The following is a 68,242-nucleotide window of genomic DNA, read 5'->3' on the forward strand; positions in this document are numbered from 1 at the left end:
GTAGCATCCCTGGTCGTGTTAAAATTGAAATAAATGATGAAATTGCTCAAATCGATCGAGCAGAGTCAAAACTATGGACTCAGCTGAGGCTTGTGATGTCGCTGGTAGAAAACACTTTTGAGTCCCAGGGTGCACAAGGTCGTACCGTGAAGGAAAAAACGTTTTAAGAGAATCGATCCAGCAACACAACCCTGAAAGGTTCGCCACCCCGTTCTTGCCGGCGATAGTCGTCCACCATTGGTAAATAAAACTATCTCGGCACTCTTTCACTGGACTTTCATCGGATGAGTACAAGTTATCGATCCCACTTCCCCATTCATGATGGCGAGCCTCTCTTCTTCCTTCTTTTGCCGCCGATCCACGTTGTCGTACTTGGAATAGTCTATGCGAATCGTTCGTTGGCGACGCACTAGAGTATGGAAGTAACCTTCTAACGCGATACCCTCTCAGTATGGCAACAGACAGAGCCTCACAGATAAGGCAGCCTCATTCGTCACTTCAAAGCGCCTTGGGGTTGCCAAGAGTCTGAAGCTATTGAACCACATCAATTCTTGAGTTCACGCCGATTCAAACCGTCGATGCAGGGCCAGAAGACACCCTTGTTGTCAATCCACTCGTAGTACTCGCCTTCGTAGAATAAGCGCGTGACTGGTTCGCTAAGCTCACCGTCAAACTTACGGAACCACACGACGTCTTGCCTGTCTCTAGACTCCAGCTGGTCCTCCAACTTGCCACAGTCGATCTTCTCTTTGAAACGTTTGATATTCTCCAGCACGTAGAACTTGGGACCAGTGAAGCTCACGATGTCATTGATCGCTTGGATGTCCTTCACTTGGCCACAATCCCCATCTGTCCATTCAAACATGTGCAGGAAATCTCCTTCCTCTGGCAATATGCCACGATTCACACAATGTTTTAACAGGCCTGCAAGGCTTCAGTTTGGTTCTGGGGTCGCTTCGGTGGCAGCAGCTCTCGGTCATTTTGTGGTCGTTGAAACCTCCACCAGCACGTGAATCTGCTCCGACTCGGGGCGCAGCAAGCTTCTTTTTCAGCATCAAAGTCTCCATCGTACGACTTACCTTCAACGGCTTTTCCTGGAGTAAAGCCTCGATATCGTGGTGTGTGTTTTCCCGTTCCAGTTCCGTTGTGGCTTTATCGTCATCCGGTAGCTACTTGGCGCCTTTCGTGGCGAACCACAACTTCAGTTCATCTGGTTCGCACGTGATTGTTTGGGGCTTCTTCCTCATATTGAAGAGACCCACCAAATCTGTCAGCTTGCTTTCACGATGAAAGGGCTGCCCTTATTTTCCAGCTGCGAGCAGACAAGCGCTTCTTTCTTGTCTTCTCTTTCACTCCCAACACCGTTTGGAACTGAGCACAACAATATTTCTATCACTTTGCCCCAGTCACTTCGGATGCCCAAGTTAGCCGAAGTCTCCAAATAGGGTGACCAGCTTGGTCATTCATGACCTTCTCCATCATTTTCCCACCTCGTTCTCAGTGACAATGGCATCTACGTTCGCTATGAGTCCGATCCAGCACCCACGGGCCAGATTCTCGGGAACGGGGCCCATTGATCCACTCGCTATCGGTGCAGCCCGGAGACGACGAAAAGAGACTGTGAACGAGAGGGTGGAGCATATTCTGAGAGGGGCGTTGCAAGACGCTGAGGAAGAAGCGCTGCAAGACCGAGAAGGAGGTCCTGAAACACGTGGGCGAGCATTGCAGCGGTCCCGTCAATTGGCCTCTCTGTACACAACGTCGACGGATAGCAAGTTCCTTCGCTCTCGAGCAAAACGAGATGCCTCCATTCAGCGGTGCAACGAGGTGAAGGCTCAACGAGACTCCGAGTCGTCTGTACGACGTGCCAGGTCAAGAGTGGGGTCAGATTATACACCAAGTGTGATCGGAGAGGGTAACGAGAGCGAAGAAAGTGACGACGACTCAGTATCGCAGTGTCGGTTAGAGCTGGCATCGCCCATCAAGCAGGGTGTGAGCTGGGGTGGAGCGTCTTCTCCATCCCCAGTCTCTCCAATCTCAATGGTAAAGCCAGCAAAACCATGGTACGGCTGTACTGCAGCAACGTTGAAGGAGCAGGTACCCCTGGGCGTCACACTTGACGCTAAACTGCGTCGATATGGAGCCCGAGGTACAGCGAAGCTTTTGCACGGGTGGCGATCTCAAGAAGCGTTGGGACCGCTATCTCCCATTCCGCTGGTTGCATCTGTCGATACATTTGTGTCAGGGTTGAGCGGCTCACCTTCGTTATGGCCACCTGAAGCCTTCCACCCGACCGGGTCCAACCTACGCGTTACGATGACTCGTTGTCCTTCGTCTCCAATCGCAGTCTCTGTGGAAGTTCCTACCTCCGTTGATGATCAGAGCTCCAATCGAGTGGACTGTCAAACGCACACGGAGACGCAAAAAGGTTTACAGCAAAAGGCAAGACAAAAGCTTCGAAGCACCTACAACCGAGAAGTGCAGGTCGAACGGGAGGAACGCTTGGAAAACCAGCGAGATCTCGCTCAGTGGCAAAGCCGCACTCTTCATTTTGTCCCATCCTCTGAGCTCGCTGCGCATCGAGAACAGCAAAAAGGGGACCCGCATCTTCGCCATCGACGTACCCAAGCCTCGGCCATAGTGCAGACACCAGGGTATTCACCTGAGAAGCAGCGCAGCAAAGAGTCCAGAGACTTGAAGGGCAAGCGGTTCAAGCTGCGTTGGCGCTCATTTTCAAAGTTGCTTGACGTAATGCGACGAACGCCTTGTCGAAGGCCTGTGCTACAAGATATGGAGAAATTATTCGCCTTGTCCAGGGAGCTGTGCGCGCTCAATGCGCTCGGAACGTGCATGCTCTCGCGAGCTCAATTCATGCTGCTCATCACGAGGGAGTTCCCATTGTGTGATGCCAAGCACGTGAATCGCTTGTATTCGTCGTACGACTGGCAAATCCGTGACTCAGTAGATGCTCGATTCGTTCTTGGGACGATGAGAGCAATGCGTGTGCAACAAGGTGAGCCGATAGAGCTCATCTGCAACACGCTCCGTGATTTTGACGACACCACCGCCGCCAACACAAAACTTTCAGATGACAAAGCTGTGGTCTCGAACGGTGTTTGTTTAGCGAAGGCTCTGTCGCTTTGTTGTACCAGTGATGAGGAAGAGCGCGAAATGGAGAGCAGAGCCGACCTCATTTGGACCAAGACACTTGCCTGGCAACGACAAATTCTGTCGCGACGTCTGCGCGGCGGTGTCCGACTCAATGTTTGGAAAGCATCAGGGATGTCGCTTTCGCGGGTCTCAAGCTCTGATAATTGCAGCCAAGATGCCGGCGTAGCGAGCAAAGTAAGAGACTGTGAGACCAAGGAAGACGATGGCGAGGAGGACGTAGAGGACAGCAAGGAGGAACTTCCTGAGCTCAGCCAACTAGTAGATGAATCTCGCGTACCTGTGCGGCGTATCCGTGAGGCTCTCAAACGAGAGCGAGAGACGCTGACAATCTTCACTCAACAACTTCTCCAACGCAGGCACGAGTGTCTTGTTGGTGCCAGCACGAGTTCTCCGAGGCAGTAATCTCACGTGTTTTGGTTTCACGAATCAACATCCTTTGCATCTTTTTATTCACGTCTCGACGATTGATCTTTGCAAAGAGAAGGAGGCTATGATCGATAACTGCGTTGATTATTAGCATTGACGACATTGTCCGTGCAGTTTTCATGCGCATTTATCACTTAGATTTACCTGCCGACGTCATGAGCCTCGAACACGAAATACGGCGCCGACACCATAATCTGCATGCGTAGTACGGAGTTGCCGAGTGTGCGAGGTGAACACAACCGGTGTCTACATTGAACACACCTGCGAAATCTCCCAACGTAGGAGAAAGCAGCACACAACCATGCTCGTTGCCGCAACATAGCAACTTCAATCACTTCGAGCGCAACATAAGTTACAGCAAACACTAGCTGTTACGGTTCCTAATGGCACTAATCACAAAGAGTGACGACACGTCAAGAAAAAATCTGCTTGAAACTGGCAGGAAGCGTGCGGGTGGTCGCCATTTCAAGGTCAAAGTCTCACTTGGCGTCGGCAAGACTTACCGAACGAGAAGTTCCATATCCACACACAAGATGCAGCTCTTTATCCGCTCGGTGCGTGGGCAGCAGCGACTTGTTGTGCCCGACGCGAATCCCCTGACAAAATGAAAAACGTCCGTCTGTGACGTTTGCAGGATGCAGGACGAACGCTCACCGTAGCGGTGGCCGACCCGCGGGCCAAAGTTTGTGAGCTGCTGTCGCTCGTGGAGGCCAAGCAGCAGCAAAGCAGTCGCTCCGACCAGTACCTGAACTACGGGGGCGTGCCGCTGCGCGCGTCGCGGTCGCTCACTGACTACGGCATCCAGAACCACGCGACGCTGGACCTGTCGCGACGACTGCGCGGCGGCTGCTTCGGCTTCTCCATCATGTTGTGGATCCTCATCTTCATCTGCTGCTTGGTCAGCGTCTGCACATGCGGCCTGTCACTACCAGTGGCGCTTTGTCTGCTGCCTCCTGCACTGCTACTGCCGCTCTGCTGTCTTTAAGCAGACTGTCAATTAGGATCAACACACAGAGGAACCCGATTTTGAGGCAGAAACTAGCAACAGCAATAAAAAGTCACGTCGTCTTCAAGTGTAAAGGGCTCTGCATTGCTCTGTGTAAACAGAGACTGGCGGCTCTACTTGCGGGGGCCGGGGCGTCGACCGCCCTTGGCCTTGCTGCTCTTCTTCTTCTTCTGGTCCTCGCTCTTCTTGCTCAGCGCCTGCACTTTGCCCAGCAGTGGCGAGTTCTTGAGGATGTCCGGGAGGATCACGAGCTTGATCTGCGACCCACGCACGTACACGAGCTCGAGCTTGGCTTTCTGGCCGTCGCGCTGCGTGAGCACCACATCGCTGAGCTGGCAGTTCATGCTGTCCTCGCTCTCCGCCAGGTGGCCGCGGTACACCTCGCCATTTTTGAGCTCCACGGTCACGGTGCGGCCCTCGCCCTCGTGCAGCAGCGAGATGGGCACCCCCACGGTCTTGGACATGGCTATATCGGCGGCTGGTGCTGGAGCTGCGGGATTTTTGACACTGTCAAAAATAGTCACACAAGTGAAATGGGACATTTTAATGACTTACTAACAATACCTGTTACTGTTTGATAGGAAACTTATGTTGCGTTAGATTTATTGAAGCTGCTATGTTGCGGCAAAGGGAAACTCACTCCAAAGAAAGGAAGCTGGGCCATCCCTCGATCCGTGGCATCATAGCAGAGTCAACGTCCACCTTGGAAGACTGTTTATTCACGTTGGACTGAGTCTTGCGGACCACGCACGAGAGCCTGCTGGCTGGCGAAAGGCGTGCGCTTGGGCGCGGAGTTGTTGCAAGCATCACCGAGAGCGTAGATATTCGAGTACTCTGTACTCTCCAGCCGCAGCTTGCTGTTAGCCTTGATGAGACCTTGGGGCGCCACGAGGGAGTGGTCAAGGCTCTTGATGAGCTCAGTCTTGGGGTTGAAGCCATCGTTGAATATCCGACCAGCTCCCTGCCAGTGTTGGTGCGCAGCATGCGACGCTCAAAGTTGTTGTCCGACAGCCTGTCCGTCAGAAGCTCGTCCAGGGTCGCATTCACGTCCTTGCGCTTCAATAACTGGTGTGGGACTTCTCACACATGTTGTCGGTACTGAAAAACGTGTCCTTGCCTTCGACGATCATTACAACCTTGTTCGGGAACTTGACTTGATCTCGCCAGCCACTCCAGCGCCGGTAGCGCCACCGCCATCAATGAGGATACTGCCAGCACTCTCGATCTACTGACGTAGCTCCGCCTTCAGTTTCTCAGTCGTCGAACGCCTGAAGTTGTTATTCGGCTGCTTCATCGGAGCCTACCAGGGAGTCGTAGTCCATGTGCTTGACAGGTGTCGTCGTCGTCACCGATCTCCACTCGTTTCTGGGCACAAAAGCATGATTCTTAGACAGTGTATGAACGTGTAAACCCCCACGACGGGTCTTCGAGTTGGAGCACGTTGTCGTCTGGCAGCAATGACAACTACTTGTGTATCGTCGCGGTTGACTTGGACACCTCGAAACTCAAGAGATGGAGAACTCTTCGCCATGTCATCCACTGAAAACACACACCGCTCACTCTGCAACCGAACGAACGCAGACACCCTCAGCCCACGGCCGGCGAATTCTCGCGTACATATATTTCCATCGGAAGCCCCGCTGTCTGCCATCCTACGCTCGTTACTACTGCCTACATCCAAAGAATAGGAAGAGATGGCACTTCGTCCGTGCGGCTCCATTTGCTGTTGTTGGCTCTGATGAACCTTACTGCTCTAGAGGAGACTGACATGAGCCGGAGCAACTTGACTGCAACGTGCGGCCCGATAGTGTACACATTCGCGGGTTGGGCCCTTGTTCTTGAATTCTTCAGGCCGCTCGTGAGCTTCCTCACTATTTTTTTTATCGGGCTCTGGTGCCGCTTGTACGTGGACTTCTCCGCCGTGCGTGGTCCATTCGACTAAGTCGAGGCTGGAGGGTTGTGTCATTTTGCTGAGTGTTGTCTTGGTCGCTTACTTGATGTGCGTCTGTTGGTAGTTGTACGTTCTATCCGTCTATTCCACCCGCGTCTCCGGGATCCGCTCGAAGCGCCGGTTGTTGGAGGCGCCACAGCTCATATTCTTGGGAGGTCCGATGTGGATGGATCCGCGGTAGCTTCCTCCGGCGAAGTTGTTCTGCGGCATGCCAACTTGCGCCCGTCGCTCGCGCGCGCAGATGTAGTGGCCGGCAAGGCCGTCGGCCGGGATCAAGTAGCCCAGTGTGACTGTGCGTCGCGGACCCTCACGCACCGACGGCAGGCCCTGTACCGGCAGCACGGGGTCGATCTGGAAGCTCTCGTCGTTGGAGATGAGCACCAACTCGATGTTGAACATGCTGGCCACCGCGTACAGCTCCGCAGTGGTCGCCTGCTCGTCGGGCGTGTCCCTAAACGTCTCGTACCGTTCGCGCACGTCCTCTTCGTCCTGCATGAGGAAACCTGAGAGCTCCTTAATGTGATCCAACGCATAGTCCATGAGCTTGACGCGCAAAAACTGCGCGGCTGCAACCCGCCGGGGCGCCATCCCGTCCGCCGCGCCTACATTGACCACCGTCATCCCCGCCGGGTAGTCACGCAGACACTGCAGCGGGTACATCTCGTACACGATGCAGTGCAGCAGACACGAGCCGTCGGGGGGCATCCCCACGCCCACGAGCCCCAGCTGCACGAGCTGATCCTCCATCTTGGCTCGCTGCATGTCCAGCTCCGGAGTGATGATATCCGGCGCCGTCATGGCCATCATGGACCCTCTCGAGACGGATGCCATGGACGCTCGCCCCGTGGTATCTGAGACCGTGGACGACGCCGGGAACCAGCTGCCTCTGGACGATCCGGGGCCCATGGAGCCCCCAAAGGAGCTGCCGGCAAAGGATCCTCTGCTACTGCTGGCGAAACTCGTACGAGGCCCCATCTGAGGCACTGTGTGTCTCGCAAAGCTCTGGCTACCGACAAAACCCGTGCCGGACCATCGATAGTCGCTGGAGTTCGAAGCAAAGGACGAGACTGTGGAGCTACTGGAAACCGAACGGAAATCATCATCGTCATCCCCCATGACACTGGCTGTAGCTTGTACCACCGCGGGGGACGCCAAAATGGACGACGAAGGTCGCAAGTTGATGTCCTGTTGGTCGTAGTCGGCGTTGGCGCCGAAGCCCGAGTTGAAGCCCACGAAGCTCTTGAGCGTTTGGCTACTCACAGCCGCCAGGTGGAAGGCCACGAGCTGGGGCTTGTGCGTGACGACGTTGACGTAGTTGTCGAGCTCTCGGGCGCGCGCTCCAAGGAACTCGGGGCTCTTGTCGACGCGGAACAGCGCCTTGCGCCGGTACAGCGGCGGGAACTTGACGCCCTTCATGAGCGCGGCGCTGCGCTTACGCAGCTGCTCGTCCAGCTTACGGAAGGCTGAGAAGCTTCTCCAGATGTGCCAGCTCGTGCGCCCCGTAGCGTGCGCGCGCGACGAGTAGAAGGAGAGCTGCACGACCACCTTGTACTCGGCCTTCTTGCTCGAGAGGCGGTAGTCGTCCACCGAGACGGCGCACACGTAGTCGCCCTGGATGTCGTCGGGCGTCATGGTCAGGTACGCCATGCGGAGGCCTGGAGGGAGGAGGGGGAGTGACGGACTGGTACTCGGACTCTGGCTTGACGACGATCGCAAGTCGGAGTTTCGAGACGACGCCACAAAACCAGCCAGGCGTTGTTCCTACCTGCGACTTGGTACAGTGTACCGGTCCGTACCACGTCAAGGCGAGACTAGGGGATTCCTATACAATAAAACAAGAGCGGAAAATTTTGTGCTTGATAGCGGCGACCTTGCTATCAAGTTGTAGTGGCAAGATGCATCTAGCGTAGGTAGGTGCTGGTTGATGGAGTCATTTACGGCCGATGGATTCTTCTTTGGGCGCGGTTACGCGGCTCAATAGGAGAGGCGCAGTGACGTGCGCACAGATACTTGACACTTGGCGCGGTTGGGGATGGCTACGCTTTACCCCAGCAGCGCCAACGCAATGCAGCTGCTTTCGTTACGGGTGGCAAGATCGCTCGTGACTCACTTGGATACGCGGAGCCGATTGTGTGCCTGTGGGGCAATGGAGACCTTGCCTCGATGTCTTGCTTCCTCGAGCTGCAACCACCGATGCAAATCAGTCCTGCGTGTAGTCAGCGCCCGCGCAACGGCCAACAGCTCACTACTTCCTGGTAGTCATGACTGGCTTGCCTAAAACTGTAGCCATCTCCGAATCCAATGGAGACCGTCGAGGCCCAGAAGCTGCTGGCGGAGCTCCACGCGGCGGAGGAGGAGCACGCGCGCGCTCTCGCAGCCGCCAACCAAGTGCGCGACACATTGGACCGTACCCGGAAGGAGTACGAGGATGCGCGCACCGCGGAGAAGGCTGGCGAGGACGAGCTGGCCAAGGCAGCGGAGGCGCTGGCGCTTGGACTGCAGAGTCTCGACGTGGCTGCCAAGGAGGACGCGCCGTACCCGATAATCGCAGACTCGTTGGTGGAATACCACGCCAACATCGGCTGCTACCAGTGTTATTTGTTCCTAGACAGCCACAAAGACGGCGAGAAGCTGGAGGATGCGACGTCGGAGCTGGACGTCAAGAAGCTCAGCGTTCGAGTGGAATTCCCACGTGTAGAACTCACATACAGAGTCAGTGATAGTGCAAAGGACGCTACAATTGTCTGGTGCACGGAGATCGAGCGGAACGTGGACGTCTCGCAGTGTGTGGTGGAAGAGAAGGGAGATCACTGGTACCTGCGACTGCCGATCTGGCCTAGTGACAAGCAGCCGCTGGGCGGGTTCTCGTCATTTACGCAGGTGTCTCCTGTCGAGCTCCGACCGGAGAGTTACGTGTCTGTCAGTTGTCGAGGATGCAATGAATTGCTGCTTGGTGGAGAGGAGATCGCGGGTATTGAGAAGGTTTTGCCGCTGCCATCCGCCAACTGGATGGACATGTTTGACTTCTGGGGAGCTGGTATTGGCGCCTTTGAGCATATTCCGAGGGATGATATCCATGCCCAGCGACGGCGTGTGCTTGTTGGCGAGTCGTATGTGCTTCTACACGCTAGTGATTTAATAGCTGGCGCGACGGTGTCCGATCATGGGGACAAGGCGGCGGTCGCACCCGGAGATAATGCGAAGGAGGAGCGCGAGTGGGTGCCATTGGTATGTACTGCGTGCTCAGAGCGGGTCGGCTTGTGCAGTGTGGAGCAGCCGGATACTGTCCGTCTGCACAAACATTTGATCAGTGCCCATTCGTGCTTTACAGCGAAGACTGATGCTGAAGGAAACTGCAGCAAGCAAGAGCTAGAGGAGGATGTGTTCGGCAAGTATACCATCGACAGCATTCTAAGCGCCAAGCTACTGGAGATGGCGGATTCAGACGGCATTTTCCGGTTCATCTTGACGTCGTCGGGAGGCAAGCACGACCACGATCTGCATTGTGGTGCTGCTCCAGCTTCACCCGCTGACGCGCCTTCCACAGAGCTGCAGCTGCAGCTATTGAGCTGGGAAACGATGATCAAGCGAAAAGACTCCAACAAGTTTAGTCGCGTGCTGAAGGTGCTGTATGCACCTCGTCAACCGATGCCAGCGATTCCGGGTCTATTACCTTCGCAGGAAGTAACACTGCCGCCAGCAATGTGCCTGGCCATCGCCCAGCGACTTGAATCCAGCTCTACGTTGCTGCCATCGTCGCTGCGCGCGTTCAACCGGATGCACGTTGGCTACCTCTTCGCTTGAGGAAGCTCGACCCACCGTACAAGACGTCAGATCCAATGTCAAATGCAAAAACTAACTGTATTATTCCTACACGCCAGCAAGACGCGATCCGCTGCCTTCCAGCAAGAGATTACTTGCTGGGCGCCCAGTAGTCCATGATGTCGAGTGCCACCTCGCAGCTCTCCCGCACGACCTGGACGTCATCCTTGAGGTACTGCTTGAGGATGTCCTCGCACTCGGTCGTGCCAATGGCCCCCAGCGCCTCGGCCGCCTCGTGCCGCACCATGCGATGCTCACTGTCATCCAGCAGCACCTTCTTGAGCGCCGGCACGAGCACGGGGTTCTCCATCTGACCCATGACGTACGCCACCTCGTGCTTGAAGAGTGCGTTCGGGTCGCTGAAGGCCTCGGCCAGCGCCAGCGCCGCCTCCTCCGTGTTGCGGTTCCGCAGCGAGAACATGGCGCGGTACTTGGCGAACATGTCGCCGTCGTGGTCCAGCAGCACTTTGCGCAGCTCAGCGGTGGTCACGTCCTTCTCGGCGGCAGGAGCCGGGTCCTCGGACAGGTACGGGTTGCGGTCTACCTCTCCCTCGGCGACCTTTCCCTGGGCCTTAGCCAACTTGTACTTGACCAGGTCTACTGCCAGCTTGCAAGTGTCCGAGACCTCGGGCGCCGAGTCAGTGCTGAACTGCTCGAGGATGGGCAGCGACTGGGCCGCGCCGATGGCGCCCAGCGCCTCCGCCGCCTCATGACGCACCATTCCGTCGTCGAGCTCGTCCGACAGCACGCGGTGCAGCGTGTCGCAGGCTTCCTCCCGCTGAAACTGGCCGATCACGTAGGCCAGTTCGTGGCGCATGAGCTCCGAATCCTCGCGGTTCAACAGCGCTTGTAACAGCACCTGCAGGTCCTCGAGGCCGCCACGCGAGCGCAGGTAGAAGATGGCGCGCGTGCGCTTGCCGACGGGCTCCGACAGGTCCAGCAGCGCATCGCGCAGCCTCTCGAAGCTTGGCGTCGTGTCGGGCACGGGCTGGGACGCGATTGTCTCGGTCACGGACGAGTGCGATGGCATTGCGAGCAAATGGGTCTTGGGGAGCACTGCAAGTTTGGAAGTTTGGAAGTTTGGAAATGGCTACGTCGGGACTGGTTGATGCGCACTTTGGCCAGTCAAAGTTAAAGAAATGCGGAAAGAAAATGTAAGGAGCGACCTTTAGTTAATGTATCGTGCCCTCAGCCAATGAGAGCGCTGCAACATAATAGTGTGTGGCTACCAGCCCGCACTAAATACGGTCAAGTTGAAGCAGTCGCGCTTCTCCACTGTAGGCACCGCCGATTTCGGCTAGATCCTGCTGTGTTCCCTGAAATACTCTTTATGGGAATTGCCAGTCTCTACCGACTTGGCAACACTGACATGAAGCTGGTGTTGGGTATTCTGCTATTTTGCGGTGGCTTCAACCCTACGACGTAGCCGATCAAAAACCTTGCACGCCAAAGTTTCATGAAGGTCAACAGCGAGCTGCAGTTGGAGAGTGCACAGTACTCGAACACCTACGCCCTCGGCGGTGCTTGCAGCAACCCCGCGCCGAAGCACATGCCTTTCGCCAGCCAGCAGGCTCTCGCGCGTGGTCCGCAAGACTCAGTCCAACGTATGAGGACTAGATCCTCTCTTCAGTCCACATTACCATGGCATCTTCGTGAAAAAAAAACTCCAACGCAGGTACCAGCCACAGGTTGAGGTCAACTAGTGGTCTCCAGACCAGTAACGCTGGACTTACAAATAAGATCGGGTCGCGGTGGCCGCATTGCTTGTCACGCCAATGCCGCCCTCCTTCGCATCGGTTCATTCCTCATTTTTCTTCGGGCCCCAGCAAACTTTACCACAGTAAGCCCACTTCTACTCCCCACCGGCATGGCGCCGTCTAAGATTGCGACCATGTGCAGAGCGCTCTGCGCCGTCACCCCTACCTATCTACTAGCGAGGTCGCGTGCTTCACAGTAAGATTCACCCTTTCTCGACCTGAATTCTGTAACTTGTCTTACTCAATCGTTCGTGGACAGATTCCCCACTTCCGCCACCTCCGAGCTTGATGAAGAAGATTCCGCAGACGACGATGAGTGGGGCATCTTGCACGCCCCGACCCAGACGTGCCGTGTGAAATTCGTCACCGAGTCTCACGGTCTTCAAGTATCGCTTGTTCTGGCAGTCACATCTTGCTACCATGCACCCCGACTGCAACACACTCAGGCGGTGTGGACGTTTTCCTCTGTGGATAACCACTCAACTCGCCATGTTCGTTTTGTCCAAGCACCGATGTCCGCTGTTAGCGAATTGGTGTCGTCCCATTTCGGCGCATACGTGAGTGATCGATTGGAGTTTGCTGCTCACAGACACCATCAGTGGGCAGAGGGTAATCAGCTGTGCTGGTCCCCACGCCTTACGACCCTTACACCCACGGCAACAGGCATAGTTGTGACAACGTCCCAAGTACTGCATAGTGCCAGCACGAGCAACCAAGGTGCCGAAGCGTATCAAGTGAGTATTTCGTACCAGAACGCCAAAGTGGAAACCCAGCAACTAACAGAAGACCACCACCACGCTGACGTGGAGAAGTCGGCAAGGAAGATATCGAGCTTGCCTCGTATGCAACCGCTCAACGTCAATCCTCGCTATATGGACTATGAATGTTCAGCATCCTATTGCAGGAGACGCCGAACAAACGCAGAGCGTCGGTGTGCCTTCGAGTCTTCTTCTCCCGCTTGCAAGAAAGGCAGTGGCCTGATATCGACTGCTAGTCCCATCGGCAGCTGGGAGCAGATGCGATCCCGTATCAAGCTGGCGAGCTCGCGTTTATTCGCGTTCGAAATGGACCCAGCCTGGCAAGACCGATGCAAGCACAGCAAAGCTCGTCGTGCCAAGTTACAGTCAGCATCGTAACGTCACTACCAGACCAAACCTCCACTGAGACGCTTGAGTTATCGGTGAGAGCTATGCAAGCGTATTTATTTGTCGAGCTAGTGGTCAGAAGAACCATAGCTTTTATCAAGTGATCAGAACGAAGCAACTGTTTTCCCAGTCAAGCTGAATGACCAAAAACTTTGTCGATCACTCGCAAATGTTGCTCGACTCGTGCTGCATCGTCGTTGACGTCTCCAGCACCGCGAATGACGCGGTAGCGTTGTCCATCCCGAACTTTGCAAAATTGTCGACTTGTCCGACGTTCGTGTTCACGGCGACGACTTTACCCGTGCAGTTGCTGCCCGCGTAGAAGGCGATTTTGATCTGGCCATCCGCGAACGTTGCTCCAGTCGTCGGTAGTCCCGACCATCTTGCAGACGAAATGATCGTGTTGAGATACGCGCACGGCATGTCGTAGCAGAGGTTGCTAGTCGAAACACGCATGAGACGTCGTAGTCGTCTGAATTCTGGCTCCTTGTAGAGCCGGAGCTCGCCTTCCATCGCGACTGCATACTGTACGCTGCAAGCGATCATGACAACCATAGAGAAGAGCGCGAATACAGCCAGGCGAGGACTCATCTGTAGAGCGCTGAGGTGATCTTGTTACTGCAATTTGGAGAGTGGCAAGTGGTCATGAGTTGTTCACGAACACAGACACTTGAACTCTTGGCCGGGAAACTTGCGAGATCACAGTACGTGGAGTTTCCCTCCACGAGTTCGAGATCACATTCTTCTGGTTGGCCAACGCTATCGGATGATGCCAGGTATTGTAGATTAGCACCATCAGCTATTGTCACGCCGGCTCATATATTCTTTTTGAAAGTCTATTGTACAGGTGTGACCTCCATCAGCATGACACGAATTCACCTCTGAAGTAAAAATTCCGTAGACCTCGAAGCACCCCCCAAGTACGAGAGAAGAGGAACATATAAGTCGACCCGAACTCGCCGTCATGAGACAGGTCGTGCTCCTTGCCCAGTTCGCGAATGCACTGCTGATAGTGCTCGACGTTCGCTCCTCCCGGGTGCTCCGACGGTGCGTACGATAGTCCACCATGAGAGAACGATTCCGTCAGCGCCTCGATGTTCCAGCAGCTATCGGACACGATCCGTCGACGGACGCCGTTCCTGCTCAGCAAATGGGACAGATAATAGTCGTCACCCAGGAAACACGCCTTGGACATGTTGGTGACCTCAAATGCCGGCATGATCTCTTCTCCAAGCCCGAAAAACTTCCTCTTGACGGCAACTCCCCCAGCTCCCCCCACAAACGAAACACTGTTGACTCCTACTGCCAGACTACGCCCGCAGTACAGTCCGTCCTCCGCCGAAATCCACCCACCGAGAACCGCGATTGCGTCGCTCGGGAACTTGTGCGTGTAGTGCAGTGCACGTTCGCACAGCTGCGCTGGGTAGACGCGGTCGTCGTCACCATACACGATAATGGTCTCCGGGTCCTGCTCCACCAAAAGGGTTCCCAGCACTTTGCTGGCTGGACCAAAGTCCGTGTCCAGCACAATGAGCCTCAACTTGTCGTGGTACGGACTCGCCCCGGTAGCAAACGCGATGCCGCGGAACTCGGTGCGGTTCAATGTGGACGCATCGTCCACCAGCCACGTCGGGATGGCCACCTCCTTGTCTCGATACGTCCTCGGGACGATCACGTAAACCGCGTCGAATCCGTCCCCCTCCTGTTGCACTAGAGCGTCCAGCGTCGGCTTCATCTCGTCGATTCCTCGCGGAGTTGTCGTAAAGCTGAATACAATGCGGGGTCGTCCCTGCGCCCCACTCGCGGATGTGGTCGTCATCGCCGTGGACGCGTGGAAACTCCATAGAAAAATGGTGATCCACGCCACGGTCGTGGCCAAGAAGCACGCGAACCAGCGCTTGCGGGTGGTAAGCTCGTCCTCGGGAGCTGTCGACGTCTCAACGACGACTTTGCCGGGCAGCAGCTTTGCCAATTGGCGAGTGCGTCGGCGTCGACGGTGACGAACTAGCAGCGTCGTGAGCACCGAGAGCCCCGCGAGTAGCGACAAGAGCGAGATCCGAGGGATCATGACCTTCTCGGCGTACAGGTCGATGCATGAGTCCCCGAGCGTGTGCGCATTGCTGCCGAGCGACGTTCGCAATGCCATTTCTGAATCAATCAAAGGTTGTCACTTGGGCCGGAATTCCACGAATGCCGAGGCGATCGGTGTGGAGCCAATTGGAACGGCCATGCAGTGTAGGAATCCTAATTGGCTGTCGCACGCCCATAATCTGCAACGCTTCATTGCCGGCATGATCGGGTTGGCGGTGAAGCTTTGGCAATTGAAGCATGCGACAGACTCGACCGGCTGCTGAGGATTGCTGCATGAAAGATCAAGTTTTCTGAAGCACTGAGATAAGGAATTTGGGATCGTTATATAGAGAGCAGTTATAGTTGTTCAATAAGTAGATATATCCGAGAAAATGTGAACATATATCTCAATAAACAGGTGAATCAATCGAGGCCAGTACACATGTTGAAGTTTTTCCGACCTAGAGTAATCATAGGATGCTGCCGGGCGGCAGCAACCTGCACATTGTCTTCAAGACACCACCTTGCCATCGCACCAAGGGCTCCGTTCCCATTAGCTTGCCATTTGGCGAGCTGGTCTCCACCCGATCCGATCGAAGAGCATGGCACAGCACAGCAGGCGCCAGGCAATCGGCAATGGATGTGCGATTACGCGGTACAGACTGTATCCCGTACTGTACACGATTCTACTTTCTCGCCGATGTGCAACGGATACATCTGTGGGCACTGCTCCAAGCAGTGCTCGGCTGCAGCAGCAGTGCAGGAGTTCGGCCGGGGCTGCACGGCGCTGCCTTTGCCCTCGCCATCAACAATGCTAAGCTTATCGAGACTTGGGCACTTGCAGTTGGCGACATCTGCAAGTCGCTGCAATGCAAGCGTGACGAAGATTATGGCAGCTGTATTGCCAACGGCGAAACGCGTGACGAAATTCTACAGTGGTCCGTTCAGTTGGCTTGATAGCCCACGCTACGGTTCATTTTGTAGTGCATGCATTTGACGATGCTAGCCAGCCATTGATTCAGGTGACCGCTTTGACTCCGACTTGAGGTGAGCATCGCCATCGACTCACACCAGAAGCTCCTCCTACGGTCGTAAGTGCTCGGACTATTAGCGAATTCGACAATGAGCTTTTTCAATGTCATACATGTAGCGAGCGACCCGAGGCGTTATCGGCACAGTGTAGTCCCAATGAGCTCTCAATTCGAGTCGGCAATAACGCCGTTAGACGGCAGTCAGTCCAACGCATCAAGTAAACGGGGCGGCAGAAGTGGACAGGGGCGACGCGGTGTCCGTAAAAAGCCTACTTAGTCATATTGGTACCTCATAACGGGTACCTACAATTCCATCTAACGATATTACTACTTGTAAAAGGCTACCAATTATTCCAACAACCTCTTTCGTTTTCCCCACACCTCCCAACAACACTGCCATCACCTTGATTACGTAATGTACTCGCATTTTAATCAATCTCAGCAGCTGAACCTGTCAGCTCACTCTGGAATTCGATTTGCAGCGGCCATGGCAGACGCTGGAGGATCGTCGGACGACGCCGAGAGCGCCACCCTCACGGCGCTCTCCGACTGCGTGGCCACCGTCCTGGAGAACGACATCTCCTACGGACTGTGCGTCACCAACTCGGGGCTCTTCGACCTGGTGCCGTCGCAGCTCCAGGGCAACAATACCAATGCCTCCTCCTCCTCCTCCTCTTCTTCCTCCTCCAATGAATTCAACGGGGACTCAGTGTGCCGCATCCTGTGTTCCAAACTCTCGACGTCCGCCTCCTCCTCGTGCTGTGACGCGGCCGCCTCGCTCCAGTCCTGCAACACGACGTCGTCGGCCGTCACGTCCTGCAAAGAGCTCTTTGACAGCGTCTTCACGTACCAGAACGAGTGCGACGGAGGCCTCTCCTCCGCTAATACAATATTAATTGCCGTCGTGGTCGTCGTGGTCGCCGTTGCGGCATCCTTCGCGCTGCTCTCGAGATGCTACGGTCGCAGCCAGGGACTTGCAGCCAAAGTGGCGGCCACCTGCAGACAAATCGCCAATTTGGTGTGGAAGAACTTGGTGCTGCGACGTCGACGTCCCGTGTCGTTGGCCTTGGAGATCTTACTGCCCGTGCTGTTGGCCTCAGCGCTCTTGGTGCTGGCCAATCTCGACAACTTCGCGGGAGGGTGGAGGGCCTCGTGGTTCACGTCGGAAGCTGCGGTGCTCGACGCGAACGAGACGCTCATTTGCAGCGACGTGGTGGTGTGGGGGCTCGAGACGATTGGAGGACCGTCGTCCACCATGACATCCTTCTTCTCAGGGGGGCAGTCGGTGCTGGGGCTCTTCTTCTTGGTGAGTTACATCAAGTTTGTGTCCACGACCACGACCACGATGGTCATTGAGAAGGAGAACAGGCTGCGGGAGGTCATGAAGATCATGGGACTGTCGGATGCCACGCTGCTCTGCTCCTGGTGTGTCACGACGGCACTGCTGTCGACGCCTTTGGCGTTCGCGATCGCTGCGGAGCTCAAATACGGCAACGTGTTCCCCACGACCGAGTACGCGACGCTCGTGTTCCTCTTCTGGACGCTCAGTGTGGCGATCACGGCCTTCTCGTACTTCGTCGCGCCCTTCTTCAACAAGTCTCGGACGGCGGCTATTGCGTCCGTGTTGCTCTGGCTTATTCTGTTCTTCCCCTACTTCGCAGTGCAGTCCGCTGATACAAATGGACCGAGATACTGGGCTGCCTTGGCGCCGCCGACTGCGTTCGCGCTGGCGATAGACGAGATCCTGCGTCGTGCTCAACGCGGGACGGGATTTGCCTATTCTGTCGGCCTTCGAGAGGAGCCCGTGACAGTGCCAAGCGCCTTCAGGATGAGCCTGTTCCTCATTCTCGACTCCGCCATTCTTGTGGCGCTGGGATGGTACTTGGAGCAGGTCCTGCCGCAGCAATACGGCATAAGGAAGCCGTGGTACTTCTTGTTCACGAAAAGCTACTGGTTTAACAAGATTGATCACGAACCAGCAAGCGCTGAGGAGCACACAACTCCGTCGCTGTCTCCTCAAGCAGGTGGAGTCTACACACAGCTTACTGACGGAAAGATCACGGTCCAGACGCTGGAAGTTGAGCCTGGAAATGCATACGTGGAGCCCGTCAATGCAACGTTGGCAGTGCAAGAACGCAATGGCACCTGCCTACAGATTCGCGGACTGCGAAAAGTGTTCCCGCTCGAAGAAGACGGCGAGGAGCACGTGGCTGTTGCTGGATTGGATCTGGCCATGTACAGCGGTCAGATCACTGCTTTGCTCGGACACAATGGAGCTGGCAAGACGACGATCATCTCGATGCTGACGGGTCTGATCCCGCCGACGGCAGGAGATGCGACCTTGTACGGGTGCTCCATCAAGCGAGACTTCCACGAGCTGCGGCGCGTGATTGGTATTTGTCCTCAGCACGACGTGCTGTTTCAGGATCTGACTGTAGAGGAACACATGCTGCTCTTCGGCACGATGAAGCAGGTGCCACGCCACAAACTCCAGAGCAGCGTGGACAAAATGATTGAGGACGTTGGACTGACGGAGATTCGGAACGCGCTCGCGAAGACGCTCTCAGGCGGTCAAAAGCGCAAGCTCAGTGTTGCCCTCGCGTTCCTTGGGGGCAGCAAACTGGTGTTTTTGGACGAGCCCACGTCAGGCATGGACCCATACTCTCGGCGTTTCACGTGGAACTTGCTCCAGCAGAGCCGAGAGGACCGCGTCATTGTCTTGACGACGCACTTCATGGACGAGGCTGACATCCTCGGCGACCGTATCGCAATCCTGGCTGACGGTCAACTGCGGTGTGCCGGATCATCGCTGTTCCTCAAGAACCGCTTCGGTGCCGGATACAACCTGACAATGATCAAGACTTCGAATGGCTCGTGTGACGTACACTTGGTGCAAAGCTTTCTCAAGAAGTACGTTCCTGGCGTCAAGTGTCTAAGTAGTTCTGGGTCGGAGCTTGTGTTCCAGTTGCCGACGGCATCGTCAGAGGCGTTTCCTGCTATGCTCGAGCACCTGGATGCTGAAATGCACGAGCTTGGTGTGCAGCAGTACGGCATTTCGGTGACAACTCTGGAGGAAGTCTTCCTGCGTATTTCCCAGGACCATGACCAGCAGCAAGAGCAGCACGAAGCAGATGGAGAGGCCGTGTCCTCCCTATTGGAGCGAAAACCCTCGGCTTCGGTGGTGGGTCGTACATCCCTGAAGCTGGTATCGGCAACAGGTGTGGTGAATTTGCCATCGACTGCTCCACCGATCACCGAGCCTACGATGTGGATGCAGTACGTGGCACTGATGAAGAAGCGTTTCCAGATTGCCAAGCGTGACAAGAAGACGTTGGCGTACTCGGTGGGTATTCCGCTCATCTTCCTGATCATCCTCGCAATTCTCCCAGAGATCCAAGTGGCGGACTTCATTCCCAACTACACGTCGAATCTCCCCACGGATGCGCAACAAAGCCAATGCGCTGCGTCAACCAACTTCAGCAGTCTGGTGGACGCAGATTACAACGTTTCGTCATGCATGAGCTTCCGTGGCTTCGACTACTGCACGCTCGGCGTCATCGACTGCGACGTCAACGTGTGTTGCGATGCGGCCAACATCGCCTCGCCATGGTATCCGTGCAACACGTGTGGGTCGTCGCCATGCTACAACAACAACTGCCTCGCGAAGAACAACGCGAAGCTGCAAGTGACACTCAACGGCTTCTTGATAGCGCTCGTTGTGATGTTGGCATTCGCCTTCATCCCTGCAGCTATCGTGGCGTTTGTCGTCCGTGAGAAAGACCCCATCCAGAACGCCAAGAGCTTGCAGCTGATCAGTGGCGCCAATGTGTCTGCGTACTGGATGGCGAACTGGACACATGATCTCCTGCTCACGATCATCCCGATTGTGGCTGCTGCGATTATTATCCCGTTGTCGATGGTACCAAGTGGAGCGGCGAATGCTAGCTCCGCCGATGTGTTTGCCGTCATTGTGCTTGTGATCGCGCACGTCTGGGCGATTATTCCACTAGCGTATCTGTTTTCGAGGCGGTATGTGAAGCACGCTGTTGCCCAGACGGCGCTGCTCGTGTTCGCCTTGGGCACGGGCGGCTTGCTGAGTATCTTCTCGTTCATGTGCCGCATCGTCAACTTCACCATCTCGGGCTCTTTGACGCTTTCGTCACTCGACCAGAACTACTTTCGATGGATCTTCATGATTTTCCCGGGCTACACGCTGAACAACGGCATCTTCGAGCTGGCCACGCGCAAAGTGAGTCGTCGGGCGATGTTCGGCTCGGCTCGCTGGCTTCAGGCGTCTCCGTCCTTCTTCGGTCTGTTCGAAGGTTTGGGCAAAGAAGAGTGCATGGAGTGCTGGGACCGAAACGATCCCTCTTGCTGTGTGCGGCAGCCGTTCGATTTGGAGATTGTTGGCGCGCCGCTGATGTACACGGTGGTCGAGGCTGTTGTGTTGTCTGTGCTTGTGTTCGTGCTGGAGAACCGATCGGTTCGGTGGAACCAGACTGGAGCGAGCCAAGACGAGAAAGCGGTTCATAGCGCGGTTGGTGTGGATGCTGCCGACACAGCGGACGAAGAAGAGGACGACGACGTGCAGTGTGAGCGACAACGCGTGGAGCATGAGGCTCCGCAGACGAACGATCTTGTGTTCATTCGTAACTTAAGACAGCAGTACGCTGGCAAGCCGCGAGCCAAGGTCGCACTGAAGGACTTGTGCCTATCCATCCAGAGCGGCGAATGCTTCGGCTACCTTGGTATCAACGGTGCCGGTAAGTCAACTACGATGGCTGTGCTGACAGGTCAGCTAGCACCCACACAAGGCTTCGTCACTTTGAGCGGGTTCGATCTGTCAACCAGTTCGGCGGCTGCACGGAAGACCATGGGCTACTGCCCTCAGTTTGACGCACTGCACGACCTGCTGACCGTGAAAGAGCAGCTGGAGTTGTACGCTCGGATCAAGGGCATTCCCGAGGCTTTCGTGAATACCGCAGTGGACGAACAGATCCAGGAGCTGGGTCTCTCGAAGTACCGCGACAAGCTCACACAGGGTCTCAGCGGCGGCAACAAACGGAAGGTATCGACGGCCATCGCATTGCTTGGTCGTCCACGTGTCGTCTTCCTGGATGAGCCGTCGACAGGCGTGGATCCGAGCTCTCGTCGAAAGATGTGGGACGTCATCGCCCGCGTGTGCTCGACTGACAAGGATGACAACCGTGATGGCGGCGCCTGTGTCGTCCTTACCACCCACAGCATGGAGGAATGCGAGGCACTTTGCTCTCGAGTGGGCATCCTCGTGAGCGGGCGACTCAAATGTCTTGGTAGCGTCGAGCACCTCAAACAGAAGTTTGGTCGGGGTTACACTGTGGAAATCACCCTTCGCGCGTTGACAAGCTCAGTGAATGCCGATAACACGGAGCTGAAGAGTGTGACGGATCAAGTGCTGGCGTTCCTCTCTGCCGAACGGAGTCTGTCAGCACGTCGCAGTGAGAGAAGCAGTCAACGACAGAGCTCAATCAACACCGCCACCAACGGCGGGGCGAAGGTCACGTCCGCCAACATCCAAGAGCTGTGCATAGTCCTCGGTGCTCCAGAACGTGGTAGTAGCATTTTGGACCACACCGGCACAGGTTGGTTGCTTGGCAGTCAGCTGGAAGCGCAGGGTGCGATCTCCGTCGACAGCTTCTGTTCGTGGTGGGTCTCCGAAACCCACGGCGAGAAGCTGCAGAAGTTTTTCCACGATAAGTTCCCGGGTAGTGTCCTCGCAGAGCAGCAAGGTGAGCACTTCCGTTTCCAGGTGCCCAAGCTCCGACCGGATAGCTCCGACGGCAGTGCAGCGTTGCGTCCGGCCGAGATTTTCCGCGCGCTCGAGCACACGCGCTCAGACCTCAACGTGGACGAGTACAGCGTGAGTGAAACTGCACTGGAGCACATTTTTAACAACATGGCGGCGCAGCAGGACGAGGAGAAGGGCGTCGCACACGGCATGTATCAGTGATGAGCAATTGAACCTAAGTAATATTCTCGTTGATTCTTCTCGTCGGATGAACTTGTACTTCATTTTAATGAGTACAAAGACCGTCTCAAAGAGGGGGAGACAGTAGAGTACGCCCGTGCTTCCGGCGTTGGTTCCGTCATTGCGATTCCTGAAGTGTGACACATAACGGATACGACTGAGCACAAGTATAACAGGTTGCTATTTTTCGACATACAAAAAACGAGTCACGCGACGACCCTGTTGCATTTCCGATAGTGTGGGCCATGTCCAAGTGGAGCAAGAAGAACCGCGCGCCCGCGGGCTACGCGTACATCGAGCCGGTGATGGACGCGCTGGAGCGCGAGCTGCGCGAGAAGATGAACGAGCCGCACGAGGGCAAGCGCCAGTGCGAGGCGCTGTGGCCCGTGCATCAAATCAACTGGCAGCGCAGTCGCTACGTGTTCGACATGTTCCACAAGTACCACAAGATCCCGCGCGAGGTCTACGACTACTGCGTCAAGCGCAAACTCGTGGACGCCAACCTCATCGCCAAGTGGAAAAAGCCGGGCTACGAGCGATTGTGCAGCACCTTTGCTATTAACCCAAAGAACTACAACTACGGCACCGTCAGCATCTGCCGCGTGCCGAGGCAGCAGCTCTCGGAGGGGCAGGCGGTGCAGGAGAAGCACAGCGGCTGCAGAGGGTGCGCGTCTGGACCCGGAGGGTACCACAACATCTTTGGCAACAAGTACGGGCAGTACCTGGCCCGGATTCAGATCGCCAGGGAAGACGCAGCCAAGGACGTGAAGCAGATCTGGGCCACGGAGGAGGACGAAGACGGGAGTGGAGAGGAAGATAAGAAGAGGAAGAGGCAAGAACCGACCCAGGAGAGCGAGAGTGAGGAGAGTGAGGACAGCGAGAGTGAAGAGGAAGAGACCAAGGAGTCTGAACCCCCATCCAAGATGCAGAAGGCAGAGTGAAGGTGGGTGCTCATTTTCAGGTTGGAGGGGGAAATGCTGCTGCTTTTCAAATAGATTTCAATGATTCTTGCTCTTGGACAACTGACAGACGTTTATTGACGGATCACCACACGTGTGGAAAGAGTTTCCACTTTGGGAGCTCGTGGAGTCGATCGCGGAACTTGTCCTCGATCCATTGCGAGTTGATATGTGCGAGGAGAAGCTGGTTGGCGACTACCCAGGCGGAGATGAGGTAGATCATGGAGACTGTGCCACCAGTGACGAGGATAAATCCACCATACAGCATGATCTCGGTCGTGTAGAGCGGACTTCGCACGGTCTCGAACCAGTCACCACGGGGAATCACGTGCTTCATATTGTTAGCGCGCTTCTGCTTCGCGAGCAAGTAGTTGCAGCGCGTTTGATGGTAGGTCGCAACGAGGTAGATTACAACTCCAGCCACAGCCATCACTTGGCGCGACGTTGAGTTCTCATGCAACGTAATTGCGTCCGGGTCGAAGAGGACGGAGAGCACAGTTGCAACGTAGTGGTAGGTGCCTACAAACAAAACTGTCACCACCACCATCAAACTGTTAGTGCATCGTCAAGCGAGACGAGAACTACAGCAACATACTGCACGCATGCATCTTGGCATCACCGAACTCCGTCATCAGGAGAGATTCCAAGAAGCGCCGTGTCGTGTGCACCGCAAAGAGTCCCAGAAACGTAATGGTATGCGGCTGGACCACCACCAAAGTGTCTTGGTCCGCTCTCGGGTGCGCAAGGTGCAGAGCGAATTGCGCCACTCGCGTGTCGTGCCAAAAGACTGCAACAACCAGCACCAACACGCTGTGCAGTGCTCCGATGAGGTAGAACCACGTCCAGTAACTCTTTGGCACCTCCACGCGCAGCAATGATAGTCCGGGGAGTTGCGCGACGGCCACGGGGGTGCGCATCTTGCCCTGCAGAACGAAGCCCCGACATGCTCCACTGCGAAACGACAGCAGAGCACCAGCCACTGCGATAACCCACGTGAGCTGCCACAGCTCCAGCATCCCAATGAACATCATGGTCTCCAATACAAAAAGTTGGTTTTGGTCCAATCATGCAATGTGAATGACGTACCCTGTTGCAAGTCGAATGTCTAACATTAAGTTTACCACCGTAAAAGGAACCCATGAGCTCGTGCAGATAAGGTCGTGCACTGGTAATGGTGCCGCTAAAAATGCAAGCAGAGCTCAAAGCGTGACTAGCAATGGATATTTCTGTCGAGGTGAAGAGGGCATTTGAGATCTGAACGAGTTCCGCACAAGCGAATAGCTTTGTCCGCAACAGTGAAAGCATGGTATCACGAGGCTCGTCAATCCACCACACGCGGCGCACCAACAACCCGTTCATGACCACGAGCTCTGGGATCGTGGGCATTGACCTTAATGAAAAGGTGACCTTCGACGCCCCTCGGCTCCGCACCAGTTCTAGCAACAACCAGATTGGCACTGGCCAGCCACGCTCTGCGAACGCTTTGACCGAGTTCATGTACCAAACGACGTCGGGGGCTCTTGGTGAAGGCACCCGCGCGCAGGAACGCCTGAGACTGAGCCAGCGGATGGATAAACTCACCGTACACAAAGGTGCGTGCTGCAGCGGCTTCACACTCGATCCAACCTGGAACTGCTAGGGATACTAACGTGATACCTGCTACCTGCTCGTTTTGTGTTGTTGAATAGAGGTGGAAGCGTCTGGTCTCGTCACCATCCGACAGGTAGACGTAGCAGCACCAGAAGACTTTGCAGTCCGCCCAGAGGATATCATGCCCAAGGCCGTCGACATCAAGTTGATCACTGAAGCTCGAGGTGAGCATCCTTTGTACGCCACCAGCAATCGAGAAATTGGCGCCGACAAGGCACAGCTGAAGGTCGAGATCGAGCGGCTCGGCCGACCAAACACTTTCACCACGTCGTTCAACGGCTTCCGATACCGCGACTTCGGGCTCAACACTGCCGTGACCAAGTCCCGCATCTGCGACCAGCTCGACTACTCTTGAGCTGCAATCTCTCCTTCCAAAAACAAACAAACAAAAGCACCCCACACTCCACTCAAAACACCACCTTTTACCCGTTCTTTCTTGAATTGGTTCTCGTTGAAATTGCAGCAACGATCTCATCTCTGCACCTGCCGTCAATGCAACCGGGACAGTTTAGTCGTAGCCCTTCTTGGAGAAGTCCACGAAGACCGTCTCCTTGGCGGGCAGCGGCGTCATGTCAATGTTGATGGCCTCGAGCGGCGACACCTCGACGTCATCGGGGATCACTCCGTCCGGGAAGCAAACGTCCAGCGGAATGGGCGCGTTACGCATGTAGAGCGAGCCGCCAGGCATGTAGTTGAATATATAGCGGTCCGGGTGCGTGTAGTGGTCCACCTTGTCTTGTGCCTCGCGCACGAGACGCTTGGCGAGACTGCATACGGATCAACATCCGTCATAAACAACATCAACAATACCCTGTCAGACCACCGGAATCGCAGCAAACTAACCATAGCGCCCTGCAAAAATGTCAAAACTTGAAGTTCAACGTACCCGGACTCCGCGTCCAGCGTGCGGTTGGCGTCGAACTCGGCGCGGATCTTGGTAGCCTCCTCGTTCCAGAGGCGGCGGTCGATGATCCACGAGTCCAGCGTCTTGAGCGACTGCTTGTACAGGCGCTGCACCGTCTGCTTGTGCGAGAGCTGCGGCTTGGCGCCCACGAAGCGGCCCACCACCTCCCGCAGGGTCTTGTTCATGTTGGCGTTCACCACGGGCTTCACCATCGTCGCTGCCTGCCCGGGAGAGTCCTGCGTACGGTCGATTCGGTCTCGAAAGGGGAACCGCACGATCAGCGGTACACTGTACCTCTCGAGGCGACTTAACCGGTTACACTGAACCGGATCGGCTATGAACAGACACCCGAACCGGTTAAGCTTCAACTTGCTTGTTGCCTTTTTTGCCTGTTGCTATATTTGAGCTATTTGCTATATCGCTTTATTGCTGGGGGAGTCATAGCGAGATGACGCCGACTAGGAGGAAGGAGAAAAAGACCCAGCGCAGAGAGAAGGAAGACGCCGCTCGACAGTTGACAAGTTTGCTGTCTACAGAGAGCGACAAGTTGAGCGAGCAGCTGCTGATTGCGAGCGAGAAGGGCAGGCAGCGCGCTGTGTTCCTGCTGCTGCATCAAGGAGTGGACAAGGACCGATGCAGAGGCCTCGTACGTGGCTGCCAATTGAGAAGAAGGACGAAGGTTGTGAGCTGACTAATTCGTGTTTGCATGTTGCAGCTCGGCTGCTCTCCGGTGCATCATGCCGCGGCACGAGGTCATTTGGACGTGCTGCAGCTGTTGCTCGACTTTGGGTGGGGTGTGGACGTTCGCAACGACGCGCTAGAGACGCCTCTGCATCTCGCGTGCTTCGACGGCCACGTGCACGTTGCAGAGCTCTTGCTAGACCGGGGAGCGGATGTCAACGCGAGAACGAGCGATCGAGAGACCCCGTTGTTTTACGCGACTAGGAAGGGCCAATACAGAACGGTTCGACTGCTTGTCAGACGGGAGTGCGATCTTGCAGCGGAAAACTGCTACGGCGACGTGGCGGAAGAAGAAGCTCGAGATGCAAAAACTCAAGCTGAATTTGCGTCTGGAATCGAAGACTTGCAGCGAACGTCAGCAGTAGAGGGCCAGCGTGGAGACAGCGGAGAGTATACGCTACCACAAAAACTTCGAGAGCGAGTACTGTCATTTTTAGATCTGAAAAGTCTCGGGTTTGCTTCACAAGTGTCGTATCGATGGCATCGAGCTTCGGATAATTCCTCGTTGTGGAAGAAACTCGGCGTATCACGGTGGGGATTGCTGCTTAATGCGGCGATGGGAATGGGCACGGTTCCTCAGATGTCGATGCTACGTACTGCTACGAGCAATCTCTTACGCTTGAATCTCTCGACAACGGTGTCTCGGCGTCCATCGAGCTGTGATCAAGTTTTTCCCGGCCGATTCATGCCGTTGAGTGCCAAGGAAAAAGATCGGCCGCGATATCAAGAAGAAAAGCGACCTCAAACAGCTAACCTTGCAGGAATTTAGACAAGATTTTCCATCAATGCTGCATCAATCGTGATTTCTCTCAACCTGAAGAACTTCTACGGTCATAATCTGTTAGTCAAAGGCATTTATCTTCCAGATGCTTGCAACAGTGAGGATGCTACTCCTGTTGTTGTCGATGTGCGTAAATTGGAAGTGGCGATAAGCATCCAGCAAAAAAGACAACGACCGCGATGGGGTTACCTTCGCTGCACCCCTAGCATTCATGTAGTTGCCCTTGCTCAGCTTTGTCGGGGGTATACAGTGTGAGCTTTCATCCTCGCTCTGATCATTGCAAGGGTTTTTGCGTCTGCCAACCTGGGCATCGCTATTTCACCAGGCTGCGGGCTGGGCTGATCGTTGCCGGATGCTGTTTTTTTCGTACCATCAGCCACGAAAGCGTGTTTCGTACGGAGTTGGACAAGTTCTTCTGCAACCAACGCATCAACGAGGTCAGCACTCAAGAAGGTAACCTCGACAAGCTTCAGGAAATATTTGGTACGACTTCACCAAACGCGCCGCCGAGGTTCGACCCGATAGAACGTGTGGGAATATATGCCCCTTTATTAAAGAGGTGACCTCGATCTCATTTTCCGAACACGTTCCTGGACTCCTGCAATACCACGGATAAAGTAGACAAGTGGTGCGGACACCGGACTATGGGACTTCCTACAAACACATCTTCGCTGCTGACTCCATTCTCAGTGAACCCGGGAAAGTATCGCTCATTTCAGAGACAAGAGCGTGAAAGTGAATTCGATTGGTTGGAATTGGTCGTAGCATGGCTACTACCTCCAGCAAAATCGCCGCAGTAGCATGCGTGAAGCTGTACAAGTCGAGCCATTTAGACAGTGGGCCAGCCGCTTGAGAAGTCGAGTTGGTTCCAGCCGAAGCGCTTGTCACCGTCCGCGTAGCCGATGCGAGTGTCCACTGCAAGATCATAGTGTTAAACATTCAAAACCGTTAGCCAACAAAAGATAATCATAATCAAAAGCACTGAAGAAGTTTGCTTACCGTAGTGGTAGTACAACACGGGGCCGTGCTTCGGGTCATTGAACACTCCTTGGCCTCCTGGGCCGTAAACCCAGTCGTGCGACTCAAGAACGATCGATCCGCCGTTGTTTCGGCAGTCAACTCCATTCTTGTCGACGAAACCCGATGTAGGGCTCTTGGAGCGGCACACAAGAATTCGGTACTCCTTGCCCTTGGCTGGGCGAGTCTGATCGTACTTGCAGCACGAACCCTTGGAGAAAAAGAGGTAGTAGTAGCCGCTGTGGGCGAACTCGAAAGCTGCCTCAACAACTTCAAAGTTCGAGGTGAAGGCGATTTGGTTTGCGGTTTCGCCAGAGCTCTTTGCCGGTAGCGACGCCATCTTCGTCTGGTGAAGACCCTGCCAATAGCTGCCAAAGTTGAGATAGTACTGGCTTCCTACTTTAATGAGGTTGGGGTCGATGGCATTGTACGGCTTGGACGAATCACTCGTAACACCCACGCTACCGGCATCCACCCACGACCCCGCCTCCATTGTCTTGGATTGGGTGAGACCGATAGCAGAGCTCTGGGTGCCAAACGAACTAACTGAGTAGTACAGGTAGTACGTGTCTCCGATTTTGTTCACTTCGGGGGCCTAGCGGAACAACTTTGTCAGTACTGCATAAATATTATTGAAAACAAGTCTCATGAACTTACCCATAGGTCGTCGTTGCCCTTGAGATTGATCTTCGAGCCATCCGGAACAGCGGCACCCAGATACTTCCACGGGCCCGTGAGTGCTGGGGCAGAGTGAATAGCAATTTTGTTGCCGGTGGAGAAACGGAAGTACGTGCCGTCATCGCGGCGGATAATGGATGGATCGTGGGCGTTGGTGCAAACGCCTGTGCACGTTTGGGGGTTGGCGTATCCGTTGACGAGCCCAGCTACAAGAAGCGGGAGTCCGACGAGCATCAAGAGAAGCTTCATGATTGCTCAGGTGGTGCTTACGGTCAAATGCGAAAATGCAAGGCACAATGGACTCGCTGCAGAATTATACGGCTCAAACAGCTCAAACAGCTCTACAAGGCTATCCCAGCTGGAGTCTGCGATTGCGACGCAAGTGATCTTATTGACTCATACCTTGGCCCATCAGAATGCAGTGATCCACAATCGATGGACAACAGGAATCTATACAGAGCTACACTTCGTACAATATACTATTATAGTGCATGTGTACCGATTCCAGGCAGCAAAGTGCGGATTTGCTTCAACTCGGACACATCAAAATGTAGGCTTATAAAATACTTCCGAGATGTACAGTACTGTCAAGTCCGCAACTCGACTGACACGCGAGGCACGCTGCAGCGAAGCAGGCTGGAACGGATTCTTGCCACCAGATTTCGTAGCATGATTCAGACTACGCAGTGCATCACAACTACCAGCGCACCTTTGGTGGCCATTGATTAGTCTGGATTGCTCTTAGGAGCTGTTTCGTGCAATCGCCATGAGCACTGCCGCAAGTCATTTTGATTTTGTGTTGCATCGCTAAATGAGTCAACCTCGAAAACATATCCGCTGATTATTCTGGATTGCTCTTAGGAGCTGCTTCGTGCAATCGCCATGGGCATTGCCGCAAGTCATTTTGATTTTGTGTTGCATCGCAAGTGTTCGAGCACGTTTTCGCGCGTCGATTGTTGCGAGCAGCAACCGCCGCTGTGGCCTCGCTATATACAACCTGTCGTCGTAAACTTGCAGCTAAACAATCACAAGCGAGCCCTCGGTGCACGACAAGCACAGAGGTCTTGGGCACGAGCACTAGGTGGCGCTAGGATTGACTAAATGACATCCTCACTTCAAAATAAATTAAGCACAGAGCCATGAATACTTTGAAGTGTGTGCTCCAAACTTCGGATACTAGTTTATCGTCTTCATCCACATATATTTGTAAGAACGCACTGGATCACACGCCGTTCCAAGCAGGAATCTGGGTTTGGCGTAACACAGACATCTCCTCCTTCTATCACTCTTGCACATTGGCACGGAGAGTTTACACCTTAGGCCAGCCACTCGAGAAGTCGAGTTTGTTCCAGCCAAAGCGCTTGTCGCCATCGCCGTATCCAACTCGAGTGTCCACTGCGTGCGCGTCAAGGTTACAATGAACATGGTGTTAGATAATGGTGACAGCGTACATACAGACGAACAAAGTGAGAGCAGCTTACCGTAGTGGTAGTACAGCACGGGCCCGTACTTGGGGTCATTGTACACCCCCTGGCCTCCTGGTCCGTAGACCCAGTCGTGAGACTCGAGCACAACGGTACCGCCGTTGTTACGACAATCGTTTCCGTTCTTGTCGACAAAACCTGACGTCGCACTCTTCGAGCGGCACGCGAGAATGCGGTACTCTTTACCCTTGGCCGGGCGGGTCTTGTCGTACCCACAGCACGACCCCTGCGAGAAGAAGAGATAGTAGTAGCCGTTGTACGAGAACTCGTACGCGGCCTCCATAACCTCGTAGTTGGAGGTGAAGGCCAACTGGGTCGCGGTTTCACCCGAGTTCTTCGTAGGAGTCGACTTCATCTTGGCTTGGAAAAGGTCCTGCCAGTAGCTACCGAAATTGAGGTAGTACTGACTGCCAACCTTGAACAGGTTTGGGTCAATAGCGTTGTACTTCTTGGACGAGTCACTCGTGATACCCACACTGCCTGCGTCAGTCCACGTGCCCGCTTCCATGGTCTTGGACCTGGTGAGGCCGATGGCAGAATTTTGAGTTCCGAAAGAGCTAACTGAGTAGTACAGGTAGTACATGTCGCCCACCTTGGTGACATCAGGAGCCTAGTCGACGAACGAGACCGTTAACAAATAGCACCATTGGGAGTGACAAGGCGATTAAATACTCACCCAGAGGTCATCCTTGCCGGCCAAATTGATCTTGGAGCCATCCGGGACTGCTGCTCCAAGGTACTTCCAAGGACCCGTCAGGTCTGGAGCAGAGTGGATAGCAATCTTGTTACCCGTGGAGAAGCGGAAGTACGTGCCATCATCGCGACGGATAATGGACGGATCGTGGGCATTGGTACAGGTGCCGGTGCACGTTAGAGGATTGGTGTATCCGTTGACGAGGCCAGCAACGAGGAGAGGAAGTCCGACGAGAATAGAGAGCACCTTCATGCTTTTAAGTAGGCACGGCTTCGTTATTGGTGCTGTCAAAATTGAAAGTGAAGAGCTCTTCTTGTTGGGCCGTTGACACGCCACACCGTTCGAACAGCACAGTCCACCATCAGGCTGTGCCTTTACCGTTGTGTTGACTTTTCACCGACGTTTCGTATGTTCTGACTGTGGCGTGGCGTACCCGCCAGATGAATCTAGGGTCCCGGCTGGGATTAGCATTGTATGGATTTGCTGGAAGTGCTCAAGCCTTGAGTCAAGGACCCAAACGTATCAAGTGTATGGTAAACATTATCGGCTCCATCCGAGAATCGAGACGCATTGGCAACCTGGACCACGAGCTCTGAGGCGCATAGCTTTCAGTGTAGGTGTAGTATTGAGCGAATTCTATTCACAAGTTGCAGGCAATACGACTTTATAACGGTTCTAAATCCTTTCTAATAGTAGTAAAGCGCTAATGCAAATATCGGCAGCGTTTGCTTGGACCCCACTGAAATGCCTATCTTGACAAGAATCCATTTCTTCCTGAATCCCGGTTGGCACACACAAAGTCTCCGCCTGACGGCACGACAATGCACCCGTAGGGAATGCCACGGCACAGGAGCGATCAAGTATTTGTCGCGACGACTTGTCAACGCGTTCTCGTTGTTCGCATGTCAGTCAGGATGACACAAATTTGGCGTAAGCTTATGGTGCATGTAGATTCTTCATACATGCAGTGAATCGTAGGCGTAGCAACTGCCTGGTACATGCATGTGCTAGTTAACCCCAAGAGCGTTCTCCCAAAACAGGGGCCTTCCGAAGAAAATTACCATCAACATAGGAATGGTTTCTACCCTATTCATGACACACTGCATCGACGACCCCTCCTCGCTCCTCTGAGAGTGCTTAGACGGTGGGCCAGCCGCTGGAGAAGTCGAGCTGGTTCCAACCGAATTTCTTGTCTCCATCCGCATACCTAATCCGGGTGTCCACTGCACCAAACAGTCAGGAAAGCCGTCAGTGATAATAGGACAACAAAGGTAAATGAAGCGCGGCTTGCCGTAGTGGTAGTACAGCACGGGGCCGTACTTGGGGTCATTGTACACCCCCTGGCCTCCTGGTCCGTAGACGTAGCTATGAGACTCGAGCACAACCGTGCCGCCGTTGTTCGTACAGTCGTTGCCGTTCTTGTCAACAAACCCGGACGTAGCATGCTTTGAGCGGCACACGAGGATACGGTACTCCTTCCCCGTGGCAGGTCGTGACGTGTCGTAGCCACAGCAAGTGCCCTTCGAGAAGAAGAGATAGTAGTAGCCGTTGTACGAGAACATGTATGCAGCCTCGACCACCTCGTAGTTGGATGTGAACGCCATTTGATACGCCGCTGCCCCACCGGTTTTCGTCGGAGTTGACTTCATCTTCACCTGGTAGATGTCCTGCCAGTAGCTGCTGAAATTGAGGAAGTACTGGCTGCCAACCTGGAACAGGTTCGGATCGATGGCGTTGTACTTCTTAGACGAGTCGCTCGTGACGCCAATGCTGCCAAGATCGGTCCACGAGCCTGCCTCCATTGTCGTGGACCGGGTGAGGCCGACGGCAGAATTTTGAGTTCCGAAGGAGCTCACCGAGTAGTACAAGTAGTACAGGTCGCCAACCTTGTGCACGTCTGGGGCCTACAAAACAGAACGAGTGGGTCACTATCAGTAGGATAACATCCAGGGACAACGAACACACTCACCCAGAGATCATCCTTGCCCGTCAAATTAATCTTCGAGCCAGTGGGCACTGCAGCTCCGAGATACGTCCATGGGCCCGTCAACGCCGGGGCCGAGTGGATGGCGATCTTGTTGCCCGTGGAGAAGCGGAAATAGGTGCCATCATCGCGCCGAATAATGGACGGGTCGTGGGCGTTGGTGCAGGTTCCGGTGCACAGCTTGGGGTTGGCATACCCGTTGACGAGACCAGCGCCGAGCAGTAGGAGAACGAGGATCGAGAACAGCTTCATGGCAAAAGAGTCGAGACGATCAGAATCGAAAGTGCTATTATAACTACTGCACACCTAGGCGGCCGGTAGAGGACTCCGAGTTTGTACGCCGTGTGTGCCTCCATAGCAAAGAGAGGTTTTGCATGAGCTGTTACCAGCTGCATTGTTGGCGATCACGTCGTATGAAGGTGCCAAAAGCGTAGGATGTTTTGACCGGCATCCATGACGACGACACGCGCGAAGATTCATTGGGAGACCTGGGTCACCAGCAAGTTGCTGCTGGCAGCAACGGAGCAACTATCAAACTGCACTTCAACAAGCTTGAAGCATTTTTCTGTACGAATCCATTTGCTTTGATGTGTGTTTCAAAAGGAAGACCACGATGTAGAGGTCAGGTCCAACACAAGGATGCTACAGTCTATTGCATCAAAAACGAACCGCACAAAGACACAAAGGTGAGCCACGGTCATCACGACGAAGTTATCGCGATGTACGTCTTGAACGATGAGGCTGTTGGTATTGACTTAGTTGTTGAAACTGTACGACAGCGACTTTTGCACGGCTACGGTGCCTACAGAAAACAAAATACATGTACATCTACTGGTAGTGTGTATGCGATGCTTCTTCACTCTAGCGCATCGCCACCTTAGTTGAGCACGCCGATGCCGAAGTTGTTGGTGGTCTTGCTGTGCTTCTTCGCCGCGCTCGGACTGTAGCTGGAGATGGCCGAGTACGACTTTGCCGTGGATAGAGCCGTCGCACCGTTGCGGGACTGAAACGCTCCGCTGTTGTCTACCACGTTGGCGGCGCAGGAGCGACCGAGGTAGCTGTTGCACTCGGTGGTGGCGGTGGCGGCGTAGAGGGCGCCATCCGAGCCGGTCAGCAGCGGCAGCGTCGTGTCCTGGAAGTAGTTGCCCTCGGCGAGCACCCATGCGTTGACGCCGATCTCGAACGAGTGGCCCGAGTTGTCCGCCCAGTAGTTGTTGGCGATGTGCGCGACGACGTTGGCGCTGCTGTCGCCACCGATCTTGGGCGAGCGTCCCGATGTTGAATGAACGTAGTTGTTGAGCATGCTGAAGCGGGTGTTCTTGCCGTAGAAGATGAAGGACCAGTAGTGGCGACCGTCACACGTAGCCGAGTAGTCCGTGCGGCCGTCGAAGTCCGAGTTGCTGATGGTCATCGTGGACACACTGGCGGCGTTCGTCGTCAAGAACTGACGGCCGACGTGGGAGACCTTGATGTGGTCCAGCCAGATCTTGTTCATGGCCGTCGAGCCGCCGTTGCTGCCCTGCATGTAGAAGGCGTCGCCACCCCACACCAAGTGGCGGTTGAGCTCCGTGATGTGGATGTTTTGCACGATGATATTGTCGCCGTTCAGCCACAGACCCTTGCCCATGATGACACCGCTCGTGCCAATGCCGCGGATGGTCTTGCTGCCAGTCACCGTGAGTGGGGTGATGGCTGCGTTGTCGTACGTGACCGTCACGCTGGTGCCGTCCGAGCAGCCACCCGTGTTGGACATGCCACCGCTCTGCAGGATGACATCCTGGCTCTTGTAGCCATTGTTCTTGGCGATACACTCCCGGGTGTAGTCTGGGCGGCAACCAGCTTCGGTCGTCGTGCCCTCCGTGCCGCGGAAGTCGAACGTCTTGTTGAGCACGATGACACGGGGCACGGCGTCCTTTAGGTACGCGACGAGCTGCGCCGTCGTGGTGGGGTACACGGGGGTGGCGCTGCCTCCGCCTGTGGTTCCGGCAGCGAGACCGGTGGCCGATCCGACCGTGAAGGCGTCCGTGGCCTGGACCACGATAGCCACCACCACAATGAGAATGGGACGGAAGAACTGCATTATCGCGAGTGTTTGGAGGTTCGTGAGCGGCGTGAAGCAAATTGGGGAATGACATGCTGGTGGCGGTGGCAGACTGCGGAGCTTGTTGTAGTGTCCCGCTGTTAGAGAGGGTGCGGCTGCCCGAAGCGATCGTATCGGCACGGGCGAGGACGCCCTGATCGGGTTGCACACGCGCTGGGTGCATCTATTGAGCTCGGATGATCCATCTGCTTTATCGTGGATGTCATGCGACTAGCAAGACGGTATCCTGTTCGATTTCGCCATCTGCCACTCCGACATGGCGAAATGGAGAGACCAGGCGGCGGCGTGCTGATGCACCGCTCGATTGAAGTGAGCGTAAAACTTGACGCCCCTAGGTGACCCCAACAAAAACACTATGGTTACAGCGGAGGGATATGCGGTTGGACCAGACAGTTGTGGCGTCGAGTTGCTTACCGGTACGTGTATGCAGGTGACATCGATGGTTTACACACATCCTAGGGTACCGATGTTTTATACAAGTTTTGAATGCTGCGAGGATGTGGCACTCGAAATGCCCAAAGCTACGAAGGCATCCAGACTGGCGCAGGATGCAATCCACTGGGGGCAATCAACGTGCTTGGTTCGTTGCATTCATCTTTGCAGCCCTTGTTCCAAATACACTGTATACACACAGTAGGGACTTCCCATGAAAACGAGTTGGGGTGCAGTGTGAACTGGCCATAAAACGGGTGTGGAGTTCTGCGTAGACCTCGGTGGCTTACGAGACGCTGCTCGGCTGCTTGCTTCCCAGAGCGTTGAGTAAATTCTACAATTTTCAGCACAAAAGTGCAACGTTTACAAACTTCTACTCGACAACGAAACTACATGGCATGCAGTACATCTGTCTACAATGCCACCAGGTTACCTCTACTGGTAGCCAAAACGTTTCGTTGTCCGTCGCGGCACGACTGTGAAGACCACCAACTACATCAATGTCTGTTGGCGGAACAGGTAGTAGTGTGACGGTCGGTAGTACCTACGACCTGCCTCTATGGAAACCTTAGCTAGACGCAGCAGCATCCAGTGTGTGGTGGCTCAAGTCGAGCACCATCATCAAGTTGAGTGGCGTGCTTGAACTTGGACGATCAGCAATGGTAGGTAGGGGCGTGAAACATTCATTGATTTAGTTCAGTTCACAATAAGCAACCCAGCGAGCAATACACTCATTGACCGTTATTTACCTAAAAAACGTTAGATTGGTGTTCCCATCGCCATGTTGGGAATAGTACCAAAACCTTAATTCGTAAGTCCTCGGTGACCCCATTCAGCCTTCAAAAATAGCATTCTCGTCTTCGTGACCTTGTCTGCGTCGTCCCTGCCCACCTATGTAGCCTATCTGCGTTGTTGATGCCCTGCTAAAGTGTTTCATGCCTCACCAATCAACACCGTATTCTCAAATAGTCTCCCCAGTCACTACAAGCCCCGCAACCCTCCGCTTAACCTCTCAAGCCTCCGCTCCTCGCTTCTCGTGCTGCTACACATATTGAAGCCGCAACGAACAATGAAGTTCCCAGGCTCCCGATACTACTACAAGAACAAGAGCACCAACGGAACTCGCTACTACGTGTGCAGCAAGAACAGGATCTGTGGATGCAAGGCGCGGCTAATTGTGCGGCCGAGTACATCGGACAGCGAGACCGATGATATCGTCTCTACGGGCGAGCACACATGTACTCGTGTGACAGCTCGAGAGATTGACGTGCGAGAGGAAATGCGTGAGATGATCGAAGTGCATGCACTGGAGGAGCACCGACTCCCACCTTCTCGTATTTGGGCCAACGCCCGTGACAAGATGGTGCGCAAGTATGGTGAGTTGGTCGGAGTACAGTTTTTCGCCAAGACGGAGTGTAGCGGGGCTACACATTCGGTTCACCTCCTACCTTAGTGCAACATGCACTAAGGCATACATTCAGGTGACCACCACAGGGTGGTCCACATTCATAGCAAAGAGATATGACTGGTAGAAAGCAACATCTTTCTACCAATGAGAGTCATTCATTAGATAGGGTTCTGCCATCCATCCAATGGCAGAACCTCTCATTAGAAATATCAGTTTTAGGAGGAAACCCCATTTACAATCAATACAGTTCTCATTTGGCACCAAAGCTATCGTTCGGTTCCTTTATCTAGATTTAAGTATACTTGTGGATACAAGTAGACTGGATCTAAGGTAAATACTCCTACGCTTCCTCATACACGTGCGCACACGTGTAAGCTAAAGTAGTGGGTCTAAGCAGACCCATTACACCTGGTAGCACTTTGTAGCCCGTCCAACGACCGACTAAGAACACGTTCGTATGGAATACGAACGCGGGGTTGAGAACGCACCCTCGGACAGTAACATGTTCGTGGGTAGCCCAAACACGTCTGAAACGCATGTTGCGCGTGCAGACTGCCCCCACCTATCGGAACCAGAGTGGGAGGCCCTCCAACGACTGTCGACGGTCATTGGGGAAGCGGCGGTAGCAACGATGTTGCGAACGCTATCACCGACGGAGCAACACGGTGTTGCTCTGGGTTTCATCGTGAAGGAACAGCGTGAAACCGCTGCTCGAACTTCGGTGTCGCCATCGGCCACACCGCGCGTGGAGTCATTGACACTCCACGTAAGCAGCTATGTTGGAAGAGAGGGGGAACCTCTCTTCCGTTGGCTTGTCGAGGCCGACACTGTCATTACTGCTCGACGTATCGTCGACCTGTTGTCGAGGGTTGCGTTCGCCATGTCATGTCTTGACGGACGAGCAAGGAGTTGGGCGTACGAACGCCGACTCACAGACCCTACGTGCTTCAGCGCGTACGAGGTGTTCAAGGAGGAGCTCAAACAAGCGTTTGAGCCCCCGCAGAACGAGTTCCGATCGAGGGCAGAGTTCCTCGATCTGCAACAGGGCAAGCATGACGTGCATGCTTACGGACAAAGAGCACGATACTTGGTCTCGAACATCGTGACCAACCCGATCGACGAGGCGACAAAGGTCGTCACGTTCATGAAAGGCCTTAGAGATGGGCCTATGAAGACCTATCTCTTCCGAGAGTATCCAAATACTCTCGAGGCTGCAATTGGGCTCGCAATGCAAGAAGAGTTTAGCCTGCGGCAGGCTAAACTGCATGTGAACGCCCCACGGCTAATGCCACGACCGGTGGCAAGGCCGTCGGGAGGTCCCGAACCAATGGACCTCTCGAGTGCGACAGCTGCTGGTTCCCAGCAGCGTCATGGATCAACGAATGTTCATTGTTTCCGCTGCGGAAACATCGGTCACTACGCCCGCGAGGGCACAGCACCTGTGCGCGCGACCAGGAGCCGCGTGGCGATACTGGGTATCGTCACAGGCTAACAAAACACTAGAGGGACCAGCAGGCGCCGGGCGCCCTGCTGGTGATGCGGTCGAGCGTGTCGACATTGGACACGCTGTATTGAAGATCGCTGCCCCCAGTGAGAGTCAATATCACTGCAAGAAGCAATATGACAAGCCGAATCTTGTCATCCTGAAGGTAAGCTCGAAGAGAGAGAGGTCTCTTCGTGCTCTAGTGGACTGTGGTGCGTCGAACAACTTTGTTCGACTGCAGAGTCTTCCAAGGCTTGACTTCGAGGAGGTGGAAACACCTCGAAGTCTATTGGAAGTGAGGCTAGCAACGGGTGTCGTTGTTAGAACCGAGAAGCGTATCGTACGCGTACGCTTCTCTTACCACGAGAAGGAGTTCGTCGACGAGCTTATCGTCCTCGAACTGGACGATAAGTTCGATATGGTGTTGGGCATGCCGTGGCTTGCACGGCATGATCCGGTGATCGACTGGACGAAGCGCACGATCATGCACTTCGGGAGCAGCAGCAGCGCGACAGAGAGCGATGGCCCTGTCGGCGCAGCACATGCACCACGTGGTGCATGCGGCCCTCCACTAGAGACAGCGCGGAATGCGGCTGTCTCCGGTCACCCCAAGCGAACGCCAACGACTGCGAGAGTCGTTGGGAGAAGATGTGAACCGAATCAGCAGGGCCTGGTTCAATCCGATTCGAGAGGGTCTCGAAGCGTCCGGGGCGACGCGGTAGTGTCGACAGGTAATGTCGACACACAATTGGTCGAAAGACACTCCGCCGTTAGGCGTCGAGGTAAAGAAGGCGCGTCGGCTCTGGGAGCCGACGCTGCAAGCAGTGCGGACGGTTGCAAACGTCCCGCACCGGAAATGCTTGCGAGCTCGCGTGCAGCCGGGCTGCACGACGAAGCGGTGCGCGATCAAGCCGGGCTTGAACGCGTGCGCCCGCGGGTAAAACCCGCCGGCGAATACAAGGAACAACTGTCCACGGCCGGGCCTGGACAAGAAGAAACTCGCGGAGCCGGGCTCCGCACGAGAAGTGAACGACGCAAGCGAGAAAAGCTGCGCAAGTCTCGGTCAGGGACCTAGACGCTACAAGCAGTGTCTGCCGGGCAGACACAGGAGTTGGAGACGACCGTCGAGACATTGAGTGTCTTGACGCGTACAAGTATTGGTCTCCAATACAAGAAGATGAGGCTGGATAATCCTCCGACGTTAGCGTCGGAGTTGATGTCGCTCCCAGTCACAAGCTGGAAGCGTTTCGCTCGCGACCTGCACGATGGACGCATCGAGCAGATCTGCATCCTCTCGGACGTCGAGAGGATGACGTGTGAAGCAGAAGAGCTGAATCAGCTCATCACTGAGGGCGCGGAGACCCTCAGCGCGAAGTCGAAGAAGGAACGGTTCGACGAGCAAGGCTGGGACTCGCTCAAATCGAGTCCCTTTTACAATGTCTTGCGTGAGTACAAGGATGTACTCCCGGGCGACATTCCTGCGGAGTTACCGCAGGACAAGGGTGTTCAGCACGAGATTGATCTCGTGCCGGGAGCAAAGTATTGCGTTACGCGACAGTGACCACTGCCGCGTGAGCAAGTCAAGGCAATCGACGACTTCTTTGAAAGTCGTCGCAATGCAGGACAAGTGCGGGAATCGAAGTCCCCGCACAGCGCGCCCACGTTATGTGTGAAGAAACCACAGGGCGGGTGGCGCATCGTTCATGCTTACAATAAGCTAAACGATGCGACGGTACCGGTGCAGACGCCGATACCTCGAAAAGATGTGATCATCGATTCGATGACCTCGAGTATTATCTTCAGTACTCTTGATCTGAGAGACGGGTTCTATCAGATCCTCATGCGTGAGAGTGATATCCCTCTCACGGCGGTAAGCACTCCGAGCGGCATGCTCTGGGAGTGGCTCGTGATGCCGCAGGGGCTGAAGAACGCCCCAGCGACGTTCAACAGGTGCGTCACGCACTTGTTGCGCTCGGTGCGCGACTTCGCACCGAGCTATTTCGACGACGTGTTCATTCACAGCCGGGCTGTGAATGGGAAATCGGATGTGGAGATGCATACAGAGCATCTCCGCAAGCTGCTTGAGCTCATGCGAAAGCACAAGCTCTACGCGAACCTGAAGAAGTGTATCTTCGGGGCGACCGAGATACCCGTACTTGGGTGTCTCGTGGGGAAGAACGGCGTACGCCCTGACCCAGCAAAGGTCAGAGTGATCAATGAATGGCCTACGCCTTCAAATGTAAAGGAACTGCGGCAATTCCTTGGACTCGCCACGTACTTGTGCAAGTACGTGAGCAACTACGCGGGCAAGATTCGCCCGCTGTCGCAGCTCTTAAAGAAAGAGGCTGCATGGGAATGGACTGCTGATTGTCAGCAGGCCTTCGAAACAGTCAAGCAGGGCTTGACTGAGGCGCCGATCTTGGCGGTGGCCGACCAAGATCGCCCATTCCACGTTGTGTGCGATGCATCCGATTTCGCGATCGGATGCGCACTGATGCAACTCGATCACGAAGGTCGTGATCGTGTGGTTTACTACCAATCGCGTCAGCTGAAGCCAGCTGAGCGCAATTACCCGGTACATGACAAGGAACTCCTTGCCATGAAGTATGCACTCGCAAAGTTTCGAGTGTATCTACTTGGGAGTAGACCATTCGTGGTCTACACCGACCACGCATCGTTGCGTACGGCGATCAAGTCGCCGCACATATCACAAAGAATGGCACGGTGGCTGTCATTCTTTGCTGAATACAACTTCCAGGTTGAGTACAAACCTGGAAGGTTGAATGTCGTGGCCGACGCGCTTTCGCGTCGACCAGATTATGCGGTGCAAGAGGCCGACGCCAACGCAGTTGGCGTCGTCAGGACGACTACACCCTCGTCGTCCTTGCTGGACGAAGTGAAGGCCGCATACGCACATGATGCGGATGCGAAACAATTGTTGGAGTACTTCTCCACACCTTCTGACAAGTCCCGTCAGAAGCTGGCCAAACACCTTCGTGCCCGTGTACACCGTTATCGTGTACACAATGGTCTGCTGCTTTACAGCGCAGTCGACGACAACGCAGATCGCATTGTCGTGCCGGATGATCATGAGCTGAAGCTCAAGATCACGTATGAGTACCACGATGCCCCGACATCGGGACATCCTGGCCGTGAGAAGACATATTTGCTTCTCACGCGTGACTTCTATTGGAGTCACCAGTACAAGTGGGTACGCAAGTACGTTCGTGCTTGCGAGGTATGCCAGCGTGTGAAGCCTGCGCCGAACTCGCAGGCTCCGCTTCAATCACTACCGACTCCGTCGGAGTGCTGGCAGTCCATTTCAATGGACTTTGTTTTTGGTCTTCCGCAAGACAACAAGCGGAGGACTGGTATTGTGGTCTTTGTTGACCGCTTCAGCAAGATGGTGCATCTTGCTGCAGTACCAGTCGAGGTGACAGCCAAACAGACGGCATGTCTGTTTGTCGACATGGTGTTTAGACACCATGGCATGCCACTCGACATCGTGTCGGATCGGGATCCGCGCTTTACAGCGCGATTCTGGCAAGAAGTGTTTACACTTCTTGGGACGCAGTTGTCCATGTCCACTGCGGATCACCCGCAGACCGACGGACAAACAGAGCGTGTCAACCGCGTGCTGGTTGACACCATGAAGAGCTACGCGCACTCGTTCCATCAATGGAGCGACTGCTTGCCGATGGCGGAGTTCGCCATCAACAACTCGGTGCATGTCTCGACAGGACACACACCGTTCTACGTGAATGCCATGAGGCACCCACGCGTACCGAGCGTACTCGGTGCGGTAGCTCCTTCCTTAAGTGGGGGAGGATATCCGGTTAATTCAAAACAACCGGATAAGCACGCTGATACAAGCAATGTATCAGCTGTGACGACTCGCGCACGTACTGCGCGCAGTCATGGCGACGACAGGACAGTGTCTACGACGGGCGTAGACACTTTAAACGACAACGAACATCACGCGTAGGCCGGGCCTGCTGCGAACAAGGAGCACGAACTGAACCAGGGGTTCAGCTCGGATGCAATGGACTTTGTCCAGCGTCGACAAGCCGTAATTCGGTTTGTCCAAGATGCAATAGCAGCTTCTGTCGATCGACAGAAGCTGAATGCCGATAACACCGGCAGAGGAAACACAAATGAATTTAAAATTGGTTCATTAGTTCTGTTAGCTACGCAGAACCTAGCTAAACATGCAGTTTCCGATTTCGGAGCAAGCAAGCTTGCTCCGCGCTTCATTGGGCCATTCACCGTGTTGGCGAAGCATGGCAACGCGTACACACTGGACATACCGTCCAGCATGCGCTTGCACCCAACGTTTTACGTTGGGCGACTGAAGCCGTACGTGCAGCACGAGTCACCTACGTCTGGTGACTCGCCAAAGCGCTCTCGAGCGCGGCGACGCGCTTCAAGGCGCCGGAGAGCCTCGTCCCGACCTCGACCTTTACGTTCGAGGTCGTCTGCGCAACCTCCGCGAGCTGAGCCTTTAACAAGCTCAGCTCCTGACGCAGAGCAGCGAACTGCGACGCTTGGAGACGCTCAACAGCCTCCAAGCGAGACTCAAGGTTTGATTGACCAAACCCGGGGCGTCTTCCCGCCCCCCCCCCCCCCCCCCCCCCCCCCCCCCCCCCCCACCCCCGTTGCGAGACGCACGCGGGGCAACTCGCTGGATCGTCCAGCGAATTGTTGGTCATCGGAACCAGACCCGAGGTCCGGTTCATTTTCGTATTCGTTGGAGAGGATTTCCTCCCCAACACGATACGTGGGAATCACGGAATGTCCTGATGGAGGACATTCCGGAAATGGTGACGGCGTACGAAGGCCGCCACCGCCACCTCCGCCGAAGGGCGTAAAACTTGGGCGAGCGCTGTAGTCGCCTACAGCACTCGGATAAGTGCTGCGATTATCCGCAGCACTAGAAGACGCCTGCGCCTGAAAACTGGCGCGCAGGGTCTTGAGGTCGTCAGGTACACACATGGACGTGTACCCGTTGACGTCCCGCTCGGTGATGCGTACTGCTCCGGGATAGCAGTACTCACAAGCAGTGTCGTAAGGCACTGCGCAAGGAAGTCCGATACCGACTGCACCATGGTGCAGTCGTTCAAGTTTACCACGCTTCGAGAATTTCTCGTAGCGCTCCCGCGCCTGGCTAATCCGGTCGCGATAGCCAGCGGGGTTCTTGTTGAAGTTTTCAACAAAGGCACTCCAACTTTGACAAAGTGCCTGCCACTCGGGCACTTTGCTTCTGCGAGAAGTCTTCTTGCTCGCAAACCATCGGAGCTCATGGAAGAGCCCGATGTAGTAATCGCGCCTTTGATTCGTTAACGGATCAAAGTGTACTCGCTTCGCGACGTCATCGTCAACGATGGCGTTGCACGAGTACAGCGCGTACAGATTCGGTGGCGCGGTCGCACCGAATCGGCTGCCGATCTCAGACTGAGACGGCATCCACGGCTCGCGCACTGGTTCAGTGCGCGAGGCCGCAACAACAGCGGATGGAGCAGAGTCATCTCCATCCCGCGGAGTCGTCAAGGCTCCAGCGGCAGCGAGCGGTGTTCCACTGCCGCTGCGCGAACGCTTCGAGCTCGAAGCGTTCGGGTCGTCCTCGCGTGGACGACGCAGGGTCAGTGTGGCCCGGAGACAAGATGTCCTTGTCTCCTTCGAGTTCCCCCTCCTCGACTTCGCTTCCGTAGTCGAGGGGAACTCCCTCTCCACCCGGAGAGTAGATACCCACTCCGGTTTCGACAGCAATGATCTTGCCTGTCTTGTTTCGGATGGCATGTTTCTCATGCCATCTTGAGTGGTATCCAGCAACAGAGAGGCGACTCTCTGTTGCCGCGCTTGTCGACATCGCCGTCGAGGCGATGTCAGTAGCGGTCGTGGCCGAGGCAGCGGCCGTCGTCGCCTTGGAGGCGACGACAGCACTTGCTGTTGCCGAAGCGGCCGGCGTCTTGGACGAAGACGTCGTTGGCGTGCTCATTGGGAATGAGCACGTGTTCTCCCGAAGAAAATACGGATTGACGTGTCGAGACCGGCACGTCAAATCCTAACGGGGGGATGGTGTAGCGGGGCTACACATTCGATTCACCTCCCACCTTAGTGCAACATGCACTAAGGCATACATTCAGGTGACCACCACAGGGTGGTCCACATTCATAGCAAAATGCATATGACTGGTAGAAAGTAACACCTTTCTACCAATGAGAGTCATTCAATAGATAGGGGTTCTGCCAGCCATCCAATGGCAGAACCTCTCATTAGAAATATCAGTTTTAGGAGGAAACCCCATTTACAATCAATACAGTTCTCATTTACCACCAAAGCTTTCGTTTGGTTCATTTATCTAGGTTTCAGTATACTTGCGGATACAAGTATACTGAACTTAAGTAAATTACTCCTACGCTTCCTCCTACACGTGCGCACACGTGTAAGCTTAAGTAGTGGGTCTAAGCAGACCCATTACACATTACACGGAGGCTGTAACCCTGGTCAAGAGACGCCACGGGAGGTGATATTTTTCGCGCGATAGAAGAAGACAGGGTGCGTACTGTTTCGGCAACGGACCAGCGAAACTTTCTCCAGTTCAACATGACTTACACGATTCACCAGCAGTACCGGCGAATGCTCGGCTTCGCTCATCCAGACCTCATGCGGTTAATGAAGTACGAAGGTGTCACCCTCTTCGTCGACGGAACTTTCAAGGTGACCCCAAGGCCGTTTAAGCAGACGCTCATCGTAATGATATACGATTGATCATATGACCTCTACATTCCGGTGTTCTACGTACTGCTGGATGCTAAAGATGACTGGAGTTACTACCATGTTTTCCAGTGGATCCAAGTCCAATGCAACCAGCAATGGGCGCCGTCGGCTGTTCTGTGTAACTTCGAAGCGGCACTCCAGCAGGGCGTTCGGGGCTATTTTCCGTCCGCATTCATTGTTGGATGCCTGTTCCACTGGGAGCAGGCACTGCGACGTAAAACGATTTCGCTTGGGATCCCTGCTGATCAGATTAGCCTCGCAATGAAGCCTGGAAGCCTGGACACACTGACTTTGGTGCCGGAGGACCTCATTCTTTGCAAGGCGGTTCCCTATGTGGTTAAGCGTTTGTACGCCAAGCTCGACATTCGCGGAGTCAAGACAAAATGGGACAAGTTCTGGACGTACTTCAAGAATACGTGGACGATTCTGTACAAGTCCAGCTTCTGGAACATCTCCGCTATGGTTGAAGCCCATGCTTCACTGGTCAACCGAACGAACAATCCACTCGAAGCGTACAACAGGGTGTTGGCGACTCGTTTTGGTACGACACACCCGCCGCTGCTGTCTTTCATCAACGAGATCACGGTTGAGTCTGTTTGATACTTACAGCGTCTGCACGACATCCGCCTGGGTCGAGTTGATGAAGTTCGAGCTGCACCAAACGTACAGTACCCTCCAGTTCCGGATTTCGAATGAACACGGGCGTGAAGGACCTCAGACTATCACGCCGTAATCTAGGTAGAAATTTGACTACAGCACGTGCACATTTAAAACTTTCAATGCATTAGTTGTGCTGTTACTTCCGATGACTATTTGAGGTGCATACTCATGACAAGATATAACTTCATTTGTGTTTACAAATAAGAAAAACATATCAATTTGCAAAACGCAATGCCACGCCGGGTGGTGAGTCTAGAGCCAAATGCTAAGCCTTCACCCCTGAGCGCACAGTAGGTTCCCTACGTTTCGCAGAGTTGACTACATGCCCACTACATTGTAGCGGAGGTAATATCAGTCTATGTACTTTGTCTGTAAAAGTTGTATAAATGTTTGTGCCTGGCCAAGACATCGATCACCACAGATGTCAAAAAGAGGAATGCCAATATTTACCTAATTCCCTCTTCCTAAATCGCCATATTTGTGCGGCAAGTCAAGGTCGTAATTATTCGGCCCAGTAAATTACACCTAAGTCGTAATTTATCGTTAGGCACTTTTAGGTACTTTAGGTACTGTTTTGAGGCAAGACATTTGACGCCCAGATTTCAAATATTTAGTACTAATAGCTCTACTAATTCCATGAATGCCTGAACAGCCTTTGGATCTTTGATGGCCGCACGCAATGGGTAGTTCTCCGGCGACCCCCCCCCCCCCCCCCCCCCCCCCCCCATTTCGCTCTCATTCTTCGATTCCCGTCTCATCGATCGCAACAATGAAGTGCGTCAAGATTGACTGCTGCTTTGAAGACCTGGATGAGGCGTCCTCTTGTTGTATTTGCGGGCGACAGGTGCATCACCTATGGAGCAACGACCTCAGAAATATGGCAGATCTATCAAAATGGTACGGCTAGCCAGATAAGCCAGATAGGCGAGCTTACTAACTCAATATTTATACAGCTTCTGTAGCCCCACGTGCGTTAGCACCTTTTTCGGCAATGCTGACGCTTCACAAGAGCTGACTCCGGGTAGCATCTCTGCGTCTAGTCAGGCTACAGTGATCGACCTTGCTCAATCGGACAAGGTTGAAACAACCGCTCATCTAGGTAACATCTCAGCGTCGGTCGACCATCACGCTCCGGACAACACGACAGATTCCATCTAAACTGTCGTGCACGTGCTCGATGAACCCGTCAAGTATCGCCGCAAAATGTTTACGCACATTTGTCTAACCTGTGCGAAGACCAAACTGTCTCTGCCAGATTGCACACGCTTCAAACGCGAAATCGCATGTTCTGCAATATCACCCGGAGCACGCGATATCTGTTAAGGAGGTCAGCCATCGGAAGCAGCGGAACCAGCGGTTCATGGCCGAGGAGAGTAGTAAACGCCCTGCCCCAGAAAAAGAAGCTGTTGAAGGTAGTCCTGAAGAGAAGCAGCCCGGTAATCCCCAGAAGATCTGGTGACAGTCCAAACCACACCAAGACTTTATTTCGGGACACATCACGCGCTGGTTGATTCGAGACGGCAAGTCTGGTGTATTTTATTTTTTATCGGCCTAATAAAACTATTCGTGTCGTTTGTGTACTACAGAACTATCCTACAATATGGTGACTACAATGGTCTTTTAAGAACTTGTTGCGGCTTTGACTGGGGGACCCCGATGTTACCATTCTAGCTTCTGAGACATACAATTGCATCCTCGACAGTCATTACGAGAAATATCTGGGAGACACACGCGATTTACTACGCAAACAGCACGAACTGCTTCACGAGACGCCCTTCATGAACGTGATGCATGATCTTTGGACCCATAAATCAAAGAACTCCATCGTGGGAGCCTCGGGGTCGTTTATCAACCACTTCTGGAAGCCTTGCCACTTGGCCCTGCTTGCCGTGACTAAGACCGATGGACATGAGTCAGCTCCTGTCGAGGCGTTGATTAGTAGAGAGCTAATGACTCTGTACGGATTTAGTATGGAGACTATGGTTCGCTTCACGATTTCTGACACTGTACCTGCATCTCGTAAGACCTCAAATGAATTTGACATTACCCTCCAAACTGACTGTGCCATGCATGCACTGAATCGCTGTCTCGGGTACGGCATTATACTTAAGAAGAATGTGCGGACCCAGTATTTGACAGATGTCGCCACCGAATTGACAACCAAGAAGAGGGTCGTGCCTTCCCAGCAGGTGGAGCGGTGACCCGCAAGTTGCGTGCGCTGAACAATTTCTTTGCATCCAGTAACTCCCCCGAACGTGTTCAGCGCCTTACTGATATTCAACGTTTCAAAAATCTACCCCAACTATCAGCACTACTGGACATCGTTCGTGTTGCATCCGCATCCAAACTACTTCGGCAATCGATACTCAACTACGCTGCCTTTCGCGCCTATTTTCAAAAGGAAAGTGATGCCAAAACCGAGAAAAATAGCTTCGATTGCATTACGAGAGCGGACTGGGATTTAGCTGCTGAGATGGAAGCGATTGTGCAACGCGTCACCAGTCTGGCAGTCGCAAATTCTCAATCTGCGAGTTTGCTTTCATCGACTATGTACGTGTTTCTTCAGGTAGCGTCTGCACGCATGAGCTTGTACAATTGTTTTGCATACTGTCTCGATGGAGTCTGCGATGAAGATACAAACGAGAGGAATTTTGCCCGCATTGAGATGAAACTCGAGGATATCTCGGTTCTCGGGCACTGCTGTATCAGACGGACACTCCATCAAATAGCTAACCAGCTACCGATGCCTTCGGTACAGATGGGTATGACGCTACTCCTCGATCCACGTACGAAACGGGCAGCTAAAAACTATCTCCGCATCCCCGATACAGCAGAAGCTGTCACTGATAGTATTCTCACCGAAACAAATGAGCTACTGCTCATGGAGCACCGTGTGTTATGCTGCGCAACATACGGGGACTGCACCCAAGAGAATTGTCCTGGAAACTTAGCATCTTCGTCGTCTAACGAGTATACGGCGCAATGTGATGCTGATTTAGATTTACTATGCGGAGAGGAAGTAAGTCAACAGAACGCGGTCAACGCCGCGGACGAAGAACTCAAGAAAGAAGCAGATGCAGAAGTAGAGAGGTGGCTAAACCACCGCGTCGAATGGGTAGAAGTCGGAAAGTACCAGATTGCAGACGAAACCGAGCGCAAAGAAGTTTGGCCCAAGTTGACAATGCGCAACAGGGAAAATAAGAGCGTTTGAAATGTAGAGCAGCTCTGTCAACACATCGGCGTTTGCAAATGATTTGCTGAGTCTGGAGAAAAAGCCTCCCTGCCGATCGCAAAAGTTGTGCGAGTCTGGCTGGGCCGGAGTTCTTCTACGGCATTTCAAGAACGTGTATTTTCAACTGGGTCGTTCGTCATGAGCTCGCTAAGGACGCGTACAGATAACGAGCGCGCACAATGGCAGCTCGTGCTGCACCATAATCGTGCCGAGATTGAGCGGATGGAGTCAAGCAAGTGCGGTCTGTGGTGAGCCGATTTTGTCATTGAGTTTAGTACTAGTAGTTTCAATATTTAGTCTTAGTTCTGAGCCATCGCTGCTGCTTTAGTAGTGATAAACTATAATCTAACGGAAGCGAGGCGAATATTTAGTCTTAGTACTAAGGGCCAAAACCACCACCACTACCAATCCCTGTCCACAAGTAGTACGAGTCGTAGTAGTAGCCCAGGCGCTGGCATTTGCCTACTACCTAAACACTCGTAGCCTAGAATCTGCTCCATTAGGGAGGAGGCCTCCGCTGGCCTTCAAAGCATCTGTATTTAATGTGCTCTGAACGACCTGCCCTATCATGTGTTCGCAGACGTAGCAGTGCCGTAAAACATATGTCCAAACAGACAAGCAATCTTTGTGACGGACTACATTTCTATCCTATCATATTTCATAATTCTTAAAATAGACACTTTTGACTGGTTGTTGATAATGTCCGTAGGTTTACGGTACGTACCGCTGTCCTCGTACGGCGTACATGAGCTAACTTACACCAACCTGGCGTGGTATCGTGTTGGTCCATTCATGCGCTCATGCGCTCATGCTGCTTCACTGCATGTTGCATAATTTGAAATCTCCACTTGGTTGTTGGGGCCATGGCACTACATCCCAGACTTGATTTTTGTATCGAATTGGGTTGCAAAACTAGCTGAACCCGGAGTTCGCCAGTATCGGTTGAAATAGGCCCGTAATGAATGATTATCAACCCTTTACCAAGCAGAGTTCTTGTAGCGGGGCTACGCAGTCGGTTCACCTCGTACCTTAGTGCAACACGCACTAATGAATATATACAGGCTGACCACTCCACAGAGTGGTCCACATTCATAGCAAAGAGATATGACTGGTAGAAAGCAACATCTTTCTACCAATGAGAGTCATTCATTAGATAGGGTTCTGCCATCCATCCAATGGCAGAACCTCTCATTAGAAATATCAGTTTTAGGAGGAAACCCCATTTACAATCAATACAGTTCTCATTTGGCACCAAAGCTATCGTTCGGTTCCTTTATCTAGATTTAAGTATACTTGTGGATACAAGTAGACTGGATCTAAGGTAAATACTCCTACGCTTCCTCATACACGTGCGCACACGTGTAAGCTAAAGTAGTGGGTCTAAGCAGACCCATTACACCTGGTAGCACTTTGTAGCCCGTCCAACGACCGACTAAGAACACGTTCGTATGGAATACGAACGCGGGGTTGAGAACGCACCCTCGGACAGTAACATGTTCGTGGGTAGCCCAAACACGTCTGAAACGCATGTTGCGCGTGCAGACTGCCCCCACCTATCGGAACCAGAGTGGGAGGCCCTCCAACGACTGTCGACGGTCATTGGAGAAGCAGCGGTAGCAACGATGTTGTGTACGCTATCACCGACGGAGCAACACGATGTTGTTCTGGGTTTCATCGTGAAGGAGCAGCGTGAAACCACTGCTCGAGCTTCGGTGTCGCCTTCGGCCACACCGCGCGTGGAGTCATTGACACTCCACGTAAGCAGCTATGTTGGAAGAGAGGGGGAACCTCTCTTCCGTTGGCTTGTCGAGGCCGACACTGTCATTACTGCTCGACGTATCGTCGACCTGTTGTCGAGGGTTGCGTTCGCCATGTCATGTCTTGACGGACGAGCAAGGAGTTGGGCGTACGAACGCCGACTCACAGACCCTACGTGCTTCAGCGCGTACGAGGTGTTCAAGGAGGAGCTCAAACAAGCGTTTGAGCCCCCGCAGAACGAGTTCCGATCGAGGGCAGAGTTCCTCGATCTGCAACAGGGCAAGCATGACGTGCATGCTTACGGACAAAGAGCACGATACTTGGTCTCGAACATCGTGACCAACCCGATCGACGAGGCGACAAAGGTCGTCACGTTCATGAAAGGCCTTAGAGATGGGCCTATGAAGATCTATCTCTTCCGAGAGTATCCAAATACTCTCGAGGCTGCAATTGGGCTCGCAATACAAGAAGAGTTTAGCCTGCGGCAGGCTAAACTGCATGTGAGCGTCCCGCGGCTGATGCCACGACCGGTGGTAAGGCCGTCGGGAGGACCGGAACCAATTAACCTCTCGGGTGCGACGGCTGCTGGTTCCCAGCAGCGTCATGGATCAACGAATGTTCATTGTTTCCGCTGCGGACACATCGGTCACTACGCCCGCGAGGGCACAGCACCTGTGCGCGCGACCAGGAGCCGCGTGGCGATACTGGGTATCGTCACAGGCTAACAAAACACTAGAGGGACCAGCAGGACGCCCGGCGCCCTGCTGGTGATGCGGTCGAGCGTGTCGACATTGGACACGCTGTATTGAAGATCGCTGCCCCCAGTGAGAGTCAATATCACTGCAAGAAGCAATATGACAAGCCGAATCTTGTCATCCTGAAGGTAAGCTCGAAGAGAGAGAGGTCTCTTCGTGCTCTAGTGGACTGTGGTGCGTCGAACAACTTTGTTCGACTGCAGAGTCTTCCAAGGCTTGACTTCGAGGAGGTGAAAACACCTCGAAGTCTATTGGAAGTGAGGCTAGCAACGGGTGTCGTTGTTAGAACCGAGAAGCGTATCGTACGTGTACGCTTCTCATATCAAGAGAAGAAGTTCGATATGGTATGGGGCATGCCGTGGCTTGCACGGCATGATCCGGTGATCGACTGGACGAAGCGCACGATCATGCACTTCGGGAGCAGCACATGCACCACGTAATGCATGCGTCCCTCCATCAAAGACAGCGCGGAATGCGGCTGTCTCGAATCACCCCGAGGGAACAACAACGACTGCGAGAGTCGTTGGAAGAAAATATGAACCGAATCAGCAGGGCCTGATTCGATCGGATTCGAGAAGGTCTCGAAGCGTCCGGAGTGACGCGGTCGTGTCGACTGATAATGTCGACACACAATTTGTCGAAAGACACTCCGCCATTAGGCGTCGAGGTAACGAAGACGCGTCGGCTCTGTGAGCCGACGCTACAAGCAGTGCGGACGATTGCAAACGTCCCGCACCGGAAATGCTTGCGAGCTCGCGTGCAGCCGGGCTGCACGACGAAGAGGTACACGATCAAGCCGGGCTTGAACACGTGCGCCCGCGGGTAGAACTCGCCAGCAGATACAAGGAATATCTTACCACGGTCGGGCCTGGACAAGAAGAAACTCGCGGAGCCGGGCTCCGCACGAGAAGTGAACGGCGCAAGCGAGAAAAGCTGTGCAGGTCCCAATCAGGGACCTAGACGCTACAAGCAGTGTCTGCCGAACAGACACAGGAGTTGGAGACAAGCGTCGAGACCCTGAGTGTCTTGACGCGTACAAGTATTGGTCTCCAATACAAGAAGATGAGGCTGGATAATCCTCCGACGTTAGCGTCGGAGTCGATGTCGCTCCCAGTCACAAGCTGGAAGCGTTTCGCTCGCGACCTGCACGATGGACGCATCGAGCAGATCTGCATCTTCTCGGATGTCGAGAGGATGACGTGTGCAGCGGAAGAGCTGAAGCAGCTCATCACTGAGGGCGCGGAGACCCTCAGCGCGAAGTCGAAGAAGGAACGGTTCGACGAGCAAGGCTGGGACTCGCTCAAATCGAGTCCCTTTTACAATGTCTTGCGTGAGTACAAGGATGTACTCCCGGGCGACATTCCTGCGGAGTTACCGCAGGACAAGGGTGTTCAGCACGAGATTGATCTCGTGCCGGGAGCAAAGTATTGCGTTACGCGACAGTGACCACTGCCGCGTGAGCAAGTCAAGGCAATCGACGACTTCTTTGAACGTCGTCGCAAGGCAGGACAAGGGTGGAAATCTAAGTCCCCGCACAGCGCGCCCACGTTATGTGTGAAGAAACCACAGGGCGGGTGGCGCATCGTTCATGCTTACAATAAGCTAAACGATGCGACGGTACCGGTGCAGACGCCGATACCTCGAAAAGATGTGATCATCGATTCGATGACCTCGAGTATTATCTTCAGTACTCTTGATCTGAGAGACGGGTTCTATCAGATCCTCATGCGTGAGAGCGATATCCCTCTCACAGCGGTAAGCACTCCGAGCGGTATGCTCTGGGAGTGGCTCGTTATGCCGCAGGGTCTGAAGAACGCCCCAGCGACATTCAACAGGTGCGTCACGCACTTGTTGCGCTCGGTGCGCGATTTCGGACCGAGCTATTTCGATGATGTGTTCATTCACAGCCACGGTCACGACCTTTGCATCAGTGTGAATCCGATCGCGAAATTGGACGCGGCACACACAACGTGGAATGGGCGATCTTGGTCGGCTAACGCCAAGATCGCCTCAGCCAAGCCCTGCTTGACTGCTTCAAATGCCTGCTGACAATCAGCAGTCCATTCCCATGCAGCTTCTTTCTTCAAGAGCTCCGACAGCGGGCGAATCTTGCTCGCGTAGTTGCTCACGTACTTGCACAAGTACGTGGCGAGTCCAAGGAACTGCCGCAGCTCCTTTACGTTTGAAGGCGTAGGTCATTCATTAATCACACTGACCTTTCCTGGGTCAGGGCGTACGCCGTTCTTCCCCACGAGACACCCAAGTACGGGTATCTCGGTCGCCCCGAAGATACACTTCTTCAGGTTCGCGTAGAGCTTGTGCTTTCGCATGAGCTCAAGCAGCTTGCGGAGATGCTCTGTATGCATCTCCACATCCGATTTCCCATTCACAGCCCGGCTGTGAATGAACACGTCGTCGAAATAACTCGGTGCGAAGTCGCGCACCGAGCGCAACAAGTGCGTGACGCACCTGTTGAATGTCGCTGGGGCGTTCTTCAGCCCCTGCGGCATCACGAGCCACTCCCAGAGCATGCCGCTCGGAGTGCTTACCGCTGTGAGAGGGATATCGCTCTCACGCATGAGGATCTGATAGAACCCGTCTCTCAGATCAAGAGTACTGAAGATAATACTCGAGGTCATCGAATCGATGATCACATCTTTTCGAGGTATCGGCGTCTGCACCGGTACCGTCGCATCGTTTAGCTTATTGTAAGCATGAACGATGCGCCACCCGCCCTGTGGTTTCTTCACACATAACGTGGGCGCGCTGTGCGGGGACTTAGATTTCCACCCTTGTCCTGCCTTGCGACGACGTTCAAAGAAGTCGTCGATTGCCTTGACTTGCTCACGCGGCAGTGGTCACTGTCGCGTAACGCAATACTTTGCTCCCGGCACGAGATCAATCTCGTGCTGAACACCCTTGTCCTGCGGTAACTCCGCAGGAATGTCGCCCGGGAGTACATCCTTGTACTCACGCAAGACATTGTAAAAGGGACTCGATTTGAGCGAGTCCCAGCCTTGCTCGTCGAACCGTTCCTTCTTCGACTTCGCGCTGAGGGTCTCCGCGCCCTCAGTGATGAGCTGATTCAGCTCTTCTGCTTCACACGTCATCCTCTCGACGTCCGAGAAGATGCAGATCTGCTCGATGCGTCCATCGTGCAGGTCGCGAGCGAAACGCTTCCAGCTTGTGACTGGGAGCGACATCGACTCCGACGCTAACGTCGGAGGATTATCCAGCCTCATCTTCTTGTATTGGAGACCAATACTTGTACGCGTCAAGACACTCAGGGTCTCGACGCTTGTCTCCAACTCCTGTGTCTGTTCGGCAGACACTGCTTGTAGCGTCTAGGTCCCTGATTGGGACCTGCACAGCTTTTCTCGCTTGCGCCGTTCACTTCTCGTGCGGAGCCCGGCTCCGCGAGTTTCTTCTTGTCCAGGCCCGACCGTGGTAAGATATTCCTTGTATCTGCTGGCGAGTTCTACCCGCGGGCGCACGTGTTCAAGCCCGGCTTGATCGCGTACCTCTTCGTCGTGCAGCCCGGCTGCACGCGAGCTCGCAAGCATTTCCGGTGCGGGACGTTTGCAATCGTCCGCACTGCTTGTAGCGTCGGCTCACAGAGCCGACGCGTCTTCGTTACCTCGACGCCTAATGGCGGAGTGTCTTTCGACAAATTGTGTGTCGACATTATCAGTCGACACGACCGCGTCACTCCGGACGCTTCGAGACCTTCTCGAATCCGATCGAATCAGGCCCTGCTGATTCGGTTCATATTTTCTTCCAACGACTCTCGCAGTCGTTGTTGTTCCCTCGGGGTGATTCGAGACAGCCGCATTCCGCGCTGTCTTTGATGGAGGGACGCATGCATTACGTGGTGCATGTGCTGCTCCCGAAGTGCATGATCGTGCGCTTCGTCCAGTCGATCACCGGATCATGCCGTGCAAGCCACGGCATGCCCCATACCATATCGAACTTCTTCTCTTGATATGAGAAGCGTACACGTACGATACGCTTCTCGGTTCTAACAACGACACCCGTTGCTAGCCTCACTTCCAATAGACTTCGAGGTGTTTTCACCTCCTCGAAGTCAAGCCTTGGAAGACTCTGCAGTCGAACAAAGTTGTTCGACGCACCACAGTCCACTAGAGCACGAAGAGACCTCTCTCTCTTCGAGCTTACCTTCAGGATGACAAGATTCGGCTTGTCATATTGCTTCTTGCAGTGATATTGACTCTCACTGGGGGCAGCGATCTTCAATACAGCGTGTCCAATGTCGACACGCTCGACCGCATCACCAGCAGGACGCCCGGCGCCCTGCTGGTCCCTCTAGTGTTTTGTTAGCCTGTGACGATACCCAGTATCGCCACGCGGCTCCTGGTCGCGCGCACAGGTGCTGTGCCCTCGCGGGCGTAGTGACCGATGTGTCCGCAGCGGAAACAATGAACATTTGTTGATCCATGACGCTGCTGGGAACCAGCAGCCGTCGCACCCGAGAGGTTAATTGGTTCCGGTCCTCCCGACGGCCTTACCACCGGTCGTGGCATCAGCCGCGGGACGCTCACATGCAGTTTAGCCTGCCGCAGGCTAAACTCTTCTTGTATTGCGAGCCCAATTGCAGCCTCGAGAGTATTTGGATACTCTCGGAAGAGATAGATCTTCATAGGCCCATCTCTAAGGCCTTTCATGAACGTGACGACCTTTGTCGCCTCGTCGATCGGGTTGGTCACGATGTTCGAGACCAAGTATCGTGCTCTTTGTCCGTAAGCATGCACGTCATGCTTGCCCTGTTGCAGATCGAGGAACTCTGCCCTCGATCGGAACTCGTTCTGCGGGGGCTCAAACGCTTGTTTGAGCTCCTCCTTGAACACCTCGTACGCGCTGAAGCACGTAGGGTCTGTGAGTCGGCGTTCGTACGCCCAACTCCTTGCTCGTCCGTCAAGACATGACATGGCGAACGCAACCCTCGACAACAGGTCGACGATACGTCGAGCAGTAATGACAGTGTCGGCCTCGACAAGCCAACGGAAGAGAGGTTCCCCCTCTCTTCCAACATAGCTGCTTACGTGGAGTGTCAATGACTCCACGCGCGGTGTGGCCGAAGGCGACACCGAAGCTCGAGCAGTGGTTTCACGCTGCTCCTTCACGATGAAACCCAGAACAACATCGTGTTGCTCCGTCGGTGATAGCGTACACAACATCGTTGCTACCGCTGCTTCTCCAATGACCGTCGACAGTCGTTGGAGGGCCTCCCACTCTGGTTCCGATAGGTGGGGGCAGTCTGCACGCGCAACATGCGTTTCAGACGTGTTTGGGCTACCCACGAACATGTTACTGTCCGAGGGTGCGTTCTCAACCCCGCGTTCGTATTCCATACGAACGTGTTCTTAGTCGGTCGTTGGACGGGCTACAAAGTGCTACCAGGTGTAATGGGTCTGCTTAGACCCACTACTTTAGCTTACACGTGTGCGCACGTGTATGAGGAAGCGTAGGAGTATTTACCTTAGATCCAGTCTACTTGTATCCACAAGTATACTTAAACCTAGATAAAGGAACCGAACGATAGCTTTGGTGCCAAATGAGAACTGTATTGATTGTAAATGGGGTTTCCTCCTAAAACTGATATTTCTAATGAGAGGTTCTGCCATTGGATGGATGGCAGAACCCTATCTAATGAATGACTCTCATTGGTAGAAAGATGTTGCTTTCTACCAGTCATATCTCTTTGCTATGAATGTGGACCACTCTGTGGAGTGGTCAGCCTGTATATATTCATTAGTGCGTGTTGCACTAAGGTACGAGGTGAATCGGCTTTACCACGCTACATGAATGGCTCGTGGTAGAGGAAGCTGACAACTTTTTACGTTCATCCAGAGCGAAGTTAGCGGGCGTACTATTGCTGGACGGCTCAACACAAGTCTGTGCATCGTTGTCGAAGACAGCGTGCGAGCTGTGCACAAGCTGTACGCATGGATAGGCTGCTGTACAGCTTGGACGAGCCGTCCAATGATGAATATAGTGATAACACCAAAAACAATGGAAGTGACGTCGCCTTCAATAGATCTGTCTCTGCGTGTGGAGTGGTGGTACCGGCTGTCGCAGATACGGGTGTTAGTACCAACGACAACTCTCTAGCACCAGCTGATGTAGCGGATGCGTTTCTCGCAGTTGAGCCCTATGTACAGCAACGCGAACGACCTCACCTACCCAAGCAACGCGTGCACGGCTATCATGTGAAGAAGTCCCGGAAAGGACGCCACCAAAAGAGAAAGAATGCATTTCGAGACTCAAAAAATGGTCGATACGATTGGTCAGGGTTAGCCTTGTTTGCTGCACAGTAGCTATCGCTACCGGGAGTTGAAGAGGCTATAAAAGAACGGCGTGAACGGCGCGTGTAGGAACGGTGTTTTTTTTTTTGCTGCTTATTTATCGATCTCTACGGAAACTCCTGGTACCGGCGAATTTGACGCTACCGTCGACGAAGAGCCTGAGCCAACATCACACATCGTTGCTGCAGATTGCATACAGCCCGCAACATCTCGTGACACTGCTGTTGCGTCTTCGATCGACCGGTTCTCGCCCATTCCGTGGCCTAACAGACGGTCGATCAAATTAAAAATGCTGGGCGAAATAGGAGCGTTTCCATTCTTCATTCAGCTTTCAATATATCTCAAGAATTGGTTATCGGAGCTATCTGAATGGCAGTGCCCGCGATGCTGTACTGCTGGGTCGTACGGGGTAAATGAGTGCATTAATCCCTAGCTCCCTAGCTCCCTTGCTTCTGCATCTGCATTGAGCGACAACCAGTTCAGCGATTTTACTGTGTGCATTTCTGACAGCGTCCACATGCTCTACTGCGACGTCATCAACCTTGTGGCTATCAATGGATCCGCTGTTCAGTACTGATTCTGTTGTGACCGTCACAGCGTTGATGGTTTTTGACAGTGATTGAAGAACCGCCTTCTCCGTTGCCACACAATTTAGCTCCAAAGTTCTTTTCCAATGTCTTTACGAACCGTCCGCCTGAAAGACCTTTCTCCCATTCATTCCACAACTCTCGGACAGTCATAACATTGCGACTCCGTCGACACGGAGCCACGGAACCACGCCTTCATGCCCCATTTCGTACGATGGTCTCGTTATATCTTGTGCTAATGGTATTACTGCGGTTGGTCTTGCAGACACATCACCCCTAACGATCTTAGCAGCAGTGCCGTCCCGTCAGTAAATGGAGACAACACTTTAGCAATGTCGGTTAAGTTCCGCCGACACGCCCCAAACTGTTCCGAATTCTCTCAACCGACATTTTCAGACCCTGATGCATACCATCAAGTGTTGTTTTGACGCGACAGGCATAGCTTTCTCCAGCTGCCGTTCTGTCGGGGCCACTATAGTACCAAGTAACTCGTTCAACTCACGCTTGAACTGGTAAAATTCGTCACACTGGAAAACTGAATGGCGCCATATTGGGTGACTCGGTAGTTCGTTCTTTAGTATAACTGCATTCTGCAGGATTACTTTGCACAGATACACCAACAATTCGGCGAGGCCACCTCCTGCTATAGATTGTCCGCACTCTTCACTAGCAAATTTCGACTGCCAACTCTCCACACCAGGGGAAATTTGCGGTTGCAGCGTCTGCGGCAGCTCGACAGCAGATCTGGGAAGCAAACCTCACCGCGCCTGGGTTCAAAACCGGCCAGGGTTCTCATTGCTTCGTGAGGCAAGGATGTTAGGTAGCAATTTCCATTGCTTGATTGTCAAGCGCATAATTTACGCCTCGCTTGCACCATCAAGAAAGGTCATTTTTCCTCCAGATAGCAGACCTGACACCAGATAGAGCGTTCGACACACAGAAAAACGTATCCATAAACGCGGCCTCTATCATGATCCCGTACAAGCATGCACCTATGTCACAGAAATCGCCTTCAATAACAGGGCAGAAGAAACGAAAGTAAATATCCCAACCCAGCAATGACCAGCGTTTCCTTATGAACTTGGTCTAGGTACAGACAGATTCTTTGGTAAACAAATTAGATGAAATACTGGAGGATCGCCGTGCCGCTCAGCACCAACGCGTTTATGAGCGCCAGGAGTGTCGCGAGTACCAAGTACGTTAGAGAGAGAAAACCAGGATCTGCTACGGGAGCGGCTTGGACAGCGTGATTAACTCTTCTTTTGTTGTTGCTGAACCAAATTCAGACATTGCGCGACGTCCCCACAGATTAATCAGAAACCCTTCGAAGTGCCTAATATGGGTTACCTGCAATTTCACGCTGCACATCAAACTGGTTGTAGTACAAATCGCTTTCTATAATGATGAAGTTGCGTAGCAAACAGAGTACAAAAATCAACTTTGGGTTGAATTCGAAGGTCATCACAGCGCGGGGAATCTCACTCTGAAGAATACGAAACCTTCCTTTAAGAATGTCAAAAGCTTGCTCCACTCTGTAGCGAATTCCGATTCGGGAACTTAATGCCGGCCTTTATGCATCACTTTGGTCATCTCAAACGTTGTGACATAGTGAAGACAGTTTGAATACGCGCAACCCCCGAGGAAAAAAAACATCGGTAGGTATTCCGTTGTCGTAGATGATGCAGCTACTTGTAAACTTGCCAGTCTGCACCTTGCATAGCAGCTCGTCTGGGTCGTGGCTTACAGAGCGCGCGACAAAGCCATTGCTAAAGTCATGAACATTCCACTACTTCGGTCAGCCATGTGTGCTCGAAGTATTTCCAGAATGATACCCACTTAGTGCTTGCGTAGATGATGTTGTCTTTCTCACACCGCTCGTTAATAGCGTTCTTGACCCATCCGATGCCCTGCTTCTCGATCTTGGTTTTTTCGATCACCGTGAGCTTGTCCAGCATGCCAGGCAACATGGCGACCTTCACTGGGTCTTTATGTATCCGATACTTTAGCATTCGACGCTTGCAAGCTTGCTTGAAGTGAAATAAGCATTCTATGATGGAGGCCTCTGGAAACCAGTCGCTCGTTGCATTAATGAGAGCTGCTTCGAAGTCACACACAACTTCTTTAGGCTTAAGAGCCTCACCGCATGCGTTCGAGACAAATTGCAGCAGGTTCCAGTTCGTGTCGTAGTTTCTCGAAGGGTAGAGCACGAAAAATACCGGTATATACAGCTTGGTGCCTCGATCATAGACCATGACAACCACGCACTGTGCAAATTTGTCCGGCACGCAGCGGAAGGTACCGTCGAGGAAGAGGGTGATGCTCTCGTGCCGGAGAAAATATTGCAGCGAAGCTTTTTTTTCGTGTTGCCCCACACGTGGTGGAACTGCAGAAACAGGAAGTTGCTGCCCTTGATGTTGTTGACCAACGACGCCACGTCGACGCGGCCGTGCATGTCCGTCCCATAGTGAAGTGCTCGTGCATGATACACGTGCTTGATAATCTGACCTTTGGCCATTCCCCGAACCACAGTGTTGTCCTCTTGCGTTTGGTAGTACTTTGTGCTCAGCTCGTCCCATATTTGAAGCGGTGTTGCAACCGTAGATGTTGCCAAGCTGTCAACATCCCGCTGCATAGCTGCCGTGACGTCACGGGCACCATTCGCGTCGCGATCAGTCAGTGCACGCATCGAAGGCGGAATACATGTATGGGGAATGCTGTTGGCAAACTCGTAGTCCATTACCGCTGCGATATACTCGAGTTTAGCTTGGCATCGCTGGCTACGATAAAAGCTACAGCGGTACGTGATTTTGATTTGCGTGCTGGTTGCTCTAGTGTACTCATACCCGTTAAGGTATAGTTTCGTCCGTCCGTCACGCTTCTTACGAGCAGGTGGGTCTTGCGTTGAGCTGCTGTTGATAGACGACACTGAGCTTGACCGCAATATCTTGTTCAACAATGCGGCAGGCAGGAGTTCATCACGTGATGACCCCCATGGTGCACCGTCAGTATCTGAGGATCTTTCGCCACATTCACCATCACCAACGACGCTGCTGCTCTCGTTATCATCTCCACCATCGCACAGCTCACGTTTGTGCTCGCCGATCATGCCGCCACTGGAAAACGTGAAGTGGTGTTGGTCATCAGCGTCCCAGACAGGAGCACCCATGTCGGACGCTGGGATGTTGCAACGCGTAAAAACAGGAATACGCCTGTGGCGTTTTAGTTGTCTGCGTGAGCGAGCACTAGAAGTACGACGTGGCTCCATACTCTCGCCGTCCTCTTCACTACATCCTACAGCGCCATCGGCAACGTGACCACGGAGCCGTCCACGCCTCCCAATTGCAGCATTGCCAGGTTCTCCGTTGTCGGTGGCGGCAAGGTCGAGCAGCTGGTGGCGTGTCGTTTGGTACGGAGTGGCGGCTTCGAGAAGCTGCGCGGCGAGTCATCGATTGTGTGGGTTATTCGAAAGCTAAATGAGAAGTGACAAACGAATGGAGCACATGAGACCAAGTCAAGACCAAACAATAACCCAATGCCTACACATGTGACCACAACAGAAAACCTTGTCTGATCTTGTACTAACCAGTTCTTCCCATGATCTGTAATAGATCCTTTGGATCGCGACACACCTACTCCGGCATGGTGGTTTTTGTCTGCGCGAAAATTGATCTCGACTCGCTGAATGTTTCCTTTAGATTGCATCGTCGTTCATCTTGGTCGTTGAAGACAACGTCGGATCGACGAATTGCAAATTGGTACTTCTTCTTGCCGTTGCGTAGAGTCTAGCTGCATATCGGGAGATAGCCGAAGCCCATGACCGCAGTCCCCCACAACACACGGTCATGGGCTGACTTGAAATTGAGTAGCTGGTGGAGGGCTCGAAGAATGGGTAGCGCGATTGGGTGGTTGGGGGGGGGGGGGTAGCTGGAGGTGATGGATCCCCTTGATAGCCATGGCGTGGTGGGGGAGGGGGCTGTTGTTGTAGCCGAACTCCCATCGATGATACCAGGTAATAGCACTGATATTGGACTGAATGGTCTGTAAAGAATTTCCTCTTGAGGTTGAAGTTCTGCTGTCATATCGGTAGCAGTATACTGCGAAGAGTGCAAGCTGACGGGACACGATCGCGGGGTCGTTCGAGAGCCAGGGACTGCACTCCATGTCGGCACACCAGCACTACCACTGCTTCCAGGAGGCTTGGTAACGCTTGTGCAACGACTTGGCTAGTGAGTTGGATTACAATTCGCGGAGAACGCTTTGTAGATTAACCTACAATGCTCGGGCACTTGAACCTGACGCCATGGACATGGCAACGTAGACCTCACACGTGAATAAGGGGAAGGCCATGCCTTCGAACCCGCATCTGTCATGCGGTTAATCGCCCCCCCGGTAGATGTCTAGCTGATAGACGAATTCGGAAAACAGTTTCAGCTAGGCCTATTGCACGATTGATCTCTTGACCGAAGGCGTTCCTTGAATGCAGTTGATTGGTCCAGGCGGCCACGGAGACATTATCACTCCAGCAAACCACGTGTAGAAAAATGAAATCCATGCAGAAGTGCTCGCGTACGTTGATAGAGCAGCCCGTTGATTCCGAATTCTTGATTTGACAAAGCTCCTCTTCATCGAAGCGCAATTGAATGAACTCATTTCGCGCTGGATGAAGTACAGAGAGGGTAACGTCCGATATCCATGAATATGTTGATGGTCGGCTCGGGGAGCGAGCCGAAGAAACGAAGTGGCAGTTTTTCGAGATGGCCATCCGAGAGGATTTGATGGAACCACTGTAAGTCGCGATGTGAATCTTCGCTTAACCGCACAGACTGAAATGGATGAGGCGGTTGCACACCACCTGAAGCTGCTGAAAGAGAGGTTTGGCTGACCGAAGACACGCCGTGAGGTGACGGAGACTACCGAGGAGTTGTTGGAGCTGCCCCTTACTGGCCATGCCCGCGACCAACAGAACTGATACGCGGTCGAGGCACTTTTGTACCTACTCGGGAGGCATTGACACCGTACGATCAACGGTGTCCCAGATGAGACCAAGTGCTTGCTGTTCAGTTGTCCATTCGGAGAATTTAGAGTCGTTAATGCTGTCGGTTCTGAGTACCGCCATCATGCTCAGCCGGAGAGTTGTATTCGCTAGCTCGAGGCGAGTATCACGATCCGGTTCGATGAGGATATGATCATCTATTCACTCATACCCAAAGAAGGCCTCATCGTCAGTGCTCTCCGATAGAATTGTTGCTAACTAGCCAGGTTAGCGCTCGACCAATGGCGCTGTACAGGCATGAGAGCCCGACCATCCGAAAGGAGCCGCCAGGTCGATTACGAGGGCATCTTCGGTTGGGAGGGCGGCTCCAATCCAGCGTACGTGATCGGCGTGATGCATCAAGTGTCGAAAGGCGGATTTGACATCCCCTTTTAGGATTTTGATAACGATATCTGGATACGTTCTGGTTAGTGTTTCGATGTGTCAACAACACTGATGTGCTCGATGTCGGGAGAGCAGTCGACGTTGAAACACTCGTTTGTGGATACTGTGTCCGAAAATGAAAGATCGTCAATCTGGCGAACTTCGACGAATGGTTCTACATCCTTCTTCCCCACTGCTCCAAATGGAGTGCATTGTGTACCTTGCCACTTATGGAGTAGTGACAGGTTGACAAATGGTTGGCTCACCGCCAACCGGTAGCACGTACCATGGGCACTAAAGAGGAACACCCCGTCAGTCTTTATGTAACATGAGTACACGTCGGTGTACCTCTTTACATAGATATATCACTTTGGACAGAGGCTTTATGTGGCTTGCCATTCCTGTAATGTAAAAACTCAGTGAGAAACGTATGTGGCATTTAGAATGTTCGCGTTTGAGTGGGGCTTTTAAATCTTAAGGAGCTCTTTGTCTTCTCGTGAAAGTTGACGGCGTTGAGCCAGCACCAACAAGCTGGATTTGGGATGAGTACTACTACTACGTACAATAGTATCTGAAAGCTTTTCGCCTTGATAATATGAATATTATAATTCGATGGTGTAACAGTAGCAGAGACTCATTGGCTTGCTTTGTAGCACCAATACTTGTTTGTGATGCGGCATGCCTGTTGTGTGAGATCTTAACTGGGCGACGGCGTCAACGCCAGCGACATTAGTGTGAGGAACGTGCTTGCATGTGCAAATGCAGCACCGGAATCCCGCTATCTCGTGGTGGCACCAACACTGATATTACCGAGTCGCCCGGACCACCGCTTGGGCGCTTCCATTTGGGAAGCGGGGACATGAATGTGTGGCTATTACGCTGATCCTGTCATGGCTCAGGATAAGGCGGAGATGGTCTCGGCACTACACTCTGGAACGTATTTCACGGGGGCGTTGCCACATTCTGGCATGGGCGAACTATGGAGATGGACATGGCTCCCTTGATTGGCTCGGTTAGCGAACTTTACGTGAGAGTAGAGGCACAAAGGGACGGCCTCTTCGGTCCCATATCTGGTACTCAGAACTATGCAACTATATGGTACTGATGGCCAAATCGTCAACCCAAATACACAGTACCGAGCGCTGTGTACCATGGGAGTGCAAGTGAAGGATGTTGTGCATTGGTCATGGCCACACTCACACTCCTTTCGGGTCACTGCACTCACATGCAAGATATCCAGAGGCATCTGCCGACAGATAAAACATTTTATGTCTCTGCTGGTGCTGAATTTCCCACAGTTACTCCGCAAAGGGGATCACACAGGTAGTGTGCGGTACACAACCAGGGATGAGACCCAATCGACCGTTCACCGTTCACTCACGGAGGGCGGGCGTGTAGTTAGGTCGGGTGAAGAGGAACAATCGGGTTTGCAGGCTGGCGATGTGGTCCGGACGCACAGAGATCTGTGCAACGCGATGCAAATGGCGGTTGGAGCAGATACGGTGATCGAACAAGTACACCCTCACGCGAGGTTATCCCGGCTGGTGTGTCTGTGGGCGGGCCGGCGATGATGGGCTCTTCCGAGGAAATATTACAAGCAACGTATTAACGCCCAAGCCAGGATCGCTGGACAAAGAATCCGGGATAAAGTCATCCATAAATGGAAACGCCACAGCGCGGGTGTGGCGGCCGGGCTGGAACGGCTACACTGGCGCATGATTAGACGAGTGGTAGGTCTGAATCCCTGGGGAGAGCAGCTACTCCTCCGCGTGAAGCATCACGCACTATCGGTGTATGACCCGATCTCGGCGGGGCTCCATTGCCCTCATCAGACGTGTGCACGACAAGGCAGAGTTGGGCTGTACCACGTTTTCTGGACCTGCGGAGCTGCGGTCAGACTACGAGGGGTTTGATTTCCCGATGGAAAGCTGCTGGACTGGTGCTCGACAGCTATGAAAAGGCGATTTTCTATTGTCGCTTGGATACGTGCCCAAGGAGGTCACGGCAGCCAAACGGAGGATCATCGCAGACTGCATGGACGACATGGTGGCGGACATCGGCGGAGCGGTCGAGCGCATCACCGCTCAGTGCTGGAGCCTGGGAGCAGCTCTCCATCTCCACACTGTCTGGCGATGGAGGGTGGCGCATTTTGATCCGCCCAACGACATCACACCGGGCCATTTCGAGGCGGTGCTAGCGGCACGACTCCGCAATGGGCATACCGACATCACTCGGATGCATTGTCTCAGCTCCAACAGCCAAATCATGGAACGCATTGGTAGGGCCATAAGAGAGGTGCTAGGGAGTGACTGGACCGGACCACCGGCCACGGTCGCCGCGAAGGCGCAGTGCTACGTACTTTTCCATGCCGGTGGGGTGCACGGAGACACTGCCCAGGGTTGAAGAGGTGTTATGATAGCTCGGGTGAGCAGTGTGACCGGGAGGTTCCAGGTAGAGCACATCACCGGAGTGGTATACTCGGGCAACATGGCTGCGGGACTAAGGGCGACACATCTGGGACTTTTGCAGGGTTTGAGGATCTGCAGGCGACGGTCGTGGGGACATGTGCATGTTGCAGGGACCAGCGATGTTGGGGTACGGCATCAGGAAACTCGACGGCCCCCAAAGGTGACTGCGCTCAAGAAAGCTTTCTGGGCTGCCAGACAGACGCTGTAGATGTCGCCAGCTGGAGCACCCTGCCACGGGAATGCAACAGAACCACGTATGAGATCATAAAAGAGGTGCGGACCACGCAACAGGGGCTCAGCTGGACAGCTAGAGAGGCCACCCCAAGGAGCAGTAAATGGACAGCGATCATCGCTTGTGCGGACACCGATATTCGAGCATGGTTGAACGAGATGGCAGAGCAGCAGCAAGCTACAGCCGGATCCGGCGCGGTGTAACCTTACGGGGGGCGGTCACTCCAGTGACTGGCACGAACCCGACCGCATCCCTGCTGACTACGACACTAGAGTGAGCAGGCAACGGACATTAGGTGGCGTTAGCATGTGCTAAATGACATTAATGTACCTCAATTCCAAAACCAAAACCTGTTGTGTGAGGCCTTACAGCATGTTCATGCAAAAAGCACGGTTTGTAGCCGGCATTAGCTCAAAGCACATTTGGGACAGCAGAAGCCCTGTTCGCGCAGCACAGTAACTGTGTGACTAGCGCAAAAGGCAGCATAGCCACACAGCTCGGCTGTAGCCGGCTTAGCACGGCAACAGTTTGGTTCGTGCAGCGTTAAAGGACTTTGACTGGGCTGGTGCATTGGGCAGCATGGCCACACAGTTCAGCAGTAGCTGGCCTCGCGCAGCAGCAGTGGCTCGTGCGGCACTACTGAATTTGAATTTGAAGTGAGGTACATTAATGTCGTTTAGTTTGTGCTAACGTCACCTAACGCCCATGCTCTGTCGATGCCAGTGCTGCTATCGACGAGTCTGCTGCCGGTCTCCTACTCTCCTCCGGACACGGTTCCCCTGTAAGGTTACCCCGTGGCCGCTACGTCCCCCGACGAGGTTGATTGTTGATACATTACCGGATATCCTGACGTAGGAAAGTCGTTATGCCTGCCCAGCGGGACCCCGCGTCCGGCATTTCACTTGCCATCCATTCTATTCCGTTATCCGATGTTTGTGCAAGATTCACCAGCTCGTGTGCTGTCCGGTTGTGTTCTCGCAATTGCGTCAGCCAGCTCTTCACAGCCACCGCGTCTGCAGCTCAACGAGTGCGCCAGTAGGCACCCCTCAATTGCGTTGCTTTTGGCGGAGTTCGCTTCGCGTGTTGCCTCATCAAATCGGCATTGTCCGTCATTACGTGTATCTGCTCCCATTTGTGCCGCCAACAACGACGTAGGCCTCGCAGGAGGCCTAACTGTGTCGCCTGGAGCACCGTCAGGTTGGCGCCTGTGAAGCCATCGCTCCAAACATACTGGATCTGATGGGTCCCCGTCGCTAGGTGTACTCTGGTGACAAGCACACTGTTGTATCCCTTTCTGCGTGACCCACCCGCCTTGACGGCCACCGCAACCAG

At 53.9% G+C, this 68,242-nt stretch overlaps 18 protein-coding genes across 18 annotated transcripts; 7 read left to right on the forward strand and 11 right to left on the reverse strand.

Annotated features, from left to right (window-relative positions):
• Positions 1-544: 544 nt before the first annotated feature.
• KRP23_10384 (uncharacterized protein) lies at positions 545-865 on the reverse strand (the record flags this gene model as incomplete). Its single annotated transcript, XM_067880827.1, has 1 exon — positions 545-865. One exon carries the CDS (start codon positions 863-865, stop codon positions 545-547), a length of 321 nt encoding a protein of 106 aa, XP_067742216.1.
• A 1,925-nt stretch (positions 866-2,790) lies between these two features.
• Positions 2,791-3,573, forward strand: KRP23_10385 (uncharacterized protein; the record flags this gene model as incomplete). Its single annotated transcript, XM_067880828.1, has 1 exon — positions 2,791-3,573. The coding sequence occupies one exon, from the start codon at positions 2,791-2,793 to the stop codon at positions 3,571-3,573; it is 783 nt and encodes a 260-aa protein (XP_067742217.1).
• Positions 3,574-4,130: 557 nt separating this feature from the next.
• KRP23_10386 (viral Ubiquitin) lies at positions 4,131-4,582 on the forward strand (the record flags this gene model as incomplete). The annotated part of the gene is made up of 2 exons (XM_067880829.1): positions 4,131-4,151; positions 4,232-4,582. 2 exons carry the CDS (start codon positions 4,131-4,133, stop codon positions 4,580-4,582), a joined length of 372 nt encoding a protein of 123 aa, XP_067742218.1.
• A 134-nt stretch (positions 4,583-4,716) lies between these two features.
• KRP23_10387 (Small nuclear ribonucleoprotein Sm D3) lies at positions 4,717-5,067 on the reverse strand (the record flags this gene model as incomplete). The annotated part of the gene is made up of 1 exon (XM_067880831.1): positions 4,717-5,067. The coding sequence occupies one exon, from the start codon at positions 5,065-5,067 to the stop codon at positions 4,717-4,719; it is 351 nt and encodes a 116-aa protein (XP_067742219.1).
• Positions 5,068-6,635: 1,568 nt separating this feature from the next.
• KRP23_10388 (uncharacterized protein) lies at positions 6,636-8,201 on the reverse strand (the record flags this gene model as incomplete). The annotated part of the gene is made up of 1 exon (XM_067880832.1): positions 6,636-8,201. One exon carries the CDS (start codon positions 8,199-8,201, stop codon positions 6,636-6,638), a length of 1,566 nt encoding a protein of 521 aa, XP_067742220.1.
• A 654-nt stretch (positions 8,202-8,855) lies between these two features.
• KRP23_10389 (uncharacterized protein) lies at positions 8,856-10,358 on the forward strand (the record flags this gene model as incomplete). The annotated part of the gene is made up of 1 exon (XM_067880833.1): positions 8,856-10,358. One exon carries the CDS (start codon positions 8,856-8,858, stop codon positions 10,356-10,358), a length of 1,503 nt encoding a protein of 500 aa, XP_067742221.1.
• Positions 10,359-10,467: 109 nt separating this feature from the next.
• Positions 10,468-11,406, reverse strand: KRP23_10390 (Deoxyhypusine hydroxylase; the record flags this gene model as incomplete). The annotated part of the gene is made up of 1 exon (XM_067880834.1): positions 10,468-11,406. The coding sequence occupies one exon, from the start codon at positions 11,404-11,406 to the stop codon at positions 10,468-10,470; it is 939 nt and encodes a 312-aa protein (XP_067742222.1).
• Positions 11,407-13,437: 2,031 nt separating this feature from the next.
• KRP23_10391 (uncharacterized protein) lies at positions 13,438-13,791 on the reverse strand (the record flags this gene model as incomplete). Its single annotated transcript, XM_067880835.1, has 1 exon — positions 13,438-13,791. The coding sequence occupies one exon, from the start codon at positions 13,789-13,791 to the stop codon at positions 13,438-13,440; it is 354 nt and encodes a 117-aa protein (XP_067742223.1).
• Positions 13,792-14,137: 346 nt separating this feature from the next.
• On the reverse strand, positions 14,138-15,424 carry KRP23_10392 (uncharacterized protein; the record flags this gene model as incomplete). Its single annotated transcript, XM_067880836.1, has 1 exon — positions 14,138-15,424. The coding sequence occupies one exon, from the start codon at positions 15,422-15,424 to the stop codon at positions 14,138-14,140; it is 1,287 nt and encodes a 428-aa protein (XP_067742224.1).
• A 1,442-nt stretch (positions 15,425-16,866) lies between these two features.
• Positions 16,867-22,368, forward strand: KRP23_10393 (ABC transporter A family member 5; the record flags this gene model as incomplete). The annotated part of the gene is made up of 1 exon (XM_067880837.1): positions 16,867-22,368. The coding sequence occupies one exon, from the start codon at positions 16,867-16,869 to the stop codon at positions 22,366-22,368; it is 5,502 nt and encodes a 1,833-aa protein (XP_067742225.1).
• A 263-nt stretch (positions 22,369-22,631) lies between these two features.
• KRP23_10394 (Protein BUD31-like protein) lies at positions 22,632-23,327 on the forward strand (the record flags this gene model as incomplete). The annotated part of the gene is made up of 1 exon (XM_067880838.1): positions 22,632-23,327. The coding sequence occupies one exon, from the start codon at positions 22,632-22,634 to the stop codon at positions 23,325-23,327; it is 696 nt and encodes a 231-aa protein (XP_067742226.1).
• A 103-nt stretch (positions 23,328-23,430) lies between these two features.
• Positions 23,431-24,376, reverse strand: KRP23_10395 (Polyprenol reductase 1; the record flags this gene model as incomplete). The annotated part of the gene is made up of 2 exons (XM_067880839.1): positions 23,431-23,876; positions 23,941-24,376. The coding sequence occupies 2 exons, from the start codon at positions 24,374-24,376 to the stop codon at positions 23,431-23,433; spliced, it is 882 nt and encodes a 293-aa protein (XP_067742227.1).
• Positions 24,377-24,648: 272 nt separating this feature from the next.
• KRP23_10396 (uncharacterized protein) lies at positions 24,649-25,350 on the forward strand (the record flags this gene model as incomplete). The annotated part of the gene is made up of 2 exons (XM_067880840.1): positions 24,649-24,937; positions 25,034-25,350. The coding sequence occupies 2 exons, from the start codon at positions 24,649-24,651 to the stop codon at positions 25,348-25,350; spliced, it is 606 nt and encodes a 201-aa protein (XP_067742228.1).
• Positions 25,351-25,503: 153 nt separating this feature from the next.
• On the reverse strand, positions 25,504-26,111 carry KRP23_10397 (NADH dehydrogenase [ubiquinone] 1 beta subcomplex subunit 9; the record flags this gene model as incomplete). Its single annotated transcript, XM_067880842.1, has 2 exons — positions 25,504-25,762; positions 25,882-26,111. The coding sequence occupies 2 exons, from the start codon at positions 26,109-26,111 to the stop codon at positions 25,504-25,506; spliced, it is 489 nt and encodes a 162-aa protein (XP_067742229.1).
• Positions 26,112-26,347: 236 nt separating this feature from the next.
• KRP23_10398 (GA-binding protein subunit beta-2) lies at positions 26,348-27,409 on the forward strand (the record flags this gene model as incomplete). Its single annotated transcript, XM_067880843.1, has 2 exons — positions 26,348-26,545; positions 26,615-27,409. The coding sequence occupies 2 exons, from the start codon at positions 26,348-26,350 to the stop codon at positions 27,407-27,409; spliced, it is 993 nt and encodes a 330-aa protein (XP_067742230.1).
• An 841-nt stretch (positions 27,410-28,250) lies between these two features.
• KRP23_10399 (putative arabinan endo-1,5-alpha-L-arabinosidase A) lies at positions 28,251-29,365 on the reverse strand (the record flags this gene model as incomplete). The annotated part of the gene is made up of 3 exons (XM_067880844.1): positions 28,251-28,336; positions 28,421-29,033; positions 29,096-29,365. The coding sequence occupies 3 exons, from the start codon at positions 29,363-29,365 to the stop codon at positions 28,251-28,253; spliced, it is 969 nt and encodes a 322-aa protein (XP_067742231.1).
• Positions 29,366-30,425: 1,060 nt separating this feature from the next.
• Positions 30,426-31,546, reverse strand: KRP23_10400 (putative arabinan endo-1,5-alpha-L-arabinosidase A; the record flags this gene model as incomplete). Its single annotated transcript, XM_067880845.1, has 3 exons — positions 30,426-30,511; positions 30,598-31,210; positions 31,277-31,546. 3 exons carry the CDS (start codon positions 31,544-31,546, stop codon positions 30,426-30,428), a joined length of 969 nt encoding a protein of 322 aa, XP_067742232.1.
• Positions 31,547-32,431: 885 nt separating this feature from the next.
• Positions 32,432-33,530, reverse strand: KRP23_10401 (putative arabinan endo-1,5-alpha-L-arabinosidase A; the record flags this gene model as incomplete). Its single annotated transcript, XM_067880846.1, has 3 exons — positions 32,432-32,517; positions 32,586-33,198; positions 33,264-33,530. 3 exons carry the CDS (start codon positions 33,528-33,530, stop codon positions 32,432-32,434), a joined length of 966 nt encoding a protein of 321 aa, XP_067742233.1.
• Between the last annotated feature and the right edge of the window lie 34,712 nt (positions 33,531-68,242).

The sequence above is a fragment of the Phytophthora ramorum genome, assembly GCF_020800215.1.
Source record: "Phytophthora ramorum isolate Pr-102 chromosome Unknown Phyram_PR-102_s0009, whole genome shotgun sequence".
In the NCBI taxonomy this organism is placed as follows: Eukaryota; Oomycota; class Peronosporomycetes; order Peronosporales; family Peronosporaceae; genus Phytophthora; species Phytophthora ramorum.